This window comes from Lactuca sativa, chromosome 4, assembly GCF_002870075.4.
Source record: "Lactuca sativa cultivar Salinas chromosome 4, Lsat_Salinas_v11, whole genome shotgun sequence".
NCBI lineage: Eukaryota > Viridiplantae > Streptophyta > Magnoliopsida > Asterales > Asteraceae > Lactuca > Lactuca sativa.
In genome coordinates this window covers 290,779,106-290,851,194 of record NC_056626.2, presented here as the reverse complement: position 1 = coordinate 290,851,194, position 72,089 = coordinate 290,779,106, and the positions used below count along the sequence as shown (strand labels likewise).

The 72,089-nt window shown below is 37.1% G+C and overlaps 1 protein-coding gene and 1 long non-coding RNA gene across 3 annotated transcripts; both read right to left on the bottom strand.

Annotated features, from left to right (window-relative positions):
* Positions 1–43,929: 43,929 nt before the first annotated feature.
* LOC111882480 (crossover junction endonuclease EME1B) lies at positions 43,930–51,042 on the bottom strand. Of its 2 annotated transcripts, none has more exons than XM_023878844.3 (15): positions 50,665–51,042; positions 50,015–50,158; positions 49,806–49,846; positions 49,473–49,701; positions 47,268–47,375; positions 47,138–47,181; positions 46,875–47,042; positions 46,617–46,770; positions 46,414–46,523; positions 46,128–46,312; positions 44,961–45,024; positions 44,756–44,874; positions 44,542–44,631; positions 44,340–44,454; positions 43,930–44,238 (listed from the first exon to the last, which is right to left on the bottom strand). In XM_023878844.3, the coding sequence occupies exons 1-15, from the start codon at positions 51,002–51,004 to the stop codon at positions 44,038–44,040; spliced, it is 2,112 nt and encodes a 703-aa protein (XP_023734612.1). In that variant the 5' UTR covers positions 51,005–51,042; the 3' UTR covers positions 43,930–44,037. The 2 variants fall into 2 exon arrangements, with proteins under 2 accessions (XP_023734612.1, XP_023734613.1); XM_023878845.3 differs by having other exon boundaries at positions 49,473–49,692.
* A 4,769-nt stretch (positions 51,043–55,811) lies between these two features.
* On the bottom strand, positions 55,812–56,771 carry LOC128133920 (uncharacterized). Its single transcript, XR_008232232.1, has 3 exons — positions 56,581–56,771; positions 56,152–56,481; positions 55,812–56,061 (listed from the first exon to the last, which is right to left on the bottom strand). It is a non-coding gene; the product is annotated as an uncharacterized LOC128133920 (long non-coding RNA).
* Positions 56,772–72,089: the final 15,318 nt, after the last annotated feature.

Here is a 72,089-nt window from a genome sequence, read left to right as displayed (position 1 = left end):
CTACTCACCACTGTTGTTGTTGGGTCTTCTTTTTCTTATACTATATGTATATAGGATTGACCCTATGATTAAGTGATTTCACTACTCGTGGGGTCGTTATGCTGTCTGATTTCACTATCCACTATGTATTGTAGACCTCTAAAAGGTCAATTTTCATGTATATATGTACTAAATGTTATCAATTAATGAAACAATTATGTGTTTTTATTGTGACATTGGTATCTACTATATTCTCTCTTTTTGTTTGTGTTTGATATAGTACAATTCAATTATAAGTACACTCGAACCACCGTAACCGTTAAAATAAGAGTTTCCTTAAACACATCATCATTCCTGTCTCATAACAAGAAATTCCTAGACGATACATCCGCAAAAGCGCTACAATAGCACCGCCACCACCGCCGCCTCCACCGGATATGAATTCTGCTGCTTTCCAAGCAGCCGTCTTAGCTTCTGTCACTACAGCATTAGCCAACATCAATCATGGCACCAATGGAGGAGGTAATGGGAACGGGGCAGGAAGCTCCAACCACGGGGATAACCATGGGAACCAAAGAACCTGCACCTACAAAGACTTCAACAATGTAATACCAAAGTCATTCAGCAGAAGTGGTGGGGTAATAGCTTTCACTCAGTGGATCGAAAAGACCGAGTCTGTTTTCGAGATTTGCGGGTGTCCAGTGGATAGTAGGGCCCTTTCATGGTGGAATGGCCACATAAAGCCCTAACTCTCCCACTTGCAAATGCTATGTCATGGGAAGAACTAAAAATAATGATGTTGGATGAGTACGGTCCCTGGGGTGAGGTGCATAAACTAGAGCAGGAACTATGGAATCTTACTATACAGAACTCCAACATTAGAGGATACATTGCCCAATTTAGTGAGCTAGCACTCTTATGCCTAGGGATGATAACTTCTGAGGCTAAAAAAGGTCGAACGCTTTATTTGGGGGTTAAATCCTCCAATTTAGGGGAACGTAATCGCTGCTAACCCCTTGACCTTTTACAGTGCCAAACATCTAGTACAAAAGTTGTATGACCACGGGGATGGAAAGGATACAAAGACTACCGACACTGAAACAAAGAAGGAGGACAACAACAAGAACCACTGGGGAAACAAGAGAAAAGGGAGACAGAATCAAGACTCATCCAAGAAGCAGCAAAGTGTAGCCATCGATGCTGCTACTACTCAGAAGACACCAACACCAACTATACCAACATCAACCAGAGTAACACCGACAAAGTCATACACGGGCACCCTACCGAAAAGCGATAAATGTAATTTCCACCACAACGGCGCATGCCGAGACTTACAGTGCACCAATTGCAATCAAAAAGGGCACACTGCCCAGTATTGCAGATCTTAGCCACAACAAAACAACCAACCCAATAATGCTAGGGCCAATCGCATGTGTTACGGATGTGGGGAGGCTGGCCATTTTTAGAGAAATTGTTCAAAAGCCAACAACCAAGGTGCAGGGGGATCAGGCAGGGTCCTAACAATAGGACAAGGGGAGGCTGTGCAAGATCCAGCCGTAGGCACTAGTACGTTTCCCCTTAACAACATCTATGCATGCATTTTGTTCAATAGTGGAGCGGAACAAAGTTTCGTGTGCCACAAGTTTAAGCACTTACTAAATCAAAGTCCCTAGAAGTTAAACGAAGCCTTCACGGTGGAGATGGCTAATGGGAGGACTGAAACAACAAACGACATTTTCATAGGGTGCACGTTAACAATAAATAATCACTCGTTTCCAATCAACTTGATGTCGGTTAATATTAAAAGTTTTGACATGATTATTGGTATGGATTGGTTAATCCCTTACCATGCTAATATTATGTGCCACGAGAAGGTCGTTCGCCTTCACCTACCCACCAACGAAACACTAATTATCTACGGAGATAAACCTGGTACCAATATCCATCTTATCTTATGCATCAAGGCACAAAAGTGCCTGCATAAAAAGAATCACGCCTTTCTAGCCCACATAGCGGACAAACAGAAAGAGGAGAAGAACCTCAAGGATATCTCGGAGGTATGTAACTTTCCAGACGTATTTCCTGAAGACCTCCCGGGAATACCCCCCCGAGCGACAGGTCAAGTTTTGAATCGACCTAGTCCCCGAAGCCATGCCTATCATCAAATCACCATATAGATTATCCCCTACAGAAATGCAAGAGCTATCTAGTCAATTGAGCGATCTGCTAGCCAAAGGACTCATAAGACCGAGTTTCTCTCCTTGGGGAGCTCCAGTTCTATTTGTCAAAAAGAAAGATAGTTCTTTCCGTATGTGTATCGACTATCGGGAACTCAACAAACTCACGATCAAAAATCAATACCCTCTTCCCTGGATTGACGATCTGTTTGACCCGTTGCAAGGGGGAAATTATTTCTCCAAGATAGATATGAGATCCAGATATCAAAAGCTACGTGTTTGAGAAGAAGACATCCCCAAGACTGCCTTCCGAACTCGTTATGGTCACTACGAGTTCATTGTAATGCCATTTGGACTGATGAATGCACCAACGATGTTCATGGATTTGATGAACTGAGTTTGTCAACCCTTCCTTGACAACTTTGTAACAGTCTTTATCGATGACATACTGGTGTATTCCCGAAGTAGAGAGGAACATGGCCAACATTTGAGACATGTCTTGGAGACGCTTGGAGCAGAAAAATTATACGCAAAACTTTCCAAGTGCGAGTTTTGGATTCGCCAAGTAAATTTTATGGGACACGTGGTCAGTAAAGAGGGAATCCATGTGGATCCATCTAAGGTTAAGGCAATTGAGGGTTGGGCAACTCCAAAAACACCCACTGAGATCAGGTAATTTTTGGGCCCCGCTAGATATTACCGGAGGTTCAATTAAAACTTCTCAAAAATCGCCAAACCTCTCACCACCCAAACTCAAAAGGGGATGCCTTTCACTTGGAAAAAGAAGCAAGAGACAACCTTTCAAACCTTAAAGCAAGCCCTCTACAGTGCTTTAGTCTTGTCACTTCCAGAGGGAACAGAGGATTTCGTAGTATGTTGTGACGCTTCCAACCAAGGTTTGAGCTGTGTACTAATGCAACGTGGAAGGTGATTGCCTATGCGTCCAGGCAACTGAAAAACCACGAGGTTAATTATACTACCCACGATCTCGAGCTAGGAGCGATGGTCTTTGCTTTGAAAATTTGGAGGCACTATCTCTATGGGACAAAGTGCAAAATTTACACAGACCACAAAAGCCACCAACACATTCTAAATCAAAATGAATTAAACATGAGGCAGCGAAGATGGGTCGAGCTATTAAACGACTACAAATGTGAGATCAGGTACCATCCAGGCAAAGCTAACGTGGTAGCTGATGCCTTAATCCGGAAGGAGTACTCGGGTCGCCGGGTGCGAACACTTTCGAAGAGGATGGAGCCTTGAAACCAAAAAATGTCGCAAATGAAGCGTTACGTGGGATGGAAAAGAACTTAACCATCAAAGTGGACGGAGCCTATTATATTATGGACCGGATCTGGACGCTGAAGTTCGGTGGATTCCGGGACGTGGTGATTAATGAGGCGCACAAAAAAGATATTCCATCCATCCTGGCTCTGATAAGATGTACCTGGATCTTAAACAACACTATTGGTGGCCTAAATGAAAGCGGAGATTGCAACTTACGTGGGCAAGTGCCTCTCTTGCGCCAAAGTTAATTGGAATATCAAAAGCCCTCGGGTCTACTGCAACAACCAGTCATACCTGAGTGGAAATGGGAGAGGATTATAATGGATTTCATAACCAAATTACCTAAGACAACATACAGAATGGACGCCATCTTGGTGATTGTTGATCGGTTAACCAAATTCGGCCATTTCCTACCAATAAAGGAGACGTATAAGATGGAAAGACTGACGCGAGTCTACATAAAGGAGGTGGTGAGACTACATGGAGTACAAATATCTATTATCTCTGATCGGAATAGTAGGTTCACCTCTCGATTTTGGCAGTCGCTCCAAAAAGCATTGGGAACCCAGCTGGATATGAGCACTGCCTACCACCCCAGACTGACGACCAAAGTGAGCGAACCATACAAACACTAGAAGAGATGCTCCGAGCTTGCGTGATAGATTTCGGCAAGTCATTGGATACCCACTTGCCACTAATCAAATTATCGTACAACAAAAACTACCATATAAGCATTAAGGTCGCTCCCTTCGAGGCCCTATACAGATGGAAATGTAGATCACCTCTTTGCTGGGCAAAGGTATGAGACACACAATTGGCGAGAGGGTTGGTACCAAATAGCACTCTCACAGGACCTGAAATCATCCGGGAAATAACTGAGAAAATCGTCCATATCAGGGAATGGCTTCAAGCGTCTTGAGACCGACAAAAGAGCTACACAGACAAAAGGCGAAATCCTCTGGAGTTCAAAGTAGGAGATCACGTGCTGCTAAAAGTCTCTCCCTGAAAAAAGATGGTACGATTCGGAAAATGGGGAAAGCTAAACCCACGATCCATCGGACCATTCGGGATCTTTTCCCGAATCGGTCCGGTGGCCTACAAGCTGTAGCTACCATTGGAGCTTCGTAATGTACATCCCGTCTTCCACGTTTCAAACCTAAAGAAATGCCTATCAAAGGAAACCCTCGTCGTCCCAATCGACGAGATTGAGGTGAATGAAAATCTACTGTTCGTCGAGGAATTGGTTGAAATCATGGACAGAGAAGTGAAACGTACGAAACAAAGTCGCATTCCTATTGTAAAGGTTCAATGGAGTGCAAAACGTGGACCTGAATTCACATGGGAACGCAAGGATCAGATGATGCAGAAATACCCCCGTCTATTCTCTAACTCTTAAGGATTACTCTCTAAAGAATTCGAGGACAAAATTCCCTCTAACGGGGGGGGGGGGGGGGGATGATGTCACAACTAGCAAATTAGGGTTAAGATTTCTATCTTGTGCACAATAATTTCCTTTTCAAATCTTGTAACCCTACATTTGGTATAAATCAAACTTCAATGCTATACAAGTTTATACATCCAAAAATTGTGATTCAATTCGAAACATCCTTGTGAAAGCTCAAAACCTAACTCAATAAGCTATGTCCACTCAACTTTGGACCTTAGCCCAAGCCTTCTCGGCCCAAACCCCTATTTGGGCCAAGACTCTCCTATTGGGCTGATAACCTTTAAAGTTGATCCTATTAGGCCTAAATCCTTATATTTAGTATCAATGGGCCGCAATTCACTATTGGGCTTTCTAATGGGCTGGAAATTCTTATTTGACATAGTTTTGGGCTGTAAGACCCTTATTGAGCCGTGAAGAACTATTTTTAAAGCTTAATGGGCTGAATACCTCTGTTAGGAAATATTTTGGGCCAAAAACCCTCTAATGGGCCCTTTTGGGCTGAAAACCTTCACTTAGAGTTTTATTAGATCAAAGACCATTCTTTGGGCCCTAATGGGACAAAACTCTCTATTGGGCTCTCACTCTAACTCAAAAATCCTTATTGGACCCAACCCATTTCTTTTGGACCTATTATTGGGCCAGAACCATTTTGGGCCAAATCCAAGCCCAAAAACATGTGCCAACCGAAAAGGCTATTGGGCCTAGGGCATTCTCGGTTGCCCTTCAAACCTAAAACCTTTTCTTTCTCCTTCTCCTTTGGGCTGATTGATTATAAAAAAAAGAGAAAAGAAAAGAAAGAAGGTTGACTTAGTTCCACCTCAATATTACATGACATGTATCTAGAGCAATGGACTAACATACATCTAGGTCTAGTATTATTGTCCAACAAACATCCATGATTTTCCATCCTCTCCTACCTCCTTAATCGGCCAATTTCCCCATCTCTCACCCCACCATTCATTTCAAACTTCATTCACTTCTCATTTCCTCTCAACTCTCAAAAACTTCTTCATCTCATTCCTCTAAAAATCGTGAGTTGTGTGTGTGTTTTCAAGAGGATTTTCTTCAAGTTCCATCCCTTGGTAAGTTTATGACAAACTCTTTTGCTTTGTTCCAAGTTTGTGTTAAAGATCTTTCACTTAATCTCTCATTTTCGTGAGTATGCTTCTTAGAACCGTATCAGCTTCGAAAGTCTCCTCAAGGAAGCAGACCTAGGCCGAAAACCTTCACCATCTTCCTCTTCAAAACCGAAAAATCCCCAAGGTGAGCTTCATACCCCATGTTTTCGAGTTTTTCCTTTTTGGGCGGGGGGGGGGGGGGGGGGGGGGAGGGGGTGCGGATAGAAGTCAAAGTCTTGTGTAAATCTCTATATATTTGCTTGCATGTGCATGTGTTGTATGATATGTATGTCAAATGTTGTGACAATTTTAGTGACAATGGGCCTTATATGACAATTTTAGTAAAATTGGGCCTTTATTGACAATTTTTGTGAAAATGGGCCTTATATGACAATTTTAGTAAAATTAAGCCTTTTATGATAATTTAGGTAAATACGGGCTATTTTTTACAACAATGGTAAAAACGTGCTATTTTGACACTTATGGTAAAATGACTATATTTTTATCACTTATAATTTGTAATCGAAAAATACACTAATAAAATTATTTATAACGTTAAATTATGGGATTTAATAATTGCGGAAATTTATGTTAAAGCTCTTTTAAGGCACTCCTTCACTCGTACCTACCTAGCATACATCGTAAGTCTTGTAGTTACAACCAGAGTTTCCTGGAGGGAGAGCGGTATATTGTGTATAGATCTATACGGGGTTGGCACCCCCACACCCGAGCTGCTCGCTACAGCGAGACAGGTCAGTCTAGGGTGATAATTATCTTTAGAAACCAGCGCCTGAAGAACGTCAAGACAGGCGCTCTCGTCACATTAGTATGGTTGTAATGACTCATATAGAGAATAACAATGTTATTTTAAATTTTATGCAAAAACATACACTCTAAACGTTTTAGAAAGTACAAAACTACGTGCCGCCTTTATTGCACTAATTTCACCACTCGGGTCTTAGGGTTTTAAGACCACAATTTTTCATATTTACAGAAAATATAGGATTTTATGGGAACACTCACTGTAAAATATTCAAACAAAGTAAACAAGTATACACATGCAATTACATATTATTTGAAACAAGACACTCAAACATTTTTACAAGAAAATATTGGATTTTCTGGAGTTTACAAACCATTACAAGGTTTACTTACAAATACGCTTATGAACTCACCAACATTTTATATGTTGATGCTTTTTCAAATCGGCTTGTATTCTCAGGAACGCATTGAGCAGGTTTTTCTCAGCCATGGACATCGGATCTGTGTTGTGTTTTTGATTATCATACATTGTGTTATTTTGGATGTATTTCATGAACAATTCAAATTTGTAAACAATACTTGTTGGTATCCTTAATGTATGATTGTGATTGTTATGTTTCATTCATATTCAATTGTTATGATATTACAAGATGAAGTTACCTGCCCCCTGACGTTCCCGCCGTCCCGGTTCGGGGGTGTGACAGATTGGTATCAGAGTATTGTTTATAGTGAATTAGCATATCTACCATACAAGATATGCAACTGTAAATACAATGAGACTAAAATACTCTGAACAAAATAAAATACATACTTGTGGATGCATAATAGGAGTGAAGACATAATAAGGAACAACTAAAAGTCGTTAGAGGAGTTGAACATCACGGTTAAACCTAGGCATTTATGTAGTCTTATTGGGATAAATATCGCCTTATTAACTAACTATATTTATTCAAAATATGACCAATATATTTTTAGGAGTGATCGGGGTGGAAAACAAATCTAAGACTTACCAACCTTATATCAAAAGTCTTAGGGAACCGAACATAAACAATTAAAATACTATATAAGCATTTTAGCACTATGTGTGATCTTCATATTTCTCGTATCCTCTTTATGCTTATACATTCTCGTACAGATAATATGGATAGGCCCCTACATTCCCAATCAGGGAAATGTTGGATGGTTGGAGGCTGAACCAAAGGAAGACCCCGAAGAATTGGAAGTGGAATGCGAGGAGCCTACGGTAGATGTTGAGGAGGAGGATCTCAATGTCAGCGACGAGGAAAACAAGGAGGATGACTCGGACGCGGAGTCTGGAGTCATCAATCCACCTTACATGGCCAGGGTGCCAATACATAGGATGGGCCCCAATGGCCCTATGCCCCCGTGGGCTCACGGCATATGGTGGAGCAGGCATTAGGGGATGCGTCCATCATTTGGTCTAGAGCAACGATTCTACGATCTGAGCCATGGAGGGACCACGGACCGTGCTCCCTCCGTTTTGGTTAAGCGGACTCGGGATATCGAATACCAGGCTCAGGCAACTGCCATCCAGATAGATGAGACACGGGTTGTGGTGGTGTGCGCAGAGAGGCAGACCTAGGCTATAGTGAGGGAGAGCCATCAGTGGCAGGCCACCATAGAGGCGAGGATGCGGGTCTCTGAGCGCCAGCTAGCCAGACTCGAAGGCACTTCTACTTCATCGTCGGCACCACCAGATACCTCCCGGCATGAGTAGGACCCATCCTACTCACCACTGTTGTTGTCGGGTCTTCTTTTTCTTATACTCTATGTATATAGGATTGACCCTATGATTAAGTGATTTCACTACTCGTGGGGTCATTATGCTGTCTGATTTCTCTATCCACTATGTATTGTAGACCTCTAAAAGGTCAATTTTCATGTATATATGTACTAAACGTTATCAATTAATGAAACAATTATGTGTTTTTATTGTGACATTGGTATCTACTATATTCTCTCTTTTTGTTTGTGTTTGATATAGTCCAATTCAATTATAAGTACACTCGAACCACCGTAACCGTTAAAATAAGAGTTTCCTTAAACACATCATCATTCCTGTCTCATAACAGGAAATGCCTAGACGATATGTCCGCAAAAATGCTACAGCTGCATCGCCATCACCGCCGCCTCCACCGGAGATGAATTCTTCTGCTTTCCAAGCAGCCGTCTCAGCTGCAGTCGATGCAACATTAGCCCACATCAATCAGGGCACCAATGGAGGAGGTAACGAGAATGGAGCAGGAAGCTCCAACCACAGGTATAACCATGGGCACCAAAGAACCTGCACCTACAAAGACTTCAACAATGCAAAACCAAAGTCATTCAATGGAGGTGGTGGGGTAATAGCTCTCACTCAGTGGATCGAAAAGACCGAGTCTGTTTTCGAGATTTGCGAGTGTCTAGAGAAGAGCTTGTCATGAGTCACTCGTCTAACGAAAGCTTCAAAAATCCAAACCTTGATATGTGCCAACGAGGGAACCTTACATGTCCACATCTTGTGATGTGTTTTGGCAACCTTCGCCGTTGGGACTAGATTAAGAATATGGGTAGCAGTCTCTAAGGCATACCTCCAGTATGATATAGGAATTGAAGCTTGACTCATCATGGAATGAACCATGTCCAACAAGGTTTGATTACGCCTCTTAGCCACACCATTAAGTTGTGGTGACCTAGGAGGTGTCAATTGTGAAACAATTCCACATTCCTTGAGGTAGTCGTGGAACTTGATACTAAGATACTCACCACCCCTATCGAATCTGAGCATCTTGATCTTCCCGCCCAATTGATTTTCGACTTCATGTTTGAACTCTTTGAACTTTTCAAAGGTTTTTGATGTATGTTTGATTAAGTAGATATATCTACAACTGCTATAATCATCGGTAAATGTGACATAAAATCGATCGACATCCCTTGTACTGGATCTAAAGGGCCCACACACATCCGTGTGTATGAGGTCCAACAATCCTTCACCTCTTTCAAAGGAACTAGTGAAAGGTGATTTAGTCATCTTTCCAAGCAAACAAGACTCGCATGTATCATCTGACCTTAAATCATATGATTCCAACACTCCATCCTTTTAGAGTTGGGAATTGCGTTTCTTGTTAACATGTCCAAGACGACAATGACACAAGCATGCTTTGTCTAAACCATTAGACATATCAATTTGTAACACACTATTTCATAAATTGTCTACAACCAACACAGTTTCATATACACCATCAGAAGGTAATGCTTCAAAATTAAATACACCATTATAATAAGAATTAATAAAACCATTCTCATTATTAAAAGAATATCTAAAACCTTGTCTATACAAACCATGAAATGAAATAATATTCCTTGTCATTTCTGACGAGTAGCAACAATTATTTAAATCAAACTTAACACACTACTAAGCACTAAAGAGTAAATCCCAATATTGGTAACAGGTGATAATCTCCTATTTTCCATAATCAGGTTCATCTTCCCATGCTCCACGTCCTCACTTATTCTTAGCCCCTACAAGTCAGAACAAATGAGAATGCGATGAGTTTTTAGATTGAATAGTGTAAATACCCGCCGAGGTTGGCTTGATCTTGCCATCCTTTTTATCTTGCAAGTACTTGAGGCAGCTTCTCTTCTAATGCCCTTTGTCGTGGTAGTAGAAGCAAGTAGCCTCTTTGGGGTCAGAGGTAGGGGGAGTATCAGAACCAGACTTTCCTTTAGGTCCATTTCTTGACGACCCAACTTTAGACTTTCCCTTCCAATTTTGTTTCGAGGGAGCTTTCCTCTTCTTCCCTTTCCCTTGCCTAATGGCCAAGACAGGAGCAACAACAATAGGAGTGGATTCAATACATTTTCCCTTCAATCCACTTTCAGCGGTTCTCAGCAAGCTTTGAAGCTAACTCAACGTGACTTCCTATTTTTTTCAAATGATAAGTCATTTTGAAATGATCATAACAACTAGGCAATGAGTGCAAGACTATATCGATATCCAATTCCTCATCAAAATTCACGTTAAGTTTTGGTAAATGATCCACATAGCACTGCATGCGTTGCAAGTGGGTCGTGACAGACTCTCCATCCTTCATCTTGGTGGTTACGAGTGACTAGACTATCCCATACCTTTCTTGACATGCTCTTTGATTCTACTTCTCCATCAAGTCCTTTCACATGTCATAAGGCCAATAATCCTCATAAAACCGTTGTTGTTCCGGAGTCATATTTCCCACCATGATACATGAAACTTTGGTCACGTCTTTGCAGTGGGCCTTATACTTAACTATTTCTTCAGGAGTAACTTTAGATTCGTCTATCTCGTTCAGCTCTTTGTCGAGGTCATATTCCTTGTCCTCGAATTGCTAGGCCATCCTAATGTTGCGTATCCAATCATTAAAGTTGGAGCCATCGAATTTGACCTCGACACAAATGCTCAGGAGCGAGAAGGTGTTCGAGTGGTTGTCGTTGTTGTTGTTGGAGCGAGAAGCGTTGTTTGAGGTAGACATCTACAAAAGAAGAAAGAAAAAATTTGGATTAGATAAGTAAATCCTTAATATAACACCCAAATGAAATATTAAGGCTATGATCCAACTAAATAATTTACAATTTGGAAGAGGGATGTCGTAATCCAATTGCAAATTATTTGAAGGTAGGTAAATGACGATCTACCAATTTTAAAATGAAATTTAAACGAATTAGGTTTTTAAATGAAAATTCCTAGATCTTTTGAGATCCATTGACCTATTCAATGACATGTTTAATCTCGATTATGGCCTTTCCATTTGTGACTGAGATTCTGAGGATCACAAACAAGGTGTGAATAACCATGCAAATTAGCTTGGTACTCTCGATGTCATTTATCACCAAATTAATGTGTCGGTTAAACACTCACGCTCCATTAATCAATGATAATTTACAAGCTACCCATTGCCACCCTTTATCAGTCCATATTAGTGTGTCGGTTAACCACACACGCTCCACTAACGACTTCTATAAAGTGAAATATGCAATTTCATGTTTTAGCATCTAATTCACATTTTCCTAATGTAACTAAGATTGAGAATTTTATAAAAACACCTAGTTACTTTAAATTTTCATTATACTTATTAATGAGAATTTAATGTCCTATCAAACCCATTCGGCTAACGACCCTCCACTAGTTAAGAGAGCGTTGGGTAAGAGTGGATACCCAATGACGGTCTTATATGTTGCTTCCTGAAACTCCCCTTATAGACCAGTTTCGTGAATGAGGCCTACAAACGGTAATACTGACTTTTCTTATATATATATATATATATATATATATATATATATATATATATATATATATATATATATATATATATATATATATATATATATATATATATATATATATATATATATAAGGTTGTATTTTAAACTTTTAAAATACTAGGGTTCTAAATTTAAGATTTTTCAAAATTAAACTATATAATTAAATTTTAAATTTTGAAAGAAAGGGTATATTTTCAAAACTTTTCAAAAATACTAGGTTAAATTTTTAATAATTAAATTAACCATTAATTTTATCTTTATCTAAGAATTTAACCCAATCATGAATTCATGATAAGGATACAAGATTCATGATTAAAATTTTCAATTTTAAACCATTAAAATGAATTTAAGGTAATTATCCTAATCAAAGAAAGATTTTTCAAAGCCAAAAATCTGGGATCTGACAGCTTAACTCGTCGAGTTGAAGCCAACTCGTCGAGTTCTATGAACACAATGACGATTCAACTCCCTTCTCCTATGAACAATTCACAATTGCATCATATTCAACTAAAATAACATCCTAGGCTCTGATCAATTGATGGGTTTTAAGCATAACTACAAATCCTATGTGTTCATGCAACCCTAATGCTTTGGATCTAAGTTTTCACTAGTTGAACATGCAAACTTGAATACAAAAGAGAAATCCTAATATGCATTTATTAAATCGAAATTAACCTAATATTAGGGTTTAGATACATACCTCCATTGTTATGTAGTGATAACAATTAATCCTTGTAGATCTTGAACTCTTGAAAGTAAGTGCCTCAAATGTGACACATCTAATGGCTTTCAAACACTCTTTGAAAGAGGATGAGAGAAGAGAGGAAGAGATTGCACCAAGATTTCGGCTATGCTAGGGTTAGAATCAAGTGGACAAAAAACCCAAGGATTAGACTCCTTTTATACTTAAGGTTGCTTAGTCCCAAAGCTAGGGCTTGCAGGCGGAAACCCTAATTTCCTACTTAAGGCCTAAGCAGCCCATGTACTCCTCATCTAGAAGCCTTGGACTAAAACTTATAGGGCCTTCCTATAATTTTCTTCAACTCCTTTCTAAGGAGTCCAAGAACCCTATTTCACAACTATCAATTAATTGCAAAACAACCCTTGTACTTTTAATTAATTCCTTTAATCCCAAAATTAATTTCAAATTAATTTATGATTAAATATTAATTAAATAACATGATTTCTAAGTAATATATCATTCTCATAATATATTAACAAATTATTTATATCAATTTATTATTCCAAATAATAAATTCAAATTCTCTCCAAAAGTTATCATGTCAAGTTGCAAGAGTGACAGCAACCAAAAAGGATTGTGCTTCTATCAATTCAAGTATATACCAAATATAGTTATGGGATTAGACACCTAATCCAACAGTAGATACCAAAACAGTTTGGGAGAAGGTCATTGGATTACTGTAAAGAACAATTCTGAGTACTTGAAAAGAACTAAAGACATGGTCCTTATCTATGGTCCTTATCGTAACGTGAGTTTGTCTTCATTATGAATGGATGCATGGTTTCTTGGAAGAGATCCAAGCAAAGCGTGGTCACACAATAAAGGATAGAGTTGGAATACACTGTCTCTTTGGACGCAACATGGATGAACAAATTCATTGAAGATCTTGGAGTTATCCCTACTATTCAGGATCCAGTAGAAATATTTTATGATAATAAAGGTGCCATTGTGCTAGCTAAGGAAACTAGATCATACAAAATAACCAGACACATCCATTGAAGATTCAGTTACATTCAAAATATAGTTGAACAGGGTGTTGTTTGTATTTGCAAAGTTCATACAAATCAAAACATAGTTGTCCCATTCACTAAGTCGGTACCTCTAACTAAACTTGAGTATCATGCTAGAACTATGAGGATTCGTTATTTAAGTGAATAGATTTGATTTGGATTTAGTATTTATATTTTGGAACATTGTAAACAAAAATTATGTAATGAACTTGATATTTGTAGATATGAGACTTTCATTGATATTTAATATGATCTATATTAACATGTTTAATCATTGAATAAATTTAGTTATTTAAAAGGTCCATAGTTAATCACGATTGTGGGAACAAGTATGGAGGAGAACGGATATGAATTGGATTGACTGAATTTTATTGGATGAAATTTGAAAAGGGTTGCAACCAAGTTCATAGGTACTTTTTGGGGAACAAGTATTGGACAAAACCCATTTCAAGACCACTTCATGGATCGTTGTCATGAGTGGATTTTAAGCCAGGTAGTATCTTTTGTTCCTTACACATGAGATGCATATTAAGGACTAAACTGTATGGAGTATTGTGTTCCAATATGGTTCTTTGTTTCTCTTTAACCAGGCGGTCATAAGACTATCATTAGATACAATATGATCTGCGTAAGAAGCATATATAGTCTAAATGGATTTGTTACTCTTATGTGTTGAGGGTGATACATCTAAGGCTCCCGAATAAAGTTTAACACCTAAGGATAATGATTGTGATACATGTTTCATGTTCAACATGATGTCCAACACAAAGGGATATCTGATACATAACCTAGGTACATCATTTGAAACTATGGGATTTTGGGAATTGAATTTTATTGAATGACCCTTCATTTTGTGTTGTTAAGGGTAGTAAAATGTTTCTAGATGTTCACCATATTCTAAATGATTCTATGATTCACTCTTGCATAAATGGGGGATTGTTGGTTCTATATGCTTAATAATGAACATAAAATGATATTGCCAATAACATATGATCCTAAAGGGTCACAACAATAACAAGTAGACACCAATTTGAATATTCATGTCATTTCGAATTTAAATGAATATTATTATTTCTTGAAACCACTAGAGCCCTGAGGTTTGAGGCCAATTTGTTAAAAAGATTTTGGGGAGAATGTGTTTTGAAACAACATTTATTATTAATCGGTTACCTTCAAAATCTTTTAACGCCTTATATGGTCATTTTTTCTCAAAAACCATATATCATTATATGCAGGTTTTTTGTTGTCTCACCTAATATAGAAGCATTGTTACCAATAGGGATAAGTTCAAAGTAAGAGGATATCGTGTATCTTCTTAGGGTACCCGCAAGGAACAAAAGGTTACAAAAATTATGATATGGAAGACAATAAGTTAATTATATCAGAGATGTAAGGTTCTGTGAAAACAAATTCCATTTTGATAAACTGGCTCATACACAAGATGAAACAATCGGCCCAATATGATGACCCTGATGGGATTTTCAACTCCACCAGCCCCCTCAAAAAATGATCAGCAACACATTAATAAGCGCTTGGACCATGAAACTGTCCCAGATGGCCAAAATCACGACACATATAGCCAAGTTCTGAACCAAATGGACAAAGGGAATGAATTGGTCAAAGAAGAACCAATAAACTCTTTTGAGTAGTTGGAAAGACCTAAACGATGTAGGTCTTAACTAAAACATCTTGATGATTTTGTTGTAAAGCTTCCTCCATCATTTGGCAATACATGAAGCTTACAAACTTAAGCTTCTTTGACGATACACTCTTTATCCAATTTTGTCTCATATGAACATTTTTATGACTCGCACCAAGTTTTTTTAGTGGGTATACAAAGATGAACATTGGAAAGGGGCTATGAGAAAAGAAATACATGTACTTGCAGAGAATAACACATAAACACTTGAAAACTTGCTTGATTGAGAGCGTATCATCGACTTCAAGTGGGTATACAAAGTAAAGCACAAGCCTAATGGAGAAGTTGGTAGATATAAAGAATGCCTTGTTGCAAAGGGTTCACATAAATGGGAGGAGTAGATTACCATGACACTTTTGCTCCCATGGCTAAACTAGTCACGGTTCAAGTCCTTTAGGTCGTGACTGCTAAAAATAATTGTTGTATTCATCAACTTGATGTAAACAATTCGTACCGACTTGGCTGAAGAGGTATATATGAAGACATGACAAGCATTTGCTAAGGAAGGGGAAACAAAAGTGTGTCGGTTGAGTAAAGCAACCTATAGTTTAAAGAAAGCTTCAATAAATTAATTGTAACATCCCAAAAATTGAGGGTAAAATTTTTATTTTGAATATTGATAGATTCAAAATCCATTTACATTTATCCAACATTAAGGTATTCCAAATTAAAACAATTATTAGAGTAATTCCCAAAATCATAAGTTGCGGAAAAACATAGGTGTGTACGCTGCGATCAAGCCGGACCATTCCCTTTCGAACCGGAAGTACATGAAACCATAAACCACAAATTGTAAGCACAAAGCTTAGTGAGTTCCCCAAAATACTACATACCATACATAACCATGAGCCCAACATATCATACATATCTAATCAATCAATAAAAGCACTATGTGCCAACCATAGTCTTGCCATTATGACACTAGCCGCCTCATGGTCTTCCTTGATAGGGTGGGGGCCAACACCCTGGGTCTTATAGACAAGTTATAGGATCCACCTCTTGGTCTTCCATGCAAGCATCACAAACACAACTAGCATACAATCTACAGCTACTTAACAAATAACTGTCAGAGTTCAGACTCTGGTCATGCATACAATTTGCCAGGAGCTGCATCTTGGTCTTTCATACAAAATGACGAGGGCTACCCCCAGGGTCTTCCTAATATACATAAACCAAATGGGCCGTCATTGGTGCCTTCGACCCATAAAACAGTGAGGAGACACACCTCGTATGCAGAAGTTCACTAAAAGAAATCCCTAGTTGTTGCCCTGACGATTCCTTCGAGCTATCAATACGAATATAACACCGAATTAGAAATTGGGTTCCAAACTATCATCTATAAACCATACTTGGGGTAAAATGACCATTTTACCCCTAACCCAACTTGAACCAAAATTGAAGCCCAAGTCCAAAAACCATAAGGGCCCAAAACCAAAAGTTCCACAAAGGCCCACTAATGGCCCAATTTTCCAAATTGGTCCCAACCCATATGGGCCTTATCCTAAAGCCCAAAAATTCCCTTTAGTCTAACAGTAGATCTCAGATAGCCCAAAAGGACCAAAGCAATAAAGCCCAAATAGGTATCCCAAAACCGAAATGACACCACAAGGACCAATAAGGCCCAAATCAACAAGACCCACATCCAAAGTTAAGTCCAAGCCCAAAAACCAAAAACTCCACTGATAAGATGAACGCACGACGTCCAAGGGATCAACGCACGATGTCACACCCCCAAACCGAGACGGTGTAAACGTTCAGGGTGGAGGACGTCATGTACAGTATCAAAACAATTGTATCATAGTAACCAAAGTAAATACAACCATTACATTGAATATATATATATATATATATATATATATATATATATATATATATATATATAAGATATCTACATCTGTTCAATACATAGTTTATGTAACAGCAAAAGTGTAACAGAAGTATAAAAGACGCGACTCTATACGCTCCGTCTTCTCAAAAGTCTACGGTTGTACCTGTCTACTGGTTCCCTGAGAATAAAAGCGATTTTGAAAGTGTATAAAAATTTAAGTTTGTGAGTTCATAAAAATGTTTTTATAATGAGAACCTGTCGTTGGAATCTTTGAAAATGTTTGTATGTTTCTCAAGAAAATGCAATATTTTCTTTAGTATTGAAAAATAGTCTTAGCCTTAAGGCCCAAAATGTAAGATTGTTATTGTGCTCTGTGATGGTATATGGAAATTTTAATTTGTATGCATGGTTACCATCAGGTGTATTGTATAATGTTCTGTATGAAAACCCTGGCTACCACCAGTATGTATAGTAGTTTTATTACTTCAAATAAAACTAATGAAGAATGAAATCCCGTAAACATATGGTTAGTTTATACTGTTGTGAGTTTGGTATAACCATGCTTGATATGACCTAGTGACCTCTACGAAGTTCTTCAGGCATCAGAATGGTATGATATTTGTCACCCCAGGCATGTCTGCCTAACTGTAGCTAGCAGTTTAGGTGTGGGATTGTCAGTCTCGAATAGATTTATTCACAAATCTCACTCTCTCCCTCCAGGAGATTCTGGTTATACTGTGGTAGGATTTAGTCCGCACCCAAAGGGTATAATTGAAGTAGTGTCTCACAACCATGTATTAACTAGTTTACATGTAGTGTTGTAGTGTTCTCTTGTACTTAAAATTGTATGTATACTTGTAGAGCAAAAATAATTATACTTAAATAATTATTTAGTGTTAGAAAACACTTGTTTTGGGTTAGGAATGTTATTGAGACTTGTTTGAAGTGGAAAAAGAGGGTTTTCAGCCAAGGTTCTCGGCAAAAGGCTGTTTGCGGTCGTGAATAGGGTTTGCGGCTGTGAACTAGGTTTGCGGCTGTGAAATGGGTTTACAGTCATGAACTGAGTTTGCGGTTGTGAATTGGGTTTGCAGCCCTTGAAGATATGAAGGTTGTTCTTGGTGTTCTTGGTGTTTTTGAGGAAAAACTTGAAGATTTGAAGGTTTGTTCTTGAAGATATGAATGTTCTTAGGAGGTTCTTGGGAGCAACTTGAGAGAGTTTTTGGGTGAAAAAGGTGAAAAATGAAGAATCTCTCTGGGATAAACCTTTATACTGGTTGGGTTTGCGGTCGGGAATGGGTTCTTGGTGGTAAGCAGGTTTATGGCCCAAGGGTTTACGGTCGTAAACGCCGGGCCGAACGAGTTTCGCTGATTTTTCGAGTGTTTTTAGTTCTAAAAACTTATATGACCTATAATTATATATTTTATATTATTTACTAACCCACCAAAACTTAACAGAACAAATAACATTCGAAATTTTATTTAACGAAAAACGACTTTTGTTGACTAGAAAGTATCGGGTTGTCACACACGACGTTCATCACCGAAAAAATTGACGGGGACTCAAGACGGAACGTGTTGCGTTCCCAGGGGATACTCACGACGCTCAAGGCTAAGTTCAAAATTCTCATTCTAAGGACTTAATCTATTAAGTGAAACATCTAGAACCCCAGAATAGTCCCATAACAGTGATTTAACCCACAAAGTCGAAGACTTTAAGCTTTTGCATGGATTAAAGAAGCCCAACACCAAAGATGAACCCCAAAGATCAAAATCACCCTAAAATGTCTTAAAAACTTCTTAATATCTTAAGACCTCAATCCAAACTTCCAGATCTGATTTCAAAGGACTTTAAGTCATAAAGTGTCCAACTTTATGACTTAACATAACTCAATGGGACCCAAATCAAAACCCTAAGTCCTAAACTTCATGAAATGACTACCAAATCATACATGGGAGGTTTATACCCATCAAGATCCAAACTTTATGACTCCATAACGTCAAAAAGAACCAAATATGAAGCTCAAAGGTTTTTGAGTAACTTCTACTCATAAGAACCACCTCAAAGGGACAAAAACCATTACAAAATACCACTTAGCCAGATGTACACGAAAGAGCTAGATCTACATGAAAGAGTTGTCAAGGTTGAGACCTTATACCTCCAGAAGACAGATCTAGGTGCACAAAGCCTAGATTCAAAAGCTCAAAGTCAAGCAATGATTCTTCAAGAAGTTCCTTATTCTCCCTCTAGCACCAAAAACACACATAAATCATTTTGAAACTCAAGAATCATTTAAATGGAGGCTATGGTTTCATTCTTAGGGTTTGAGAGGATTGAGGTTGAAGGAAATGAGCTTTGGAGGTGAGTTAAGGTCTTTAAATAGGGTCCAAGACCCTAATTTAGGGTTTTATCTGGCCTAATGAATGCAGCGCATTCCCTTGGGGAACACAAGGTGTCCCCAAATGCACCCGTGTCCATATTCCCTTGTACGCCATGCGTACCCGTTTTGGCCCAACACCCCTCTAACTTCAAATGGTCATAACTTTTTCATCTTATCCGTTTTCGACGTTCTTTATATCCACGAAATGGTAATGAGAGGCCCTACACTTCTATAATCTTTATTCAATCTGAAAACCCACCGAAATTAAATCCAAAATTCATAAAAGATTGAATTATCAAATTACGATTATATCCTTGACCTCTGAAGATACCATCGAACATTTGTATCACTTAAATCATAACAACCACACCTGAGAAGGGCCAAATTCTTCCTTCCTCAAGGCCCTAAGCCTCATGAAACAACTCCATGCCAAACTCTCAATGAATAACAGACCAAACATAACACTTCCAACCCTGATCATCTCGATGCTACCAATAGAATAAATTCATTGACCATAACCAGTGCAGAACACCCATTTTTAACAGATGGCTCAGATAATCCTTCGAGTAGAAGATCCATCCCTGCAACGGTTAGACTCAAACGAGAGTTGCGCATCATGGTCAAATCAATTACTTTGAGATTATTTAATCCCATTGCAAGAGGCTTAGCATCTCCTGATCAACAAGTTACCAAACACACAAGAATCTTAAATCACTACTACTACTCAAAGCATCATATCGCCTTCTAGTTGCTTTCCAAAGCAGCCGAGACCTCCCTGGTTCCAACTTGTCTGCCAACTATCTGAAATAACAGACTCCTGGCTGGTTACTGATCCAAAAGATACTCATCTTGTCACCCCACATGACTTCCGAAAGGAAACCCCGACCAACAATGATTACCCGAACGATCTCAACACCAAACCCGATGTTAAGCTGAACGCTACAGAACCAATTGTAGTCTTACCTCATATCTGGTCTCCCACGACCTACCAATACTTGATTCCAAACCTGTTGTGGCCCTCTCATAGACTTACAAATAGACCCACCATAGCCTAAACCATCTTAAGAAAACCATGAGCAAATCACAAATTTGCCACAATCTCACCGCTGCATAGGGACCGGTGAATGCTATGGGTCACCCTGAAGTCTTACAACACTTCCCATATTAACTGACCACTAGTGAATGCTACGGGCCACCATATGGTCTTACAACACTTCTAATGTTGGGATGTTCCCCGAACTGCCAACTCACACAATCCTCAATCCAGACAGTGACTTGGGTCGCCTTCCTCCCAGATAGGGATGCAAAACTCATCCTAGTATCACACCTGCTTTTGTTCCTGAATACATGAACGATTCTCCCCCACTTAGATTCGACTAAATTCTCACAATACACAAGAATTGAAGGATTCCTAATCCTTCTTACCCTTTAATGATCAATCTGCTGACAACCAACGCTTACTAATGCTAGTGTTCCGTAACTAGCCAATCCCAAAAGACCGCACACTCCCAGAAGACAAGATGAACATGTCACACCCCCAAACCGGAACGATAGAAACGTTCGGGGGCGGAGGACGTCATGTATAGTATCATAACAATTGTATAATAGGAATCAAAGCAAACATAAACATTACATTAATAAAGTGGTGTATTTACATCTGTTTAACACATTGTTTGTATGACATCAAAATGTATAACAAAATATAAAAGTCGTGACTCTGGAAGCTCTATCTTCTCAAAATCCTATGGGTGTAACTGTCTTATCGGTTCCCTGAGAATACAAGTGATTTTGAAAGGGTATCAACATTTAATTTGATGAGTTCATAAGTATATTTTAGTGATTTTGAAAATCCAATATTTTCTATAGTGAAAGTAGAGTTGTCATGTATGTTTCTTGTATTTGTATATTGTATTTGTATGAAAAACCATTGTATGTATTCCTGGATACCACTAATTGTAGTGAAAGTAGTGTATTGTAATAGTTCCTGTATAAAACATTAGTATGAAAAATTGATATTTACCGACTGTAGAGTTGAGTAGTGTACCATAGTAGAGTTTGCATGAAAAATCATGTATGAATGCCTGGTTATTAACAGCTGTAGTGTACCATAGTTTTACTAATGAAAATAAAACCATTGAAGTAGTGTTAATCCCGGAAACAAATGTTTTAGTTATACTGTTTTGAGTTTCATATAACCATGATAATATGACCTAGTGGCCTCTATGACGTTCTTCAGGCGTCGGTAATATGACATTTATCACCCCCAGGCATGCCTGCCTAACTGTAGCTAGCAGTTTGGGTGTGGGATTGTCAGTCCTGTATAGATCTATACACAAACCTCATGCTCTCCATCCAGGAGACTTTGATTATAATTTATAGGACTTGAACTTGTACTCTGGTGGGTACCCGAAGTTCTGCCTCACAACCCTGTATTAACTAATTTACGTGTAGTGTTGTAGTGTTCTCTTGTATTAGAAAATAGTGTGTATTTTCTCCTATTAAAGTATCTCGTAGTGTAAAATAATTATACTTAAATAATTATTTTATTAGAGTGTATATGTATCAATGTACTAGAGTAGTGATTTTCAAACTATGCTTATTATAGTTTGATTGTGTGTTCTTGTTTCGTGTAACGTACATAGTAAAATAGTGTAACGAATCCCAACTATATCGACTATAGTTTAAATGCATGTTTCGTAGTGAAATAAAAATATCTGCAATTTAATTGTATATGTAATTACCCTTATGCTCGACATAATACAAAATGGTTAAAATATATAAAATATTTTTAGGAAGTGTAGCGAAAGCTCATTTTGAAATAATTGCAAAGGTTTTTAAAATACTTAAAAATTATATAACACAATAGACCTTGTGTTTTACTTGCATTCCCCCCTAAAAATATTCAAAATGTTAAAAATATAAGGGCATGAACTCACCTTGAATGTGCATTGGCGAAGAAAACTAACGAGTTGTAGAAATGATCCCCGGGTAAGCATACGCATTAATAACGTTACCCTAAAAATAATTGTATTCGTCGTCGCATTTGAATTAATAATTAATTGATTTAAATAGTGAATTGAATAATTAATTAAGTAAATAATACTTACAAATTAATTGGAATATTTGAAATAAAGGGGAAAGGTGTTGTCGGTGGAATTGGAGTTTTCGGCGGGGAAATTGGGATGAACTCAGTATTCTTGTGTTCTTGAAGGGGTGTTTGAAGATTTGAAGAATATATGGTGATTTGAAGGTGGTTTGGATGAATTCGGTTGAAGATTTGAAGATGGGATGAAGATATGGGTAAATTTCTTATGACTTTTGAGAGAAAATTTTGCAAGAGTTCGGTGGAAAAAGAGGAAAATGAATTGGGAAATCAGCCTAACACACATATATAGGGGTTGTTTGGCCTTATTCGGCTTCAATTTGGGTGTTTTCGGTCCTTTAGGACCGAATTCCCTCACGAATTGGGTCCAAAAGTCAAAAGGATTAAGTGTGTTCCGTTTCTAGTCAAGGTGGAAATGGAGAATTCGGTCCAACCTTACAAGTGGGTGTGGATTTGGTTTCTAGAGTCAAAGGGAAAAAAAAATTCGGTCAAGCCTTGTATATATAAGGGAACTCAGGTATTGCTTCAACTTCTTATAAAGAATTCTGTTTTAGGGTATGGAATTTGATTCCATAAACCGATTTCTATATATATACATTATATAATATGATTTCCTTTAAGTTTAAAGCTTTTACATGTTTTCAAAGGTATAACTTTCATTCATTTAAAATTCCTTGGAATAAAACCACAATTATACTAAGATATAATATGATTTAAGCTAAGTATTAAAATTAGATATGAATAGATGTAACTCTTTGTTTGATCTAGTGTAAGCTTTGATTGAACTAGTGTGAATTTCATTGACTTTAATTGACTCGAAAGAACGGGTTGTTACAGAACACTTCCTGAATCCCAACAAATTGATAACCCCCCCCCCCCCTGATGCTTAAAAACAATATCACACTCATTGAAGTCCACAGAATAGATGCTCCAACCAAAACGTTAGCAACAGACCACTTCCCTCGGCACCCCCAAAAGCCAATCCAAGCACAATTGCTAAAACCATTGAACCCTAGCGATACTAAAGAACTAACCCAATAAATCCTGACCATAAACCTTCCACACAATTCCCTTGAACCAATCTCGAATACAAACCAGAATAACAACCAAACACTCAAAACTCGCTATAAGAGAACAACCCCTCACTACCACTAATGATTCATGGCATGCAAATGACATATAACATTTCTTGAAAATATAACCCAAACATACGCAAAGAAATAAACCAAGATAATGCATACCCAAACCGCTGCAATATTCCAACAACATAAATTATGATAAAAACCGAAAAGAAGCAAAAGATACATACCCACAATGTCGCTTGAAGAAACCCCGAATCCCTCTTCCTTCTAAAGTACCTGCGATGAAACCTGTGTTGTCCCAACCACTAAGTAGGGGTAATTCACCCTGATATCACCAGGTTGATAACAACGATGGCATAACTCTACTTCCATTGTTCATTCATGATGATTGTGAACCTTCCACCCGCACCTGCCGCACTTAGACCTCCTGCGCATATCCTCATGCGCCCCTTCATCCTTCGTGTAACCACCACAACCCCTCAGGTCTCTGACACCAGCTATGGTAGCGTCCAACTGCTCAGATCGTCGAGCCAGACTGAAAGTCTGCTTCCTCTTTCCTAGCTGCCTATCTAAACCAATCTCCTGCTCCTGGGTTACCCCGACCACCCCATCAACCACTTGAAAAATTGAGGCCCACCCCTCGAACCTGGCGACCACTCTATCAGTGAAATGCCCAATGATGTCGGGTAACTCCTCGTGTATGGCTCGTGAAACCTCTGCGGCGATCGAATCATGTGGTTCACCCTACTGAATACATGGTACACTATTCACCTCTGATCCCAAATGACAAAAGCTAACAATAGGATCATCCTTCCTGCAGGTTCCTAGGGGTCCCCAAGCTTTGGGCTCTAGATGAGCCCCCAACTTCCCCACTATGATCTCGGTCTGAAAGACCCCGAGACGACTATCTAATACCTCCAAAATCCCATCTTTGATTGAACCAAAGATCACAAGAGTCGGCTCCAAACTACTGTGGGTAATCTCTGACGAGATAAACTTCTGCATCTGCTCGCTAATCGACTCAGTACCTACACCTGAGCCGGAGTCAGAACCTAAACCTCCTCCCCGAGTGCTCATCTTCAAAATAAAATACAACATGCCAAAGATCAAAACATGCCCAAGAATTCTCCTCCCATAAGCTTCTTGGATTCTCCAAGACTCTCGCCGATTTGAGTATGGATCTTGTGCTTTTAGTAGTACGGGCCCAATACTACCTTCCACACCTATCCATACTTTCCTCAGCAATCCTCCTGAATCCTCTAAGTTACCTTCTCAAATTGATGCACCAAAAACTCACTAAATCACGCCACTAAACCCACTACATCATAACCTAGGCTCCCCTAGGTTCCCGACCTCACCATGCCATCAGCTGCTGAAGGATTCCCATTAATGTCAACTAGCTACCTCATGAATATAGTCACATGCAACAGAGATCAAGTAATCCTTATAGTACAAGACTCAATCCTAGAACGGTTGGACTCAAACGAGAGTTGTACAATAGTGTCAAGTCCATCACTCTGAGATTATCTAGCATGTGCCACATGTGACTTAGCATATTCACTTCGTGGTTAACTCACATTGCTAAGAGCCCCACGATGCACAAAGCAAGTAACATTCAGGAAACGTAAAATCTAACCATCATACACTAATCGAGCCATTCTATTCACTCATCAGGAATCCTTACTAGCATGCAATTCTAAATCTCATACAATCAGGCATAAAAAGGCATCTCTCATATCATATAATATTGAGCAGATCCTTAGCCCTAATCTAGCATGCAATTATCATAATCAATAAAAGTGGTATGTTCCAACCACAATCTTGCCATTATGCCACAAGCCGCCTCGTGGTCTTCCTTTCCAGGATGGGGGACAAGACCCGAGATCTTACAGACAAGTTCCAGGATCCACCTCCTGGTTTTCCATGCAAGCATCACAAAGACAACTAGCATACAATCTACAACTACTTAATCAATAATTGCCAGAGTTCAGACTTTGGTCTTGCATACAGTTTGCCAGGAGCCGCCTCTTGGTACTTTATACAAAATACCGAGAGCTACCCCCAAGTCTTCCTACAATACATAAACCAAATGGGCCAACATTGGTGCCTTTGACGCATAGAGCAGTGAGAAGACTCACCTCGAATGCAGAAGTTCACTGAAAGAAATCCCTAACTGCTGGCCTGACAATTCCTCCAGGCTATCAATACCAAGATAACACCGAATTAGCAATTGGGTTCCAAACTATCATCCATAAACCATATTTAGGGTAAAATGACCATTTTACCCCTAACCCAACTTGAACCAATACTGAGGCCTAAGTCCAAAAACCATAAACGCCCAAAACCAAAAGTTCCACAAAGGCCTACCACTGACCCAATTTTCCAAATTGGTCCCAACCCATATAGGCCTTATCCTAAAGCCCAAAAATTCCCTTTTGTCCAACAGTTAATCTAAGATGGCCCAACAGGCCCAAATCAATAAAGCCCAAATAGGTAGCCTAAAACCAAAATGACACCACAAGGCCCAAACCAGCAAGACCCACATCCAAAGTTAAGTCCAAGCCCAACAACCAAAACCTCCACTGATCAGACGAATGCACAGCGTCTAAGGGCTGAACGCACGACGTTCATCGCCGGACAAATTGACGATGTAACAGCCCGGATTCCCAGGTATTATTCATTTATTTATTTTTGGTAAATTTTGAGGAGACTCGGCGAGTTGGAGCCTAGACTCGCCGAGTAGGATCGCGGATTTGGACGCGGGTTCGCGTCCGGACTCGACGAGTCCAAGAGTGGACTCGGCGAGTCCACGCTGTTTAATGAAACCCTAATTTCCCGGCCCTGAGCCCTATTTAAAAGGCCTTATAACCCTTCATTGCGGCTACCTTCGACCTTGAGAGCACCAGAGCACCTGTGAGTCCTTGTGAGTGAGAAAAGAGGCCTTTATTCTTCATCTTTTTGTGTGTTAGCAAGAAAGGAAGAGGAAGGCCAAACTAGGAGGGTTGGGGAGCTTGGATCTACTTCCATTTTGGCAGAGGAAGCTATTTGAGGTATTATTCAGAGCTTATTCTCGTGTTTTTATGTATATGGTCAAATCTAGGGTTTCTTCATGCCTTGTATGCCTTGTAATTTGAGTATGAGAGGTCCCTTTGGGAATTGGTACCTAGATCTGGATCTTAGTAGGTCCAGAGAGTCCCAAATGCCATGCTTTATGCCTATCCTTTTGAGTTGGGGACTTAGGTTATCATTTTAGATGTCATTTCACCAAAAGAAGCCTTGTAAGCGTTGCATGGTAGCCAAGATTGTAACTTTACGTGATAAATGTGCTTGGAAGGACTGGATCTATGAGTTACTGGAGCGGATCTGACCTCAGGAGTGAGTTTGAGTTCATGCATGGCTTAGACTCGCCGAGTCCGAAGAACAGACTCGGCGAGTAGCTTGAATATTGCCTTTAACCACTCAGCGAGTGGTCTTACCGAGTTACGGGTTGACTCAGTGAGTCAGGGAGAGTCAGAGAGGGTTGACAGGTGGACTGAGTCAAGCTGGAACTCGCTGAGTTGTTCTTGAGACTCGACGAGTTGAGTCGTGGTGGCCCCGCGATTCATGCCAGGTGGAACTCGTCGAGTCAGGGAAGTACTCGACGTGTCAAGAGAGGATCCTAAGGAGTCAGTGACACGTATAGACTCGCCGAGTCGCTCTATTACACTCGCCAAGTCCGGTCAAAGTTGACCGTTGACCAGATTTGACCAGTGTTGACTTGATAAGGGTAGTCAAGTTTAGTTGTGAAAGTGTTAATTAGAGGTATATGATATTATAGGAGGATTATAGCTCAGAGGATCGAGGTCAACTTTAGTTGTGAAAGTGTTAATTAGAGGTATATGATGTTATAGGAGGATCTCCCCTACTAGAACTAGACTTCGCCCTCGAAGTCTCGCTCTGCAAATAACTCTGGATGCTGCTCACGCATCTCACGCTCCGGTTCCCAAGTCATCTCGGACCCCTTCCGATGCTGCCACTGAACCAAAACCAGGGGTACCTCCTTGTTCCTCAGAACCCTGATTTTCCGATCTCTGATTGCCACTGGTCTCTCAGCATAATTCAGGCTCGCATTCACCTGAATATCCTCTAATGGAACCACTACCGACTCATCGGCTATACACCTCCTCAGCTGCGACACATGAAAAGTGTCGTGAATCTGCCCCAACTCTGCTGGCAAATCCAAACGATAGGCTACCCGGCCTACCCTCGCGATCACTCGGAAAGGACCAATATATCGGGGCCCCAACTTGCCCCTCTTCCTTAATCGAATCACTCCTTTCCAAGGAGAGACCTTCAGGAGCACAAGGTCGCCGACCTGAAACTCAAGCTCGGACCGGCGTCTGTCTGCATAGCTCTTCTGACGACTCTGAGCGGTCAACAACCTCTGTCTGACCTGCTGGATCTGCTTTGTCGTCTGAAGCACGATCTCTGTACTGCCCATCACACGCTGACCAACCTCTCCCCAACAAATGGGGGTCCGACACCTCCTCCCATACAACAGCTCAAAGGGCGGCATACCAATGCTCAAATGATGGCTGTTGTTGTAGGAAAACTCTGCCAAGGGCAAGTACGCATCCCAACTACCCCCAAAATCCAATACACATGCCCGGAGCATGTCCTCGAGCGTCTGAATCGTCTGCTCACTCTGACCGTCTGTCTGGGGATGATATGCGGTACTAAAACGCAGCCTAGTACCCAACTCCTCATGAAACTTCTTCCAGAACCTGGAAGTGAAACGCACATCTCGGTCTGAAACAATCGAGATCGGCACCCCATGCCGAGATACCACTTCCCTCACGTACACCTCTGCCAATTTCTCTGCTGATGAACTCTCACTGATAGCAAGAAAGTGAGCGCTCTTCGTCAACCTGTCCACAATCACCCAAATTGCATCAACTCCCCTGGCAGTCCTTGGCAACTTGGTGATAAAATCCATGGTGATCTGTTCCCACTTCCATTCGGGAACCTCCAATGACTGCAACTTACCATGCGGCCTCTGGTGCTCGGCCTTAACCCTACGGCAGGTCAAGCACCTCTCAACAAACCACGCAACATCCCTCTTCATACAGGGCCACCAATACTCCTTCCTCAGGTCCAAATACATCTTAGTGGCCCCAGGATGGATCTAAAATTTCGACCGATGAGCCTCTTCCATCAAAATGGTACGCGTTCCTCCCACAAACGACACCCAGATACGCCCCTGAAATGTCATAAGCCCCCGACCATCGAGTGCTGCACGGACCTCCTCCGCGGTCAGCTGAAAAGCTCTCCCTCGTGCTCTCGGCACCTCGGCCTTCACTGGCCGACTCTCGGTAGCTCTGATGGCGGCAGGGGCAGATCCCTGAGGTGCTCCCTGAGATGACCCTCGCAATTGTGGACACTCTGCCTTCCGGTGTCCGGTCTGGTTGCAGTGAAAGCACACCGCAAACCCCTTGGGGCAGTCCTTGGCCATGTGCCCCTCCTTGCCACACTTGTAGCAAGATCCCGCTCTACAGACTCCATCATGACCCTTGCCACACTTCCCACAAGTGCGGCCCTTCTAGCTCCCTAGTTTGGGATCAGTGGGCTTGGCCCGCTTGGCTGCCGGCTGAGACTGTGCGGGTCACCAATCCCTCCCCTGAGACTCCGCCTCCTCCCTGGCCTGAGTCTCTAGCTCGATCTCCCTCTTCCGGGCATTTGCCTGAAGCTCGGCAAATGTCCGGTACAACGAGTTCGCCGCGAACTCCCGAATGTCTCGCCTCAAGATACTCAAATATCAGCTCATACGTGCCTGCTCCGTGGACACGTGCTCAGGGCAGAACATCGCCCTCTCATGGAACATACTGGTAATCACCGTAACAGACTCAGTACCCTGCTTGAGGGTCAGAAACTCCTGGGCCAAACGCTCCCTCTCCACCTGGGGAACGTACTCATCTCGGAACATGGCAGTGAACCTCTCCCATGTCACTGCCGCAAGCTCAGCAGGCGTAAAGTGCGTCGTCACAAACTTCCACTAGTCCTTCGCTCCCAAGCGAAGCTGGTTCAGCGCAAACCGAACCTTCAAATGCTTAAGAGTTGAGCAAGTGAAGAAACACCCCTCTACATCATAAATCCATCTCATAGCCACCACTGGGTCCTGGGTCCCATCAAACTCTGGTGGTTTTGTGTTTCTGAACTCTCGGAACAGCAACGCATCACCACCTTGCGGCCTCGCGGCAGCAATAGCTGCGGTAGCCGCTGCAACAGCAGCCTCAGAAAGAGCGGCATAACGCTCATCGAAGGTCTCAATCAACGTGGTCTTAATAGACCCGAACATCTCCGGTATCTCTGCCCTGATGGCCGCAGCCACCTCCTCATGGATGATCCGGCGGATCTCCTCATCACTGGTCTCACTGCTCTCAGGCATCAGACGTGTCCTCACCATGATCTACCTCTGAAATACAACATACGATAAATTAGAATCCATTCGAGCATACTCACACTCGACAACTCTTCCCTCCTTGATCCTTGGTATTCCAAAGATTCCTACTTAGGTTGTACACCGCTCCGGTGCTTTCAGTAGTACGGGCCCAATACTACTGTCCGCATCGTACCAGAATACACCCCAAGTCCTCCTCTTCGGATCCCAAATTCCAAGTGCTCTAACATGCATAATCCATTCTCTAACAGATCTCTCATAAGCCCCTCGCTGCTACCTACTCACTCTCAAGCATCTCATAACAGCTCTCCTCTCCCTAGGCTAAGGCATCACAAATTAGGTCACTTTAGTCCTAATAAGAGTACCTAGCCTACTCTAGCAAGAGAATACATCATATCAATATCAATATCACATAACATGAGGGTATTTCAGAGAAATCACCGTTCGGGCGCGGACTGATCGTACACACAACTCTACTCTGCGTTCTTCGAAAAAAAAATCTTTTATTCTTTTTGAAAATACTTCTCAAATCCTCAGTTTGAGTTCAAATACGCCCGAAGGTGTACTCGAATCCCTCAAACCAAGGCTCTGATACCAACTTGTAACACCGTAAATTTCAAAATAATATTTTCGCATAATATAAAAACATATTCATTTAATTTTTCATAAAACATCAGTGTTTGAAACTCCAATCAATGTCATACAATAAATCCCAAGATCACATATCATAAAAATCCCATGTGTGTGTACTGATCAAGCTGGCGCCTTCCCACGGTCATCACTAGTACCTGAAACAATAAACACCAACACTGTAAGCACAAAGCTTAGTGAGTTCCCCAAAATACCACACATAACACATATTAGCCACTCGAGGCTATATCTCTATGGGTCCGTAGACCCTACTCTGTGAACCCTCTGGTTCTAACTCTGGGAACCTTCCGGTTCCAACTCTATAAACATGCACAGCATAAATCACATAGAAATAATGCAGTACAACACATAACATACATATAGCATACAAATCCTATGTCACATAACTCTGGTTACCTACTCAAGGTAAATTATAGTGAGAAGACTCACCTCGTGTATCTCGATAACTCGCGAATCCCGGAAATCACTCGCGCTCGATCCTCCGAGCTATAATCCTCCTATAACATCATATACCTCTAATTAACACTTTCACAACTAAAGTTGACTACCCTTATCAAGTCAACACTGGTCAACTCTGGTCAACGGTCAACTTTAGTTGTGAAAGTGTTAATTAGAGGTATATGATGTTATAGGAGGATTATAGCTCGGAGGATCGAGCGCAAGTGATTTCCGGGATTCGCGAGTTATCGAGATACACAAGGTGAGTCTTCTCACTATACTTTACCTTGAGTAGGTAACCAGAGTTATGTGACAGAGTATTTGTATGCTATATGTATGTTATGTGTTGTACTGCATTATTTCTATGTGATTTATGCTGTGCATGTTTATAGAGTTGGAACCGGAAGGTTCCCAGAGTTAGAACCAGAGGGTTCACAGAGTAGGGTCTACGGACCCACATAGATATAGCCTCGAGTGGCTAATATGTGTTATGTGTGGTATTTTGGGGAACTCACTAAGCTTTGTGCTTACAGTGTTGGTGTTTATTGTTTCAGGTACTAGTGATGACCGTGGGAAGGTGCCGGCTTGATCAGTACACACACATGGGATTTTTATGATATGTGATCTTGGGATTTATTGTATGACATTGATTGGAGTTTCAAACACTGATGTTTTATGAAAAATTAAATGAATATGTTTTTATATTATGCGAAAATATTATTTTGAAATTTACGGTGTTACAGACGGGGAGTCAAGACGGAACGCGATGCATTCCCAGGGGCTACGCACGACGTTCAAGGCTAAGTTCCAAATTCTCATTCTAAGGACTTAGTCCATTAAGTCCAACGTCTAGAACCCCAGAATAGTCCCATAACAGTGACTTAACCCATAAAGTCAAAGGCTTTAAGCCTTTGCATGGATTAAAGAAGCCCAACATCAAAGATGAACCCGAAAGGTCAAAATCACCCCAAAATGTCTTAAAAACTTCTTAATACCTTAAGACCTCAATCCAAACTTCCAGATCAAATTTCAAGGGACTTATTAAGTCATAAAGTTTCCAACTTTTTGACTTAACATAACTCAATGGGACCCTAATCAAAACCCTAAGTCCCAAACTTCATCAAATGACTACGAAATAATGAATGGAAGGTTTATACCCATCAAGATCCAAACTTTATGACTCAATAACCTCAGCAAGTACCAAATATGAAGCTCAAAGGTTCTAGAGTAACTTCTACTCACAAGAACCACCTCAAAGGGACCAAAACCATAACAAAATACCATTTAGCTAGATCAACATGAAAGAGTTTTCAAGGTTGAGACTTTATACCTCCAGAAGATAGATCTAGGTGCACAAAGCCTGGATCCAAAAGCTCCAAGTCAAGCAATGACTCTTCAAGAAGTTCCTTATTCTTCCTCACGCACCATAAAGACACATAAATCACTTTGAAGCTCAAGAATCACTCAAATGGAGGCTAAGGTTTCATTCTTAGGGTTAGAGAGGATGGAGGATGAAGGAAATGAGGGTTGGAGGTGAGTTAAGGTCTTTAAATAGGGTCCAAGACCCTAATTTAGGGTTTTAATCTGGCCTGACAAACGCAGCACGTTCCCTTGGGGAACGCAAGGCGTTCCCAAATGCACCCACGTCCAAATTCCCATGTACGCCATGCGTACCCGTGTTGGCCCAACACCCCTCTAACTTCAAATAGTCATAACTTTTGCATCCCTTATCCACTCTTGACGTTCTTTATATCCACCAAATGGTAACGAGAAGCCTTAAACTTCTATAAACTTTATTTGATTTGAAAACCAATTAAATAATCCAAAATTCGTAAAAGATCAAATTATCAAATTACGATTATACCATTGACCTCCAAAGACACCATCGAACATTTGGATCACTTAAACCATAACACTCACACCCGAGAAGGGCCAAATTCTTCCTTCCCCAAGGCCCTAAGCCTCATGACCACTGAAGATTGGGCCGCAACCTCGAATAAAGAAGCAAATTCGAAACCGAGTGTTACATTAGTATCACAAGTTCATTAAATCTCTTCTTGCACTTGATTTTAACCGGTCTAAGGCCGATCGTTCCTTTTTTTATTCATCAACATAAAGGAATCTTCGTAGAAACTCTCATTTATGTCGACAACGTCGTCTTGGTTGGCAACGATACCACCAAAATGGAACACATTAAAACTAAACTCAATAATTGGTTTAACACTAAAGATCTTAGAAATCTCAAGTATTTCCTTGGTATAGAAGTGGCTTGCACTCCCAAAGGATTGGTATTAAGCCACATAAAATACATTTTGGATATTCTTTCCAATTGTGGTTTTGAAGGATGTAGGCCAAGTTCTTTTCCCATGGAGAAAAACCATAAGTAAGATAAAAGTGACGATGAACCAAAGGTTGATGCAAGTCGCTACCGTCACATAGTTGGTCGCCTTCTTTACTTGCAAGCTACCAGACCTTAGATTACCTACTCGGTCAACATCTTCTCTCAATTTGTGGCTGATTCAAGATAGCCCCACATGGATGTCGTGCACTGGGTCCTTCGGTACTTGAAATCCACACCTGGTCGAGGTGTGTTGCTACCTCGAATATGAGGTCACAACCTCACTACATATTTTGACTTTGACCGGCTTGGGTTCCCTTACACACGACACTCCAGAACTGCATATGTTCCTCTTCTTGGTGGTGCTCTTATCTCTTGGAAAACCAAAAAGCAATTTGTTGTTTCTCGTTCGTCTGTGAGGCATAATATCATTCCATGGCCTCCCATGTTAGCAAAATTCTATGGCATCGATGGCTTCTATAAGAACTCAACATTACTTTCGATGGGTCAACCCCATTATTCTGATAATTATGTTGCACGTCACATAGAAAATAACATTGTTTTTCATGAATGAACCAAACATGTTGAAATTGATTGTTTTTTTGTCACGTCGATTTGAAAGAAGTTCAACATCACCACATCGACCCCAACACGCAGATTGTTGATCTTCTTAGCAAAGGGTTGGGAGCTCAACAATTTCGCTTCTTACTTGACAAGTTGGGCTCTCAAGATCTTTGTGCTCCAACTTGAGGGGAGCATTGGATTTTATATATTAGTTTATCTTCAGTATTATTTACGTCTTTATCTTCCTAGGTTTGTGCCTTAAGTTTATGATATTCCATATTTACCTTTTTCCATGTTTTTATTTCTTTTACTGATCAATTAAAAAATAAATCTTTGAGCTGTCAATTTATAGAGAATATCGACTTTACATTCTAATTTAGCACCTAGCAAACCTTTGTTGTGGTTGGACAATAGCAACTTTTGTCCTGTAGCCTACATGAACTGGAGGTCAAGTTTATAAAATAAATGCCTTCAATATGTTTATGAAAATTCAATAATGACAATGCATTATATTTTGATAAATTAATATTAAAGTTTTTTGTATGCATGATGGGCATTTGATTGTGGTCCTATTTAATGCCGAAAATTTTGAACATTCACCACTAAAATTCGATTCTTATGTATCTAATTATGCTCTATGACAAGCACTTTGTAGACCACCTCAACATTCATGTGTTGAATTTCTTATATTTATCACAAAGCATACATAAGTAACAGTTGCACATGAGTTGGTCATCGTTTTCCAGACCTGAAAGTTCTAAAGGAAAAACATTGGTTTCATCATGACGTGGTTGTTAATGCTGCAAAAGTTGTAGGTTGTTCTGGAATGGAGATTATTAGGTCTGGGAAAGTTTGCTGGGGGACCAATAGTGGTTGAAGTGAGGGAAGTTTGTAATCAATTCAAGTGGTGGGCTTTGAGGGATATAAATAGTTGGTTGTGTGAGCCCACCATCACCAATACCCATTACTTCTCAATTCTTATGTCAACTAATCATCATATAACAATTTATCCGTTTGTTTTGAAAATTCAAGATATGATTACAAGTATAATCACATTTGTTTTAAAAAATCAAGATATGATTACAAGTTTTAAAATTTTGGATATAAATTGATGGTTTTTCTTTTTGATTTTTAAATTTCATGTATTAAATATATTATGAATAGAATGCCATTAAATTTGTATATTTCCACACGATTGGATCATTTTAATATAAATATATTACTCCATCAAAGTTTGTGAATTATAGTTATATAATTAAAAAAGAAATTTCGAGTAATATTTTTTTTTGAATGACAATATATATATATATATATATATATATATATATATATATATATATATATATATATATATATATATATATATATATATATATATATATATATATATATATATATATATATAGGGCTAGGTTCATTTGAGACCACCTATATTTTGTGAGACTGTGAGACGCATTTTTTTATTTTTTTTATTTTTTTTTATTTTTTTTAGTTATATCAAGTTCCGAAAATAATATTTAAAAAAAGAATTTTTGATTTTTTCATTTATTTTGTATTTTAAAATTATTTTTAGAATATGTACAGTGTAATATTCTATTTAGAATATTTCACGTATTTTTCAAAAAAAAATAGAATTTTTTTTTATTTTTTTTTAGTTAATTCAAGTTTCGAAAATAATATTTAAAAAAATAATTTTTAGATTTTTCCATTTATTCTGCATTTTAAAATTATTTTTTAGAATATGTCAGTGTAATATTCTATTTAGAATATTTCACGTATTTTTCAAAAAAAAAACGGAATTTTTTTTTATTTTTTTTATTTTTTTAGTTAATTCAAGTTCCGAAAATAATATTTAAAAAAAGAATTTTTGGATTTTTCCATTTATTTTGCATTTTAAAATTATTTTTAGATTTGGTCTCACGGTCTCACAAAATTAGAATGGTCTCAAATGAACCTGAACATATATATATATATATATATATATATATATATATATATATATATATATATATATATATATATATATATATATATATATATATATTATTAAACCCAATACCTTCTAGTTAGTAGTTAGATTTGAACATTTATATTAGCCAAGTGGGCTAGCCCAACTTGTAAGTAATGATTATTAAGAGACAAAAAAAGAACATGTTATATTCTTTTAGAGAAATTAAATATCCTCCTACTTTTTGTTCCTACATATCCTTCTATCCAATGAAATTGTGACATGTGTAACATTTAATGAGATTTAATGATATTTTAGGATACTAATATGACACATGTCATCATTTAAATGGATATGAGGATTAGTAAGATTAAAAGGTAGGAGGATATTTAATTTCTCATTCTTTTAGGATAAATTAAAACAAAACGTGTGAATATGTTCAAAACTCATATACTAGATATTTGATGGTCATTACACCATGTGAATATGTTGCCTCGGGGATAAACAACTAAATCTTGAAAGCCAATAAATTCGGGGACATCCCAAAAGTCAATACCACCTCCACCAGACGGATCATTGTCTCATGTCCCTTGTTTTTCATAAACACTGAAAAACATAGTTCATCGTTGATACATTTAACCCAAGTCTTGTAAGAAAGGACATACACGATTGTCTCCATTTGGGGATAGTAACTTGGAAATAACGATTTCTTTATTGTTTCAAACTTCATGTGTGTTGATGGAGCTTTTGTTATTGTGATTGAATGATATAGGATTTTATCGTGAAAATTGTAAATTATAAAAGATATTGCTTGAATCAATGTTTTCATTGCTAGAAAATGAATCAACAACAACATATAGTGTTTGAAATTATAAAAAGATATGAGCAAGTTGGCTATTTTCCTTATCATACATGGATGAGGAAGAACATTTAATAAGTATATAATGTTTTCTTTTCATCATCCTTCAAAGGGTTTAGCGGTGTCAAGGAAAAGTTAAACCAACATGCGCACCTAGTTGCAGTCGTGGATGTGAGATGCGAGTTACGTAAAATAGTGTATTTTAGGCGTATTTTGCACTTCATTGTGATAGGGTTCTCATTGTTAGCAATCCTCATTTTTTGGAAAGTGCACAGGTTTCCACAAGTATAAATACGTCCTCCCCATTCAACGACATTTTAGAGTATTCACTTTGCGTTTATCGGATCATCCATAGTCATTGGAACGAAACGATAATCAGAATTAAATACTAAAGTTTTACGATAAATCTTACATCCTTAGAGTTTCCTAAAAACTTTTAAGGGCATGAGTTCTTCCATCTAGTTATCATCGGTAATTAATACACTATCTTCATGTTGGTTTTATGTTTCGTTTTATTTTTTTCAATTCACCCAGTAACATTTTTAAGGGCATGGGTTCTTCCATTTAGTTATCAACAATAATTGATACACTTCATGTTGGTTTTATGTTTCGTTCTATTTTTTTCATTTCATCCGATAACTGTTAGCATATATTTGTATGTATTGTGTATGTATGTTCGCCCAACTACTCTATGACCCACTGTTTGTATTGGTGTCCTATATATTTGTTAATGAATACAGAATCATTCAAGGGCAAACCATTTGACTATTGTGGTATTAGAGATCTTTTCTCAATCTTTCTAATTATTCTCCTCCATCTTCGTTTCTTTCCCTCCCATCTCTTCTCAGCCGACTCTAGCATCTCCCATTTTCCATGGCTCCTGTAACACCCCAGTTTTCAAGTAATTTAAAATCCTCCCTTGGGTTTTATTTATGTCGCTTTTGGTCCTTGGAATTTAATGAAGTGGCCATGGGAAGCCCTAGTGGCAAAGAAGTAACTTATGGAGCATGAGTTGTACGATGGGCGTACGTCTGTCCGAGTGAAACCCTAACCTTTAGGGTTTGTGGGGTATTTAAGCATTCTTTTGGGTCATTTTGACTCATTCTTTCAGCCTCCAAGCCCCTTAGCCATTTTGAGTGAACCCTAACCCCCCATAGTGAGCATCTTAAGCTTGTAGTGTGGTTTTGTGTGCCAAAAGGAGAAGTTAATGCATCAAAGGGATCAAGGAAGGAAGCAAGCTTGTAGATATGGGATTATCATCTTCTTTGGAAGCTTCATAATGTATAAAGCTTCTACCTTTATGCTTGGATTGTTTAGATATTGCTTTGGTTGCTTTTTGGTGTTCTTCTTGCCCCAAAATTCCTAATTTTGTACATGGTTGTGTTGGACGTGTTAAGTTGTCCTTTCAGACCTTAGGATGGGTCCTAAGGCATAAAAATGAGGTTCCAATGGTTAGAAGTGTCCCATGTATTTGGTAGAAAGGTCTTGATGGATTAAGACTTGTATTAAGAGCTTTTAGATTTCTAAAGTCATAAAGTTTGGGACTTTATGACTCTAATGTGCATTTGGACCATGGATCTGAATTTTGGGCTTAAGTTCTTAAGCCATTAAGCACTTATCATGATTGTGGTCTTTGCGAGGGTACGCCCCGCGTACGAAGTCGACCACCCTGATGGTGGTCAATGTGAGGCGAAGTATGCCCAACATCCCGAAGGGGTACGCCTTGCGTACGTCCTCTATTTGGATTTCGGACTTGGGCTTCGGGTATTGGTCCATCTATTAGGCTTTGATACTTGGGCCCTAATAGACTAACTAGATAAGTGTGTTTTGGGCTAATAAGAGGATCGGACCTTTGGATAATGCCCAATAAGGAGTTGGGACCAATTTAGAAAATTGGGCCAAGTGTGGTCCTTGAAGTAATTTGGGCCTTTTGGATCAAGATTTGGGTTTAGTTTGCATTGGGTTGCGTTGGGCCATCTGGGATTTTATGGTTGCGTTTTTGGCTTGCTGATCTTCTTGGGTGAAGGACTTGAAAGGAATTAGGCCCAATTTGGAAAATGGGCCATAATCAGCTTAAGGAATTTATTTTGATATTGGGCCTTTTGTCATCAGTTTTGTCATCAGTGGGCTATGGAACAAAGGAGTATCGCGGGCCTACAACGAGGTGTTGACGGTGATTTTCAAATCTCCTCTGACTAGATGTTGATGGATTGTCATTTTGGTGTCTGTTAGCATGAATCTACAGTTAGATATTATTCATGGAATCCGCTATTGATGTGGTGTTGTCTTGATGTGGTGGTTCGGGGATCTGGTAGCCAGCAGCCAAGGATCATCTATGTGATCGGCAATGCGAGGTGAGTTTTTCTCACTGTACTTGCGGGTCGAAGGCACCAATGTCGGACCAGTATATTAATATCCTGTTATGCATGTTCTTGTGTTGTTATGATCTGTTAGATCGGTATCCTGGTAGATAAGATGATACTATGCTTAGTGATTTGTTAGATCTGTTGATTGGTTGTAGACTGTTATATGATTATCTACTATATCTGCATATGTTTGATTGGTGGTTGAGGCTTCTCTGCTTTGTGCGTAAGACAATAGGATGGGGCATTCCTACCAGATGGTTGAGGGTCGAGGGTATTCCAACTCGATGGTTAATTGAACTCATAGTATGTTGGCATTACAACCCGATGGTTGATTGGGCCTATAGTATGTTGGCATTCTAACCCGATGGTTGAGGATCTGGGGTATTCCAACCCGATGGTTGATTGGACCCATAGTATGTTGTTTTGTATATGTGCTATTGTTTTTGTGTTGGTACTTTGGGGGAACTCACTAAGCTTCGTGCTTACAATTTTGGTTTATGGTTTCAGGTACTTCAATGGATCGTGGCAAGGTGAAGGCGTGACCATACACATCCTCGTGTTTTTGGAACTTATGGTTTCTGGGATACTCTGATAACTTGAATGTTATTGAAAACTATGTGTAAATGATTCCGGTTTTAAATAAATGCTTTGGAAACAAGGGTGTTGTAAACACCTCTTTATTAAATGGGTTGTTTTGAAAGGTTTAAATTTTATTGAAATTTTAAGGATGTTACAAGTTGGTATCAGAGCCTTGGTTTGAGTGAATTGGAGGAACACTCATGTGAATACAATCTCAAACTACAAAAAATGGGTTTTCAAAACAATTTTAAAATGGTTTTCAAAATAATCAAGGAGGATGCAATGTGTACGATCAACCGGAGCCATTAAGTAGACCCCAAATTACCACACAATTATTTGATATTATGCTGTGTTATGTTATTTTAGAACAACATGCTAGTGATAGGCTAGGGATCTTCAGAAATTGTATGATAGAATTGCCTTATTATATGATGCCTGATAGCCTAGGATTCTCTTTTTATGAAATTGACATCATTACTGTAGTTACTTAATGTATGCATCATAGTTTTACATAACTAAGATTCGATAGCCTGAGAATATTCGGTTTAGCCTTATTTTATATTCTTGTTTAATGAAGGGCTTAGGGTAGGATTAGGTATTCGACTGTCTATAGGATCCAGTGTTATGTATGTCTAGCATACACGAGTGCTACAAGGTTGGTGGAAGTTTCATGAGTGGGGGCGGTGTTTAGTGGGTCAGCACGAGGAAGAATTATCCACACTGAGGAGAGTAAGAGCAGGGCGAAGGTGCATCCGTGGCATGGGAGTTTGAGAGAGGTTTTCGTATGAGGATCTTCTTGATTTTTATTGCATTTTAGTGCCAGCCGGCTCCTCTACACGAATGTTGTTTGCTTTGTGCTTTATGGAACTCATGAGTGATCTAAGTTAGCTATTAAATGAATATGTCAAGTCACATGTGAAAAAGGTTGAATAATCTCAGAGTGACGAATTTGACCCTGCTTCGCAGCTCTCGTTTGAGTCCAACCATTGTAGAGATGAGTCTGGTACTCGGAGGATTATCTGAGCTTTGTCGCATGTGATTGTATTCATGAAATAGCTAATTGGCTTTGTGAGGAGTTCCTCAACAGCTGATCGTAGAGAAGTGTCGAACCCTAGGATAGCCTTGGAAGTATTTTAGTGTAGGAGCAGGTTTCTGGAGTATTTGGTGACTAGGACTTTAAAGACCCACGAGGAAAGTATGGATAGGTGTGGAAGGTAGTATTGGGCCCCTACTACTAAAAGCACAGGATTCATACTCGCTTCAAGGAAGATTTCGGGGATTCTAAGGACTGGTCAAGGAAGATAGCATGGTTGGATACCATGGTTCGCGACAATGGTTCTGTTCCTGTTAATCTTTTGGCTGTGGCTGCTCAATCATGGGTATGGGATTGGTATGTGTTGTGAGCTCAGTGGCATTATGGATTTGGGTTGTATGGTGCAAACCTAGTGAGTTTTGGTTTGAGGCCTTGGGGGGGGGGGGGGGGGGGAGGGGGGGGGTTTGCTCAAGGTTGGGAATGCGAGACGCGAGACTCAGGAAGGGAGCAATGATTATGATCAGTATGGGTTTTGCAGGTGGAAGTAGAATGGTTAATTGATGGATTGGAATGTCTTTATCTAGAGCAAGGGTTATGCCCTTCAAGTTTTTCGAGTTCGAAAGAGTGAGCAGGCTTGTGACCTCCAGGGTCAGGTTGTATTTTCAACCTCGGGGTCTATTGGTCGCAGTGTTTAGCGACAGTATGTCAGCGCCGGTATGCACAGGTGGACGATATGGCATGAGTATCTTGTGATGCAAGCACGTGCCCATATTCTCAGGAAATGTGAAGGCCAGGTGTGGGATTGTCGTTGGGATTGCGAGTAAGGAAGGTATGTTTGGGTCGTTGATTGGTAGTTGTCTATGCTTGTAAACGGTTATAAGTGGGGATATCAGAGGTCTTCAGCTAAAATTCAGGTTTCTCTTGAGATTCGATTGATCCGTATCGGGAGGATCATTCTGCGTATGTTATTCATTTCATGGTCAGGAATGATCGTACCTGGTTGAGCCGGTTTGAGTTGTGAGTTGGTTTCAAACCAGTGGGTGGTAGTTAGAACCCCAAGTGGGGGAGAACTGGAATCCTCGAGTTGAGTATCAGTCTTCTATAGCTCCTTGAGAGAGTTTTCTCCAACAAAAACCAAGAAAAATGAGTGTTCCAAAAAAAATTTAGGTGTTTATACCCTGAAAAAGGCAAAATCGCAGGTGGTAGCATCCATATGCGAACGTACAAGTCCCTGATGCACAACCATGCTTTAGCAGTTTGTACGTTCACAGCAAATCACAGATGGACTTAATCCATCTGCGATTTTAGTGGCTATTTTTGTAACTTTGAGTTTTTTTGGCTATTATCTGTAAAGTAATTAGCAAAAAATGCTAAATTTGCTATTTTCTCTAATAATAATAATAAGATATGCCAAAGTAGGCCGATTGGGTTTCTTTGAGAAGACATGGATACTAAATTTGACATATTGTCTATAACCCGCTCCATCATATGCTTTTCTTGAAATTTGACCATTTTGATTCAAATTCTTTTGACCATTCCTTTTTTTTCATAATTAACATTGGGGTTTTTTTTTTGGGATGAAAAGCGGTTTTCCATTAGTATATGTTCTGTTTTACAGTATGATGTTGTTATGATTCAGTCAATGCATCAATACAATTTCTTTGAGTTGAATGGCTTAGTTTCTCATGCCAATATGCCATCTTTACATCAACAATTTCAAAATTTTCTTAAGACACTTTCTCAAATTGTTGTTCAGCTCCTCCAAGAAGGTGAATCCCTTGTGTTTTTCTCCTTCAAATATTAACTATCACATGACCATCTGACTGGATTTCATTTTCAGTTATTATGGACTTCATGAAGGGGTAGATGTGTTAGAAGTCATGGATGGAAAGTTGACTACACTATTAAACTATTAAGTATGGTAACTTAAATTAATTGGTAATGCGTTACAAGGGCTTTCTGGGCTATATTTGCAATTTATGAGGGGCCAAAGATCCTAAAACAAATCCCAACAGGGAATGGGACAAGCAAAAGGAAAGGGTAAAACCGTAAAAGATAGAAACAAATGGAGAGATTAATTTTGAAAGGAAAAGGGTAAAAAAAAAAATTAAGTAAAAATAGATTGTGAAAGATAACCATTTTTTAAAAATTCCTTTATATAGGAGTGTCCAAAACGACCGGGTCAGACTTGAGCCCGGAATAACATTTACTTTGCCAGTAAATATAAAATAGATTATCTTTCTTAAATATAATTAAAAAAATATATGGTTAGTTTAATTAATATCCCTAAAAAAACATCCCGTGTTACTAAATAGTAAATACTAACATAGGCACATGAGAGTGATAGCACTCATACTGATTCATCCATTATTGCTTATGGGCTTAAATCCTATTTCGTGGCCCATTAGTTATAAGTATGCATCATACAAGCATTATCTAGACTCTGTACCCTAAACTCTTGGTGTAGTCACCTAGCAACACATTGAGTAGTTTATTACCAAGAGAATATTAATATACTTGTATTCGACAATCATTTTGTTGCATGACATACAGATTTAAATGGCATTGATCATTATCGATTCATTTGGGCACATTAGTCAGTCTTAATTGTCGAGGGTAAGTATCACTCATATTGGGTGTGAAAATTATCATTCTAGTAATTATTATAATCAATACATTTTTTTTAAGAGGTAACACAGTTTTGTCTACCTACCACAGGGTTTAAACCTTGAACTCAACCAATTGACTGATGGACACATTTCCACCACCTATACTAGTACCTTTAGCATCATAATAAATCTAAAACATAATAATAAAACGATCATATAATCATATGATACTAACACTAATTTTCTCGAATGGGACATATAATTCACATACAGATACAAACATAACAACCCCAGAGATACATTTGCTTAAAACATAGATTTTACTTTTTGTGATGATTGAGGACTAAAGAAATCAGCACCATTTTCCACATCATCGGTTTTGGTGGTCCCACGTTCAGCCATTAATATCCGGTAAATTCTCTTGGAACAAATCTCTCCTAATCTTCTGTTATCTCCAACCACTCCTTCCGTTTTCAAATTCTCAAGTAAAAACTCTTTCTCGTGCTCCTACATATGTTTAAAATGTTTTATAAAAAAACCGATATCAATTGGACAAAAAGTTTTATAAAAAAAAAAAAAAAAAAAAAAAACATTTATTTGATACTGACTGATTTTGTTGGATCCATATACACAGTCAAGAGTGACTTCATGGTTGGATACTTCTTCCATATTGCTATGGCAGCACGTGGTTGTACCTTTGGGATAGCTATTAACGCTTTTAACCTACAAGGAAAACAAAAATTAAAACATTATAAAATAATAACAATCTACATATTACTATTTAATTTAAAGTATAATAAAAGTTGTTACCAAATGTTCTTTTTTATTAGAAATCGGTCAGCATCTTTGGGAATAAGGGTACCATTATTAGCATTGACCGATAAACGTGTAAGCTTCTTCCTAACATTTTAGACCAAAATATAAAAAAAGGACATTAGCATAAAATCAAATGAAATAAGTTTCTAATACTTATATAATAAATAATTTCAATTTTTTGAAAAAAAAAAATTTGAAGGAAAAGTACCTAAACTGGCAAGAGGCGAGGCTGGATGTTAGACCTACAACATGTTCAGCTAATTCGGATTCATCTGTGCATAATCTTGAATGGACTCCAACAAAGTGTGTTGTTAGATTTGACAACATCTGTGAAAAGTTTAAAAAAAAAAAAATAATGTTTTTTTGTATTATTATATTGTATTTAAAAACTAAATTTCAATTTAAGGAAAGACCTGTTCCACAGGTGGACGCCTCCACCCGCTATGATTTCCAGGGTTCTTGTAGTGTTCTTGTTCCCTTGCAAACACAAAGACATCAAATAAAAAAATAACAAAATTTTTGTAAAAGTATAACTTTAAAGAGGAAAAAGAAAAGCATACACTTGGCTACATTTCATTGGAGCCCACTCAAGGATAAAATATTTTTTTGTATGCAATGGGACTATAATGATGAAGTGAAATACAGAAAATGACAACGTACTTTAGGTTAGGTTTTTTAATTTTAAAAAAAAAAAAAAATGAATTTTAGGTTAGGTTTGGTTTTTTACATATAAAAATTGGGGTTAATCTCATAAAAAACCTTATATTTTGTTTTTTTTTTCCCGATTAAACCTCAATTTAATTTTTTCCCCGAAAAAAAAAGTGTGTTTTTTCATTTTTTCTAAAAAAAAACCCTCAACTTTGTCTTTTTTCCGATAAAAACCCTCAACTTTCAAACTGTTTCCAAAAAAACACTCAATTTTTTTAGTTTTTCTCGAAAAAACCCTCACATTTTACAAGTTTTTTCGGGGGTTAGTCTCATAAAAGACCCTATATTTTTGCGTTTTTTATGGATTAAACCTTAAATTTATTTTTTGCCTGAAAAAGACCTTGTATTTTTTCATTTTTTCCAATCTGGCCTTTTTAGTCATTTTTTTCCAAAAAAATGTAAAATGTAAGGGTTTTTTCACATTAAACCACAAAATTGAGGGTTTATTTGGAAGCCATTAGAAGGTTGAGGGTTGTTTTCGGGAAAAAAAAGAAGACAAAGTTGAGAGTTTTTTCAGAAAAAATGAAAAACACAAGATCTTTTCTAGGCAAAAAATAAATTTGAGGTTTAATCCGAAAAAAAAAAAAAAAGAGGTTTTTTATGAGATTAACCCTAAAAATTGAAGGAAAAAAAAATTCCAGAAACAACCTAGTTTTATATATATGTTTAATTGATTAAGTATGTTAAAAATTAAAACAACAAACAAGCATTTGCGGTTTTCATAAAGAGCATGTGTTTATGTCGCGTTTTATTTTTCTTAATACATCACTTTGTTTTTTGTTAAAATTCTAAATCAATAAATAAAATAGTTCCGCTTCAGCAGCCAATATCCAAATCCCTAAAATGGTGAAAGTAAATTGTGAAATTAATACCTCTTGTTGATGTATGACGTAAGCCTATTTGTGAGGTAACAAATGGTATGAGATGGATACATGGATTGAACACGTGTCACATGATCCATAAATGAAGAAGTTTCATCATCCATCACAAGTTTGCAAAACTCTTCAGCCTCAAAAATCACCAAAACATATGGGATTTCAGTCCCACGAGTCAACGCCTGTTAAATATAATATATTAAAACTTTTCAAATTTTCAAATCATTTACTTTTTTTTCTTTTTTTTGAAAAATCCATAAATTGAAATGAAGGATTTAATTACATGTGTGATATGTTGTGGAACAGACATGTTCCAAATAATCGACTTTTCAACAGCATTTGAAGTGATACGATATTGAATTCCTTTTTCAGCAAAACGTGTAAGCAGTTGTCCTAAACTAAGAAACAAGGCACATTATTAAATAATAAATACAACTTTATACTTTTTAAAAAATATAAAATATAAAATTCAATCTTTGAATTTACCTCCAATTGAGCCTTGTTCTATTACTTTAGTGTCGATTTGAGCTACAATGGATTTTTGAGCAAACTTTCCTTTTTCATAATTTTGAATGTCTTTTTGCATTTTCTTCATCTCTGCAGCTTGTGCCTTGAGAGCTAATTTTTGTAACTTCTCTTGCTTAAATATTATATAAGATGTATTATTTATCAGTAAGTTAATATATAATGTTACATAAACAATTTTTATATTTTTTTTAAGTTGGGTAAAAGTAAAACACGAACCTCCTTTTGTTGTTTCTTTTCATTCATCAAACGAGCTTTTTCTTCCTTAGTAACTCCGCCATTACTCCTTTTCTTATTTACATTATTACCCTTTGTTTTTTTACCTTTTGGACTAATGTTTTTAATTGTCGAATTCTCAATGTCATCTTCTCCAGAAAAACAGGAGACCTGACTTCCATTTTAAATAATTAATAAAGTAGAAAAATATAGTTTATAAATACATAATATAAGAAAAGTCAATAAATTTTGAAAAAAGAAATTACCTGAGGTGGTTCATCTTCTAACATATACGGGAAACAAGAGTTGTCTGCAAATAGTGTATATAAGAATGTTTCTTTTTGAATTAATGAAAAAAGAAAGATTTTATAAATAAATTTCTAGATCAGAATTAACCCTGTAAGATTGAGGATTTTGAACATGGAAGTGATGTAGATTCTTTTAATTTTTCAGGGAAGTTCTCAAATCCTTCGGATTCATCATCGGATTCTAAACATATCAATCCTGTAACACAATATTTTATAATTTTAATAATGAGTACAAGGATTAAACTTGTAAACAACAAAAAGTTTAGCTTAAGTAAAAAAGAATGATCAAATACACTGAATTTGGAATTTATAACTTTTAGAGAATAAAGATTTCATATTACAAATGGCAAGAGTTTGAAAAATAAAGATTAAAAAGAAATGGTTTAGGATAAAAAGAAAAATATATATAAGATTTAATCCAATATTTTCTCTGTAGTGTTTAACAACTTCTAGTCACCAAACTTGTTAATAGAAACAGAGATGCCTTCTTTGGAATAATTTAGGGTTCAAAAATTACATCTTGAAAATACCATATTTGAGAAAAAGAGGACATTTCATGGTATTGAAGGTATGTTGCTATTTTGGGCTTATGGGCTAATTAAATAATTTTGTATTGGGATTAAATGTTAATATTGGACTTGGTTTACCATGTTAAAAGATTAAGAACTTGTTTAATTTAAGGGAAAATGACTTGTAAGAGTAACGAAGTATCAACATTATACAAAAAATACCATTAAACTTTTTTTTGTATACATATCGCCAACCAACTATAAAGTTTGTATACATATGACCATTAAACTTTATATTTGTTCAAAAAATACCATTGCGTTACCGGTGATAGTAGGTCAACCGCCACGTGTCATGCCACGTGGTTGCTGACATGGATTTTACTGTTTATTATGTACTCATTATACCATTAAACTTTTTTTTGTACACATTATACCATTAAACTTTTTCTTGTACATATTTTACCATTAAACTTTTTTGTACTCATTTTACCATTAATCTTATATAATTTATTCAAATAAAATAACATTTCAAAAAAGACATATTATTACATCAAAATGGGTTTTCCATCATTGTTACTCCTTGATTTTGTAAGGTTTGAGGGAGAGGGTTTGTTTTTGACAATGATACTAAATACTCCCTTTTGCAACAACATTGTACATTTATGTTGGTCATACATCGACTGAAAACCATATGTTGTTTACCCCCCCCCCCCCCCCCCCCCCCCGCGCTCTTCCTTCTTGATTAGAAATATGCATTAAAGTTATATTGTTGTTTACCGATAGGAAAATGACTTATAATGGTAAGTTTATTAAGGTTTAGCTAAAATAATGAAGAGTTGATTATTTCTTAGGCACTCTATAGGGAAGTCTCAAGTTCAAACCTTGTGGTTTTCAATCGATGTATGACCAACATAAACGTAAGATGTTGTTGCAAAAGGGAGTGCTTAGAATCATCGTAAAAATGAACCCTCTCCCCTAAACATTACGAAATCAGGAATCAGGGAGTAACAATGATGGAAAACCCATTTTTATGTAATAACATGTCTTTTTTGAAATGTTATTTTTTTTAATAAATTATATAAAATTAATGGCAAAAATGTGTAAAAAAAGTTTAATGGTAAAATATGTACAAGAAAAAGTTTAATGGTATAATGTGTACAAAAAAAGTTTAATGGTATAATGGGTACATAATAAACAGTAATATCCATGTCAGCAACCACGTGGCATGACACGTGGCGGTTGACCTACTATCACTGGTAACGCAATGATATTTTTTGAACAAAGGTAAAGTTTAATGGTCATATGTGTATAAATTTTATAGTTGGTTGGCGATATGTATACAAAAAAAAGTTTAATGGTATTTTTTGTATAATGATGATACTTCGTTACCCTTACAAATCATTTTCCCGTAATTTAAATGGAAGAATTAGACTTTAGGAGATTTAATCAAGGTAACATGCTTTGTTTATATGATTATAATCTATTATTAGTATGTTTACTAACATTATAAAAAACTTAGGCTTTGAGTTTGCTTAATTGGTAGATAATCGCTTAACCTAGTTGATTTATGTTGGAAATTGACTCAAATGAGATAATTGAGTCTCTATTTTGATGGAGTTTGATAGAAAATTGGACATGCAATGTTATTAGAATGATGTTTAATAACCTACATATAACTTTAGGTCATACTTTTATGCTAAAATCTGTGATTTAAAAAGAAAGACTTTATGTGTTTGTCTAATAAAAACAAGTGAATGCAATACTAAAGAGCAAAAAAGACATACCAGAGGGCTTAGGATTGGAAGATGACATAGAATTGTTGCATCTCACTAATGGAACATATGCTTTAAAGGATTCCTCCTTTTGTGGTTTCTTTTCATTCATCAAATGATCTTTTTCTTCTTCACTTGTCTTTCCTTCACTCCATTTCTTATTTACATATTTACCCTTTGCTTCACTTGTTGGATCCTCAATATCATCTTCTTCTCCAGAATGATCAGAAACCTGACTAGCCTTTCAAATAATTAAAAAACTAAAAAATATGCTTATAGGAAGAGAAAGAATTGGATATCTTATAGAACTTAAAATAGGTAACAACATTCAAAAGGAGAAAGTACCTTAGGTAGTTCTTCTAACATAGGTGATAAACAAGAGCTATCTGCACATTTATGTCTTGTATTACTTATTCATGACTAAAAGAAACACATAAATTAACAAACAATTTGTTTAGCCAATATTTTGAGAGACCCCTTCATAGAATTCCAATTAATTCTATATATGAAAGGTTAGGGATATATGATAAAGGGCTGGTTACAAAAAAACTAACCCTGTAACATAAAGGATTTTGAACATGTAGAAGGAATTTCTAAATTGTTTTCCACTTCTAGAGTAAGTGATGTTGACTCATTGAGTTTTTCAGGGAAGCTCCCAAACCCTTCACATTCCTCATCAGATTCTAAACATATCAATCCTGTAACACATGTATAAAGGCATTAAATAAAACAACAAACTTACCAAAGGTTCTTATAATACATTTACACCAAAAAACAACACTTAAATGGAACAAAAGGTATGGTTTACAGCATCCTACTCTTACACCTTTGGTTGGATGAAATGTAATGTTTAATGTGATCATCAGGTTTTCCTAGAACTTAATGTTTCAATTTTGAGTTTGAAAAGTATTGTGTTTCTTATAAGGCATTAGTGATTGGTGAGGACAAAGCTGGACAAAACTAACAATTTTATCATCAGATGTTTTCAACCACCTTCGGCTTTTCAAAACAAAGAACCCCACAAGAAGTTGCAGGAATAATTGAACAAATTTATATCAGAAAACAATAACTCAAAGCCACAGCAGGAACCGATTTCCATATATTCAATATCACCAGAAAAATCAAATCCCATGAAGCAAATGATACTCCCTAATTTGAAACCACAAAGGTGTATTCCCCCCCCTAAAGGGCCAGAGAGACATACCTGAGGGCTTAGGATTGGGAGATGAAGAGAATCTGGGTTGGGGATCCGACACAGCATTGTTGCCTCTGACTATTGGAACATATGATTGTGGAGATTCCACCATGGGCGTCTCTGGAACAACTGAAGGCGTCTCCGGTGCAACTGATGGCGTCTCGGGTACGACTGAAGGCGTCGAAGCAGCGGAGGGACTTGGCGATGGCTTGCGAGGAGTTGGGTCGTCATCGATAATGAAGACTGTTGTAGCGTTCGAATCAAAACTAATTCTTTGCTTCTTGGATTTAAACTGAAGTGGGGTTGTGTCGTCGTCGGAGATTATGTTCACCGGTATAGGGTTAGACATTGAGAAAGAGAAAACACTTTCGAATGGGTCAACTCAGCGGGTAATTTGATTTGTACAGAAAAGGTGTGGTTACATGAACACATTTACCCCCTATATTGTACTAAAGTTATATATTTAGTCCCCAATTTGAAGTTACATTTTGTTTTTGATTATTTATCTGTATTAGATATGGGTAGGGTTGTAAACGAACTCAACGTTCCGCAAACTGTTCGTGAACCGTTTGGCGGGAAATTTGTTTATGTTCGTTTATTTAATAAATAACGAACATGAACAATAGTCATGTTCGTTCAATTATGAATGTTCGTTTATGTTTGTTCATATAAATTCCTTTTATGTACTTATATGATTAATTCTGTTTAATTACATTACTATATAATATGTTCGTTTATGTTCATATATGTTCAATTATGTTTGTTTATCTTCGTTCATTTAAATTCGTTTAGTATGTTCACGAACATAGATGAACGAACATCAACAACGTAATTTGTTAAACGAACGAACATGAACAAGAAAGCTCGTTCATTTATCCGTTCGTGTTCATTCATTTGTTTGGCTACCTTAAACGAACGAACATGAACAAGTCAATGTTTGTGTTTGTTCGATTCGTTTACAGACCTAGATATGTACAACATGTTAAGGCATGTTATAACATCATTTTGATATCACATCATCCTTGGTGTTATAACACCAATTGAGAAAATGATCAATATGTTATAACACCCGCTAATTTTCACATTATAATTTCTTTTTTATTTATTTTTGTCGATTATTTTTTTAATATTTATAAAAACAAATGTAATTTAATAAAACATGTTATTTAAATAAAACCTAATTTTTAAATTAAACATAACATTTAAAAACTAAAAAAAACATTACAAGAAAGAAAAAATGTCATAAACCTAATAACTAATAAAAGACATTACAATAGGAAAAAAAATACATTGCCCCCCCCCCCCCCCCCCCCCCCCCCGGCGCTAAATTCACTATTTTTCATCTTTGTTACCGTCGTACATATAATCCGCAAAGTCTTCTCGAAGTTGCGTGTGTTTTCATGTATCTTTAATATCAATAACTTTATGTAAATATTTCATTGTCTTTGGTTGAAATTGCATATGTCTAGGTTTTGTATGCATATACTGTGCAATATTTCATCTTTATCTATAATCACTGTGTTATACATTATGATACATGTATCCATAATATCTTGTAGAGTGCATAGCTCATATGGTCGCTCCACATGTTCACCTATATTTCACTTCGGCTTTAGAACTCTAAAAGCATGTTCTACAATCTTACATGCTCCTTGTCTCCTCTTGAAAAAATTGTCTCTTGGTTCTACTAGGTGTCGAAATGTCTTCACGAATGTGGAATATGCATGATATATTCCATCTGTAAGGTAATACTCAAACTTATATTCATTTCCATTCACTGTTAAATGAGCATTCGGTGCCTTTCCTGACAAAAGATCGTTGAATATTAGTGGTTGATCAAGAACTTTGACGTCGTTGTTGGAACCCACAACCCTAAAATAAGCATGTCAAATCCATAAATCTTGTGAAGCAACAGACTCTAATATCAACGAATGCACTCCATGATAACCACTTGCATACTGGTCTTTCCACACCACGGGACAATTGATGGGTTTTATAGGTTATAAATTGTCACACCCCCGGACCAGAACGGCGGAATCGTCCGGAGGCGGGTGACGTCATTGTGAAGTATCATAACGATTGTATATAATTGAAGCATAGCAAAATCCAAACATCATACATCAATATAACAAGCTTACATTGTTTTACATCATGTTTATGTTTTCAAGTTTATACAAAAGAAACATCAGTAAGCAAATTTCCAAAATACAGCAAAATAATCTTGAGTCCTCGATCCATAACCTGCTTATTGATTTCCTGAGAATACAAGTCGTTTGAAAAGCGTCAACATGAAATATGTTGGTGAGCCCATAAGCATTTGCGTATAAAAACTTTGATGATAGTTTAGAAATCCAAAAAATCCAATATTTTCTTATCAAATAGTTGTAATTCTTGTTTCAAATCGAGTATAGTTGCATGTGTGTCTTAATTCATTGTTTTCGAAATCGTACAAATCGTTTCCCCATAAAATCCTATATTTTCTGATGGGTAAAATAGTAGCTTTGGTAAAAACATAACACTGGTGTGGAAAAGTCTCATCGAGATAGTAAAAAAAACAATAGTTGATTTTCAACCGAAAGTGAAATCTGTATAAATACGTTTCTGATGTATTCTAATGAGTCGTTATAACCATACAAATACGACGGAGTGCATGTTATGACATTCTTCAGGCGTCGGTTTTGTTTAAGACATTTGTCACCTTAGACTGGCCGGTCTAGCTGTAGCGAACAGCGAAGGTGCGGGGTGTCAATCCCGTATAGATCTATACACAAATTCCTTCCCTCCCTCTAGGAGACTGTAGTTATAACTCTTACAAGACTTAAAGCATACAATATTGTATTAATATATGTACTGTGAAGATTTGTCTGACTAGAATACTAACCGATCTTTGAGCAAATCGTGAAAATCATTATTTACTAAATAAATAATAATAATTGTAGTCGTAACTAGATATTTCATTTCGTTCGTTTCGTTTGTTGAAGTCAATCCGCTTTGAAATATTGATCAAAATGACCCAATATTATCAAAGCCGACAAACAGCCCCTTTTCTTTATAAAATACTATGTGTGACTCAATTTGTCGGAAAAATGTCAAGTTTTGATATATATATATATATATATATATATATATATATATATATATATATATATATATATATATATATAACTTTGACTTGTGTGAGTTCATGACAGCAGCTTTATGACATGCAAATTTTTTTTCTGTCATAAAGGCTTCATTTATGTATTTCCTTGGTGAAATTATTTATCAATATTTATAAATAATCCCTAATAGTTTGTAAATAGTCACAAAGTTCCCATTTTGGAAAAACTCTAGAAATAGTGTCAACTAAGCAATGTCCCTTTTTATAACTTTTACCTTTGAACATTAAAGCATACATAAAGGGGTTAAGTTGGACACAATCAAGAGTTGTGTAGCACCTGATCCCTGGTACACATTTAATTCAAAGTATTCTTATATTTTTCTCTGAGACTCGACAAGTTGGAGGCCCGACTTGTCGAGTAGAGTTGGGATCCGTAGACAATTTAAGTAACCTACTCGACGAGTCGGGAGACCGACTCGGCTAGTAGGTGTTGTACGAGTAAAACCCTAAATCTGAGGGTTTGCATCCTATTTAAACCACGTATTCAACCTCCGTCGTCCCTTATGCCCTCAGAACACCTCATATTGAAACCCTAATCATTTTTGTGAAGATCTAAGGCTTTTTTGGTGCATTTGGTGACTTGTGAAGGTTGAGAAGAAGAAGGAGACTTGAGAGTTCGAATTGGGGCTTGGGGATTCAAAGATCTAGTACAATCTTCAGCCTAATCAAGGTAAAATACCCCTATCTTGGTCTTCCATTTGATTAATCATCTTTAGGGTTTAGATTTTTGGGTGCATTTAAGGCTTTTCAAGCCATTTTCGGGATTGTGAAGTGATTCATGGCCTACTACTTAATATGGGCATATTTAGTTATAAAATTCACTACTAGAAAAAAGGCCTTTTACGACGCTCATTGCGCGTCGTAAAACGCTCAGACGACGCGCAAATGCGTGTCAAGGAAGGCCCTGTCATAAAGAGAGACGACGCGCTTTTGCGCGTCGTCTATAGACGACGCGCATTTACGACGCGCATTTATGACGCGCATTTACGACGCGCGGTTATGACACGCAATGCGTATCAAGGAAGCCCCTGTCATAAAAGAAGACGACACGCATTTGCGTGTCGTAACCTTACGACGCGCGTGTTTATGACACGCAATGCGTATCAAGGAAGCCCCTGTCAAGAAAGGTCATGTCATAAATAAAGATGACACACATTTTTGCGTATCATAATTTTAAATGTTTAAAAAAAATATTATTTATAGATTTACTAATTTTTCATATTAAATAATACATTATAAATCTCATAATAATAAATAAAATACCATAAATAACAAAGATAATTCATTTCACTAATATGTCAAATACAAATAATTATTCCAATAGTGAGTAAATGTTATAAAAAAATGAACTCATTTATATACAATTGCATTATTTAGCTTACTATGTGCCAACAACTTCTATCTTTTTCCTTCTCTGCATAAACTTCATTAGCAGCATCCTAAAGAACTTCTATCTTTTTCATCAGCAACATCCTCAAAAACTTCTATCTTTTTCCTTCTCTGCATAAACTTCTATCTCACACTCAATGTAGTTTTAAACATCAGGTTTAAAAAATCAACTTTAAGGTTGCCTTGTTAAAGAGAATGACTAGAATAGATTTCCCTTTTTCACAAGGCATGTGCTTTGCTTGCACATATATATGGAATCATTCTAACAAAAAAAAACTGTTCATGTCAACTACTCCAAGGACTATTACGTAATTTAACATGAAGAATTTTGTCCAGATGAAAGGATTGACTTTAAACTTTATAAAAATCATTTAACAAAACTTACCTGTTTGTGCTGCTGCTGATTCCGGAGCCAATCCGCGACTCCATCACTTGAAATTACAAGCTGTCCACCAACAGAAGATAGCTGAAGATCATGAATAAATAAAAGTTGTTAATAAAACACACAACATGCAAAACATGATATGAATTTGTGTTGTGTGTTTCTTTGAGGGTAGAAGAGTAATTTTACACATACCGTGCCGACAAGTGCGTAAGCTACAACCAAGGGTACAACTGTTAATAATAAAATAAGACACATTAAAATTCCCTAAATGGATGTGTTCAAAATTTTCAAATCTATATTCTCTTAAGAATAATAATATTAATTACCTGCTAACAAATCCAATTGTGTAACTCGATAGGATTACAAGCCTTAGCAAACTCTACACTTTGAAATTCTCCAAAAATATTTGTTCTCATTTTGATGAGAGACTAACTCTCTTCCCTTCCACAATAAACTTTTCACTGCGTTCAAGCTACAGTAAAAAAAAATAACAGAAATTATTAATATCAGAATCAAATGCAACCATATTCTATATAGTGTGACCAGAAAAAAAAAATCATACCTTCTGTCTCAAAAATTCAAGAGAATCCTTCTTTGAAGAGAAATTGGAAAAAATTGAAGAGTTTTCATCGATTAGAGCTTTGAGTTTTTTAAGCTTCAATGATTTCTCAGGTACTTGGCTAAGAAGCTTTCTACAGAGTTTCTTTAGCTTCACTTTTGATTCCGACACATCATCAATTTTTTGTTTTTTTAAAGAATGATCATCTTCCGACTCAGACTCCTCCCTCTCACTGTCGCTAAAAGACGTTTTTGTCCCTTGAAAGCGAACCCCTGCTATTTTCCTTGGGCGATCCTTTATACCAAGTCCCTGTTTTCCAGAAGTTGCTTTATCCTGCAAAAACAACAAAATATGTCAATTTTGTAGATGTTGATTCTTTATTCAAAAGTTGAGGTCTTTTTAGTTTTTATTATTAAAAAAAAAGGTACATACTTGTACAAGTTTGTAAAGATTCTCTTGATCCTCTTCATAAAATGCAGTCCTTTTGTTACTATTTTGAGTGATTTCCGATGTGCTGTTAGACTTCTTTCTCTTGGATTGTGCTCCAAGTAATCCTCCAGACACAAATCCAAATTTGTTACCCCACCAGTCTGGAGATATTTCTTTTTCGTATTCAGCTGCTAACAAATATTGAGATATTAAAAATATGATTTTCTTTTTAGTTTTAATACACCACTAAACCATAAAAATAAAGCATAACATGAAGTACATAATTACCTTGTGTTTCAGGATTATCAAATGCTTCCACCAGCTGTGCTTTATTATAAATATGATCCCTATGATTTCTGATTTTTACTTTGTTTCACTCCAAAATTGGAACTTGGAACATTTTTTTTCAATTTTGGTCCCTAGAATGTTGAAATAAGGACTAAAACTGAAAAAAAGGTTTCATGTTTGGACTAAACAAGGAAAAAGCAAAAATTACAGGGACCATTTTTGTAATTTACTACATATAGTGCAGCCATGGCCTACTATGCTGAATCCCTGCTAGTCCAAGTACTTTTGCAGGCAACTGTATACATGAGGAAAGTTATAAAAATGGAAGGCAAAGAGATTAAAAGATAATCAAGGACAAAATCATAATTTTACCTCTAGAGCAAGTATTTTGTGACAACCCCTGAACCAGGCAAATAGATGCCCACCTGCCAATAATCATTGTCACAAATTATTATATAAATAAATAACTAAGCCTACATCTCATAAAACCACTATAGTTTAATGAAAGAAAAAAGGCTGAAAGAAAAAAGATAAAGAAAGGCTGAAAGATGGGTTGGTGAGAGGTGAGCCAGTTGTCAGTAAATCATCTTCTACTTGATTTCCATATACATTTATTGCATCAAAAAGGCTGAAAGAAAAAAGATAAAGAAAATACAAATGAATGTTGTTTTTTTTTCAAATATTGTTAAGATAAGAATCAGAATATAAGATATTTGGTAGAATAGATAACTGATAACCTGCTGCCTCTTGTCATGATAGAGGCGGGATCAAACCGAAATCCATCGACATGCATCTTTGTTACCCAATATCTGTAGGAAGGTTTCATAAAGAAAAACTTAATTTACCAAGAATCAGGAACACATGTATGATTGTAAATTACAATTTTGGTCCCTGAGTTTAGCACTCTTTTTCGGTTTTGGTCCCTAAAGGGATCTGTTTGCAGTTTTGGTCAAAGGGCAAGATGGTCAGTTGAAAAAATATCAACAACTGGGTGTTAGATTAAGTGCTCCAGATATCAAAATTATTATGAAACAATAAAATAAGGGCAATGTCTTCCAAACAAATTCCTTTTGGGACCAAAACTAAGTAAGTGCTAAACTCAGGGAGCAAAATTGTAATTTACTCTTGAAATAAAAACTGAAAACAGGGGATAGGTAAGTAGCAACTTATATACCTCAAGGAATCTACTATGAATTGGCGTACAATAGGATGGTTGCAGTTGAAGGTGTTTCCACATCCTGAATAGTTGTAGAACTCTCCCTACAAGATCATAAAATAAATGGTACCTTAAAGTGAGAAAATGACCATCATACCCCCCTTCAACTTCATGAGTGAAACGGGTGTTGGTTGGATGGAATTAAACGATGAAGAAATGCAATATATAGGTACATGGTAATGGAATAAGCAAGATAATGGAATTATGCAATGTAATCAACAATTCCAATACATTTGTCATCATATTCAATCCAACCAAAATAGACCCTTAGTGTACCATAAGTATTAAGAAAGATTGCATCACTTACCTTGAGCCCCTACATTTTATGGAAGCTGTTATAGGTGAAGCTTCATCTTCCAACTCTTCCTTTGGCAGAAGCAGCAGCATGCCATTATTTACAGGAGGGGGGTAGGTTCATTTCGGAACGATCCGGTACGGTATACAATTTAGTATGGTACAGTGTACCAAATTCCAAAACCAAAACATGAACTTTGAGTAAATTTGGTGAAATAAAAATAGAACAAAAACAAAAGAAGAATAAGAAGAATGAAGAAGGAGAAGAGTAGAAGTGTAGAGCAGATTTGGATGATGGAATTCAATATGTATTTGTAGGTATACATACATGTTAGTGCTAGTCTGGTACGTATAGACTTTGTAGAAATTGGGAATTGGAACAGTGGTATAGAATACACACACAATCATTCTAGAAGATGATTTCAAATTGAGTAATATATACGCAATTATAGTACCTAGAATAAGAAATTGAACATTAGTGTGTAAGATGGTTCAGTGAATTAGAAGAATTAAGAGTCGATGTGGAAACAGTCGGCAGTTTCGCGCCATTCCAAAAAATCGGGATACCAATATCAGAAATTGACGTACTAATTTCAGAAATTGAACCCAAAATCGTGTTTTGGAACTATTGGATTACTAAATCAAACTTGTTCCAGATTTCGATTGGGAACTATCTCGACACCGTACCGGTTTGCGATCCAGGTCACGTTCGGAACGCTTTCGTACCCGATTGGGTACGAAACGATTTGGTACACAATTCGTGGCCTTCTGAGCGAATCTAAGGGGTAACTATGAGAGAAACCTTTTCATATATATAAGCATCTGATTTAGGTAAAACCTACACTGGAAAGAAAAAGAGGTCATCGTGATCAAGATCTTGTAGTTTTTTTGGGGGAAACCTAGAACTATAAACTGAAAAGTAGTAGAAAAGTTATATAGGGGCAAAAAGGAAGGAGATGAGAAACGCGAGGCCATAGAAACATATAGACAAAAGGGAGAGAAAATAATCGTTGATGATAGAGCCTTAGAAGGATTAGAAGCGAATCTAAGGGGTTGAACCCAACCATCGTTGCATCTTCATTCCCCACAACCACCGTCTGGCGTCTTCCTTCATTGGAGCCACCGTCGCCGCCTCTTCTTTCCCTCAAGCCAACATCTCAAACCTTTCTCAAGCAATTTGATTCTTGAGAGAGAGAGAGAGAGAGAGCAATCACACCGACAACTGTTTTTTTTGTGAAGGACCTGAATATCATACACAATAAAGCACCCACATATACAAACACAACCAACTAATTGTAGAGGGTGGCGGCATAGAAACACGCCGACAACCTAGGCTACCGACCATGGCGGTAAGTGGTGCTTGGCGGGGAAAACAGAAAAGAAGGAGAAGAAAATAATAGGAATCAATACCTTAGGCTGGAGAAAAGTTTGTCTCAAAGTCCTCTTCCCTTGACGGTGACTCAAAAATCTGACAGCCCCACACAAAACCTTAAAAGCAAACACAAATTGTGATGGAAGCTATTGTTGTTGGTGATGCCCGATTCATCAAAAGAAAATCATTCTTTGATCAATCTTCTATTTTGTGAAAGAAGATATTACTATTTCAAATGTGTTATGTTTGATTAGGGTTTGCACATAGAAGGAAGTGAAAGTCGATCGGAGAGGAAGGGGTTTGCAGAGAGAAAGAAGGGAGAGAAAGAAGTCGATTTTGGCGGGTGTAGAGAGTAGAGAGGAAGAGGAAGCGGGTGTTCAAAATTTTAGGGGATTTAGTTTCCCCCCTTACCTATCAAGGAGTCCCAGAAACGCGCGTTTATTAAAATTATAAAGCGACATTTGTAGAGGACGCCCGTTTTATTATAGGTGCCCTCCGTGTTTTTAATATTTTTACATGAGACACTAATTTAAGGGCACTCAGTAATGCGCGACCTAAATCCTTCAAATTTTTGAAGAGATGACACTTTTTTAATGTCGCTCTCTAATGCGTAACATAAATCAAAGAGCATCGTGTTTTGCGCGTCGTAAAAGGCCTTTTTTCTAGTAGTGATTCATGCATTATCTTAATACTTTATGTTGATTTTATCTCATTTAAAGAACAAAAGGTTCTTAATTAGTTTATAATTTCATTTTTCAGCAACAACGACATGCTCGGATGGAAAAGGAATCAGAACTAGCGATTGGAGACTTGGATCATGGATTTTGAAGAAAGAAGGATGTTGCTGGACAGCTTGACCCCTCGTCATTGTTTTGGTCATATCTCATGAACCAAAACTCCGATTGACAAGATTCAAAATGTTTTGAAAACTAGACACAATTTCGGACGACTTTCGTGTTTTGAGAAAATGCTGATTCCAAACGGACTCGACGAGTTGGGCCTCAACTCGACTAGTCACTTCGAACTTTCGCGATTCTGGACTCGCTGACTTGCCGTACACGGGTTTTAAGTGACGGACTCGCCGAGTAGGTCACTGGACTCGACGAGTCACCTCTGTTTTGTGAAAATCTATATAAAGGGCATTCCTGCCCAATACCCTAGCATATAGATAAACCCTTGGGGGCCTATTGTCGGCTAAAGGTGCTATTGGAGCGTGGGAAGCAAAGGAATCAACCCTACATTCAATTTTAAGGAGAATCAAGGCAAAATCAAGTTTACTCTTTACCTAATCTCTTGTTTGAACTATGTTTTTACTAATTGATTTCGTTTCTGAGCTTGTTTTTGTTGTAATCATGAACTAAAACCCTTATCTTCTGTTTAGGGTAGATGATTTTGTGAAAATGGATTGATTTTATGGTTAGGATTAATTTTAATTGGTGATATTGTTTTGTTAAGTTTGTTAAAGAACCTCACATGTTAATAACAACTATTCTCTGTTAATAAATCAGTAATTAAGTTGTATGAACATCTATTAGTTATTAATTTCATATGATTTATGTGACCACATAGTTATATGTCTAGGAATAACGAATGTGAAACTAAAATTAACTAGAAGATAGGTAAGTTAATGTGTGAGCTTGTGTGATACACCATCAACAAGAGGTTAACTGAATCACCAATTTGATTAGCTAAGTACAAGTCTTACTTAACCTGAATCAATAAACTAGGAAATTCATTAATTTAGACAACTGATCACTACTTGAATTAATTTGTTTTCTAAGGATTAGTAATAGCGAATGTGAACCTAATCACACTAATCGATAGCCAATGCCAATTAATCCATTGCACTTGTCATAAAATCAACCATAAGAATAAATGATTCAAACCTAAACAGAAGTCTCCTCTATTATAGAATTTAGTTGATTTTTATTTGCTAGTTGCTTAGTTTGAGTGTTAGTTAAGTATTTAAGTTTCTAGTTTTGTAAAACTAGAGAAAACCCTTTTTTACTTATTTTATTTAGATAATATTAGCATTTATTTTAATTGTTTACCGTTCCCTATGTTCGATACCCTACTTGCTTGAACTATATTACTAATCGATAGGTACACTGCCTTTCGTGTGTTTATTTTGTGTCTAAGTTAGTAGGATTAAAACTAGTTCGTTCCACACACATCACTACTTCAGATCTAAGTCATTGGAGGGGCCTCATGGCATAAAGGTGCCAACCTTATGGCCATGAGACCCCCATGCACCTCCTAGATCACTTTTGATAGCTTTTTGGGCCAAAGACCCCTTGTATGTGCACCAAGTTGGAAACTTTACGTGCAAAATGGACATTAGGGGACCAGATCTATAGTCTTGATGTGTTAAGACCCCTGATAATCGACTGTATGAAGTTTGACAAGGAGGGACTCGGCGAGTCGGACGCTTTTTCCCCAAAATTGTCTTATGGAAACAATTTCGGTTGATTGGATGGAACACTCATCCTGCTAAGGGTTTGTTTTGGACCTAGAAATCATAGGACTCGGCGAGTGTATGAACAGACTCGGTGAGTCCAAGGCAATCTCCTAACTCTTGAAGATAGACTCGACGAATTATTCATACAACTTGGCGAGTCGCAGACTGGACATGTTCTTAGGATGAAGGTGAACTTGATGAGTTGTTCATACAACTCGACGAGTCGGATGAAGGTCCATCTGATGTCGTTGTAGAAGGAGAACTCGTCGAGTCGTTGCTAAACTCGACGAGTAGAGTCGGGTGGGGGACAGATGAAAGAATAGGGACTCGGCGAGTTGGCGACCCAACTTAGCGAGTCAGGTTAGCTGGAAGTTGACTCTGACCAGGATATTGACTTTGGCCAGGGGTAAAATAGTCATTTTACCCTAAGAGTAGTTGTCAGATATAAGCATACAGTCAGACATATCCGGGTACTGACCTACCCTTGGGTCCTAAGGACCACTGTCAGGGAAACTAATCCCTACTATTCACATAACATTGATGGGTTTTATACAAACAATCTTATGTGTGCATGCAACCCTAGAGTTGGATCTATGTTTTCATTATTAGTTATACAATTTTTCGAACACAAAAAGAAACCTGGCATGCTAGTACTATTTTCGAAATCCACATAGAAGAATAGAATACATACCTTTTGTTGTTATATAGTAATAACAACTAGTTCCTTGAATCTCCTTAGCTTTGAAAGCAAGTACCATAAGTGTAGTAACTCTAATGGCTCACAAACACCAAGAGCAAGAGGATGACTTAGGAAAGGAGGAGAAGCACCCAAAAACGTCTAGAAACCCTAAGGAAACTCTTGGCTACGTTTTTGGTGCTCTAGGGGTCCTTAAATAGTGAGGCTATCAGGGTTATCAAACAAGGAAACCCTAATTTGACTGCTTAGGCCCTAAGCAGCCCATGGACTCCCTTCTTAGTGTCCTTGGACGATTTCTAATGAGTTTCCCCATGAAATTCGTACACCACTCTAATATGGAGTCCATTAGCCCAATATTCAACTATCACACAATTGACAGTTCTAGTCCCCTTTATTTAATTAATGTCTTTTAGCCACAAAATTAATTTTTATTAATTATTGACTATTATTAATTAAACAATATGATTTCTCTTTTAATATATTATTCATATAATATATTAATAAATCATAATTAATCTTCTTTCTCCATAAATCATCCTATCAAGTTGCTTTGGTGAAGGCAACCCAAAATGACCATGCACTATCGGGTCAAGTACATACCAAAATAGTTATGGACTTAGACACTAATCCAACAGTCTCCCACTTGGATAAGTCTAATAACTATTTTGCGTATAACTTCAGATCCTGATTAGCAATCGTAGCTTTCAAAATCCGTTGTCAACTCTGATCTTATCAGAAGCATGTCCTTTAGATAATGGATCAATATTCCTCCATTCGAGATATCGTATAGACATGAGACATGGATTTTGATCATTCTCTCAGTCTATGTTCTGTTTCCCGATTTCCGATTTATGACGACTAACAACAGACTACAATTGAACACATCAACTTAAGCCCGGTTTGGCCAAGCGCTTAGGTGCCATCACTAAATCATCGAGGGGCCCACAAATATCGCTTTTATCCCACTTTAGGTAAAAGGAATGGATAAACTTCAACTCATATGCTCGCTTGCATTCACTCATCGAATTACACACAACAATAAGTTTTATGACACCAAGTTACTGGTGCGTTTACTTATTATCAATGTGCAACCGACCAGCAAATAACAACTCACACGTCTCGGTTTCAATAATATACAATATTACCGACTCAAAATCACTCGTGATAAAATCCATGAAGTGATTCTTGTGAGCTTGGGTTTAATCCAATGCTCAAAATCATATGCATAAGCACTCACGAATGTTGCAACAAACCTTTGCTATGTCTAATACACTTTAGACAATCTACAAACCAGTTCATGACAGTCTTCATTCATACCTACTTCCAACATATGAACGACTGTGGACCATTCGAATAATTTGATTATTCTGAAATAATTAATTATTCAGGAAGTCAAAACATGCAAAGTGAAACACGAGAATAATACTAATCCTATATGGTCCCAAACTTTTGAGTATAAATAAAACACCTTTTATTCATCACCATATCGATTACTCATTATTTGTTGTTTCTGTTAATTAACTTATTACTTGAATTATTACTACAATTGTCCCATGCTCTTAGCATGCACACAATGTTTACCTATGGTCCTTACATTGTGAAATAGATCAAATGAACACATTTCCAATCATACTCATTTCACAACTCCCAATCCTTATCACAAGTGTAAGAATATCAAATTCTTGTCACTTATAGAATATGTTATATTCTAACGTTCATGCAACAATCCTTTCGTAATGTCACTGCACTAAAGTCACAATGACTATTGCCAATGAAATTACATAGTCCTCTATTGGAGATTGTTACAAGACAATCCCATAGACGTGATGTCTCTCACTCAAAGTACATTCCTTTGAACATCCTTTTGCATAAAATTTTCTAATCTAGACATAAACTCTCAACATCCAACTCCCACTATGGAAACATTTCCATATTTGCCATATGACAACTCATTCTTAATAGAATCTTATCTATTCATAATAATGTCGATATGGTCCATCCAATACCATACTTCCAACTACTCACAAGCGACCAATCCTCAGCGAACTTTGGATCGTCCTTTGATAGTTGTTTAATTATCTTAGTCAAAACCGATTGTTGTCCTTTTTCCCTCTTAATGCGCTAGACATTTGGAAAATTTTAGAATGGTCAAATATTATAGCACTTGCAATCGATCCTATACCCGAAGTGTATGGGACACGATGCATAATGTCTTACATAAAGATACAATATTCTATCAATCTTCTGCCATAATATTTTATCAATTCGAACTATGAAGAGGGATGTCGTAATCATAATCAAAATTTAAGAACACACTATGTATCCTTTGACTAAATTTATTAAAATTTCTCAATCTAAGCTTTAGATTTTGAAACGAAGTACAATATTCTCTCCCTTAATTATAGCAAAACAACTTTTCAACTCTTACGACTTTGCAAAGTATAACTCTTGTTTTCTATAATTAATATTGCTAACTTGCAATACTTGACTTAATAATCCTACAAGCATAACAATTATGCTCCCACTATCATGATGATTATTATCATATAAGCATAACACTTATGCTCCCACTAGCTTTGACATGTATTCAGAAAACAGCTGAACTTCCAGAAAACAATACCTATTGAATTTCTTAAGTTCATATTTCTAATACCCAATTGCCAAATCTCATAATTTGAACTATGGAAAGGGATGTCGTAACCATAATCGAATTTGAGAATACAATTTTCACAATTGCTATCTTCTTAAAATCTCTCTTAGTGAAAGCATTTCCTCACAGTCATTTTCATGAAGGAGGGAATCTTATGACACTTAGATTTTATGGTGTATGTGTTCCTATCCATGTGAATTTTCCAAAACCAAAGTTTGCGACAAATCCAAACTCATATGGACCGAACTTTCTCAATCTTGATTTCTTGCCTTATGGTAACACGAGTGCCCACCATGTCTTCCAAGTAGTTTAACAACTTACCCTTACATATCAATGTACTTTCCATCGATCAAGGTGCTTTCTCTTTATGCATTCAAATGAGAACTCATAGAACTCACATGCATAATTAACTCAATTGGAATGGCACAAAAACAAAATAGTGTCAACACGATAGGTTGTAAACCTCAAGTCGTATGCTAGTGATGATTGATAAGGTTTATTCTTGATTTGTTCTTGAAACTTTTCAAGACCATTAAGACTCCCACTGACTCCTTGACATATAAGATTCTCTTGTCAAGAAACATTTCTTGACAAACAAATATTCAAGAGTTAATGTAGCTTTTATCAAGACAAAACACTTCACAAAATTGGTCCTAGTTGGTCTTTGTCTTATCCAAGACATCACAACTTACCGATTTCAAATGTGCAAGAATAAGAAAACCTTTTTTCAAATTCCACATTTGATGAATGTTATAAACATTCTTTAGCCTTGTCACTCAATGTCACAATCTTAACTCTAAGACTTGTTTTTGGAACGAAGTATGATTGACTTCTTGATTTAACCATTTCTTCGATTCTCGATTTCTCTTCTCAGACATACAATTGCACTAAGACTCACTTAGAGGATCAATTGAGATATGGCTCTTAATCATTAAGACCTGTCATAAAACATAATAAAAGGTACTCTCCCTTCTTCTTAGAATAGAGAAACTTTTATCTTTCTGCCTACTTAATTCTTCTTATTCGTTCTGCTATTGATTGAAACTCTTTCAATCAACTCAGAATTATACTCAATCTTATAAGTATAACCATATTCACTAAACTTTAGTAAATCATGACGAATATCTTTGTTACTCTTGTGGTAGACTTGATCAACGTACGACCTAGTGTATTCGATCTCCTAGTCCTTCAATTGACACTTTGTCAAGGAATTAGTCTAAATTTCCCAAATATGAAAGTTTTTCATTCATCATAGAATACTCGTTGCATGATTCCAAGTTTCTGTCCAATTGAAACTTGGGCGATGAGAAACTCTCCTTATTTGGTAAATTCTTGTCATTTCCACAAACAACATAATTAAGAATCAAATCCATTATTGCTAATAATAGAAACCTTCAAACATCAATTTTTCATACACGCCATTGCAAGGATAAATAAATAATATAAAATCAAAATTTATTTTATTGTGGAATAATTTGTCCTTACAATGCAATTCAATTGAAAAACTATGTTAATACATATTTCTTAGCAATCTATTCTAACTCCAAGTAGTAGCTCAAGAATCTAATCTTCAAGCAATGCGATCGAAATCCATTTCTTCACGATTAGATTCAGCTCACTTTTTCCCTTAAGCTTCCTCTCTTTTCTTCGATCCTTCAAAACATCAAAATGTAATCTTATCACATCATGTATTAAGAATCTATAATAAGAACTTAAAAGAGTTAGTTAATGGATCTTACCTGAAGTAGAGCCATACGTCTTGATCTCCCATCTCTTAGATCTCTCATGTAGTTAGGGCAGCTTCATCTCCAATGCCCCTTCTCTTGGCAATAAAATCAAATGGACTCCTTTGGCATAGCACATTGGACAATCATAGACTTAGTTCTTTCTAGACTTCCGATGTTGCCAGTGTCCATTGCAGTTTGGGAGTTTGACTCACCAGACAAATTTGCTTGACCAACATGCCAAATCATTGCTGATTCAGCAGCTATAAGCAAATAGGTGAGATCAATGAGGGTCACATCGTGATCCATCATATAGTACTCTCTAACGAACTCATTATATGATTCAGGAAGTGACTGAAGAACCCAATCAACAGCCAACTCACTTGAAATCTTGACACCCAACATCCTTAACCTATCAATGTGTGACTTCATCTCTAAGACGTGTGCACACACATGTTTCCCATCTTCGTGTTTACTTGTCAAAAGGGCTTGAGTGAGCCTGAACTTTTCAATCCTTCGAACTTGTGGGTTAGGGAGAACAATTGGAGGAGGTGGAGGAAGTGAAGCATGATCTCTTGTTCCTCGATCATATCGTGGAACATCATCTTCATTTGGAAAGCTTGTTCCATGGGATTTGGGAAGACCATGATTGTCATAACTAGAAATCTACAAAACAGGAGAAAATTCAAGTTAAGTTGATTAGAATCCTTGATGTGACACCCAAATGAAACATCAAGCTAGGATCCAACACAATACTCTACAACCTAGAAGAGGGATGCCGTAATTTAGTTGCAGAATATTTGAAGGTAGGTAAATGACGATTTACCAATTTCCACCATGAAAAACGAAAAGGAAATTTAGGTTTCAAATCTATTGAAAACTCCTAGATCTTTTGAGATTCATTGAACTTTACAATGGCATGTTTAAATCTCGATATGCCCCTCGATTTGTGACTGGGATGCCGAGGATCACAAAACAGGGTGTGAATCACCATGCAAACTTACATGGTGCCCCCAATGCTACAGTCACCTATTCGATGTGCCGGTTAACCACACACGCTCCACCGAACTATGACAAACATTAAGTCGCCCTTTGCTACCTTTGCTTAGAACCATTTAGTGTGCCGGTTAACCACACATGCTCCACTAATGTCTTTGCAAGGGCACAAAGTGTAATTTCATGGAATTGCATCAATTCACTTTTGCCTAAAGTAACTAAGATTGGGAATTTTGTAAACATTTAGTTACTTTATTATTCATTATACTTTTAATGAGGAGAGGGTTTGCCCTATCCTAGCCGTTTGGCTAACGACCCTCCACCAATCAAGGAAGCGGTGGGTGAGAGTGGACACCCATTAAACGACCATTTTATAGGCCATAACCTTATACCTCCCTTATAGATCGGCTTCGTGAATGAGGCCTACTAACGGTAAGACTAGCAGTTTAAGTTATACATATATGATATTAAACTTTTAATGTTATATATAGTATAAGGTGTATTTTACACTTTTAAAATACTAGGTAGTTTAAACTATTAATTATACCTTTAATTTAATTAGTCTTAAACCTTTTAATTTATGGCTTATCAATTCTTTCTTTTAATTAAACTTGTAATTAAATCAATAAACCACAAGGGTGTAAATTTGAACCTTTCAAAATTAGGGTTTTTAGAATTTAGACTTTCAAAAATTAAACTTTTAATCAAAATTTAAATTCCAAAACTTGAGGGCAAGTTTTAAAACTTTTTCAAAACATAAGCAAGAACATTCTAGATCAAATTACAAATAATAACAATTAACCAATTAATCAGTAATTATCTAAATATGACCTAATTCAATTTCTTGCAAGCACTACAAGAAAAACAGCCTTTTACGACGCTCATTGCGCGTCGTAAAAGACTCAGACGACGCGCAAATGCATGTCAAGGAAGGCCCTGTCATAAAGAGAGACGACGCGCATTTACGACGCTCATTTACGACGCTCAATTACGATGCGCGTTTACGACACGCAATGCGTATCAAGGAAGGCCCTGTCATAAAGGAAGACGACACGCCTTCGCGTGTCGTAACCTTACGACACGTGTGTTAATGACACGCAATGCGTATCAAGAAAGCCCCTGTCAAGAAAGGCCATGTCAAAATGAAGATGACACACATTTTTGCGTATCATAATTTTAAATGTTTTAAAAAAATATTATTTATAGATTTACTTATTTTCAAATTAAATTTGTATTTAATGTTTCATAATAGAAAATAAAATATCATATACAAAAAATAGAATCCATTGCATAAATTTAATGTCATACAAATAATCATTCCATGGAAAGATAAAACAAATCAATAGAAGTTGTAACAAACATTTACAAACGAATTCGATAAAAAAAATACAATCCATTGCCCCTTTGCTTATTCAAGATCAACCTGCAAGTAGCTAACTAATCTATACAAATTCACCCTTGTTTATAATCATTTTCTTAAATACTTTACAAACATAATTCATCCATAGTACCTGAACTATAGTTGCAGCTTTGTTTCTTCTTCTTCTGAACTCATCTCTTGCAAGCATTGTTGTAAGCCTAGCTAGTCTGAATAGATACAACAGCTCCTTGTCAATTATGTGAAAAATACAACCGGAGAGTGGCCTACCTTCATAATAGCAACAACTAACGAAGCAGGAATGAAAAAGAAGACAATACTCACAACAATAGCTGCAGTGAATGCATGTAGGTCCTACAAGATCATACAAATCACTATTTAAATACACACTACGTATAAAGCTGTCAATATTCTGATTGCATGTACTTAATATATAAAGACTCCAACAATAAATAGATATGTTATGTTACCTTAAGACACCTTCGAAGGGGATCCAAAAGATAATCTGTAGTCTTATCAACTTGGATGAATCCCATTGTTGTAACAAATATTTCAAGAAGAATATGACTAACCAGATATATAAACATCTATGTATAGAGATATAAAACCTTAAGCATTCCCTCAATAATGATTGCATACCTGAACCATTCAATTCAATTCCATTCACATTGCTGATATAGGGAAAAAATAGGAAAAAACAGAAGAAAATAAGCACATTGCTGATATAGGAAAAAAAATATTTCTCAAACTTTTAGAAATTAATCCACAATTAATGATTGCATACCTGAACCATTCAATTCAATTCCATTATTTGTTAAAATACCAAAATAGCCCATCATATATATAATCAAATCCTTTGACACAGATTCCATTCCTTCTGATAATATTCTACAAATCAAATGCTCGAGATTATAACTGGAGAGAAAGTGTACAAGTGAAGAAAATTGAAAATAGGTGGGCTGGGCTTAAGCTAAGCAAGGAGATGGGAACGAATTAGGAGGGGGTAGGTGACACAACTTCCAGTGCTCCATACCTGCATTGCATTGCATAATTACAAACATTATTAATTAGTTATTTATGATTTATTTTAATAGCAGTTGATTTTGGGTGGCTAAATTGATAAAATGGATGCTAGAAATACAATACTTACAACCGATAACAGGCCCTGTTTGTACTTGTCATGGAATGAAAGGCTTCGGGTCCTCTCCAGGCCCTATGATGAACCCACTGCATCAATCAATTAAAAAAAAGCTCTACTTTCAATGATGAGGATGAGGTATATGTTATATTGACAGGATATGATAAGTCTTTTATTAGTTAGGTATTATGCAAAGAATGAAAATGAGTGGCATACATTAATGAGGGGGTTATGATTGTATCCCTTTTAACATCATATATGGTGATGAGACCCTTGTACACCTCGTTTCCATCTTTATATGACACAGCCAAACGCTCCCCTGTAGCATCCCATGTTATCTTCTTAAAATTTCTGCCAAATACTTAGACCAGGGAATCTACTTCTTCCATGAATGGTCATAATTTCATCCTGCAAACACAGTACCCTCTTTCCCATGGCGTTCAAGGTTACTCCCTGTTGGAGCAAGAAGATGCGGACCCTGCAATCCAGAAACATATAATTCAAACATCAACAAACTGGGGTAGCTCTTGGATTGTTAGATAACATGCCACATAAAATCAAAACCAGAGTATAATAAGTACGAAACAAAGTTTGGTTAGGATAAGTGAAAATTAACCAATATTCTAATGTTTGATGAATATTCTAATGTTCTAATATATTAATTTCTCCAGGAAGAACAACCATTGTGCTCTTTGACCTCCCTGATACGAATGTTCTAATGTTTTAGTGTATGAATATCTCCAGGAAGAACAACCACTGTGCTTTTTGACCTCACTAAACTCAGCATGATAAGAACTAGAAAGTAACATAAATATATAGAATAAAAAGAGATACTTAATTGCTGATGATGAGCTTTTGGATATGTAAATGTAGTTGTATTTTGTTACTAGAACCTACCAACAAAATCTATATGCATGTGGAATAGCAGGTCCAAAAAGAGATATTTAAACTAATTTTATAACTATATATAATATACTAACCTGATTTATAAATATAATAAGAGTATCTGAAAGACATAAAGAATAATGAATCTCGGGAAGTGCTCATGTAATTATTCGTGATTGTGTCTCAATGATATTATCACTTATTACACCTGTAATTTCACATTGTGGGATGAGTGCAGCAACCTATAAAAATAAAGTCAATGAATTAGAAAACCAAGAAAACAATTGGACAAAAGATTTGTAGGGGTGAGCTTGAGGAAGAAAAGAGGAGGGCATTCATGTCTTTTGCAAAGATTTTTCCTTACACTGTCGATGGCAATCACATCAACTGCTCCATTCTGTGTGAGAGTGCCAACA

Excerpts from the sequence above, each read along its gene's own strand:
- LOC111882480 (XM_023878844.3), bottom strand. The coding sequence starts at position 51,004 with ATGTCTAACCCTATACCGGTGAACATAATCTCCGACGACGACACAACC. Across the intron at positions 44,632-44,755 it reads CTCGCCTCTTGCCAGTTTAG|GAAGAAGCTTACACGTTTAT; the intron begins GTACTTTTCCTT and ends CTAAAATGTTAG. Across the intron at positions 44,239-44,339 it reads ATATGGATCCAACAAAATCA|GAGCACGAGAAAGAGTTTTT; the intron begins GTCAGTATCAAA and ends AAACATATGTAG.